Raw genomic sequence first — 72,089 nt, 5'->3', positions numbered from 1 at the left:
TACAATTTCACTATTTCGACATCATACATATTCCAACGATTTCTCTATACCAACATTAAACATATCTAGAACTAGGCTTGTCTACATAAATGTAACGAGACGACAAGTCGCATACCTTTAAAGAGTTTCCTTCAAGCCCATGTCCACTTCGGCTTGTCCTCTTGAAGACCCAGTTTCCTTGCCTAAAGAGTTCAATCCACAAACCGTTTAGAACCCTTTTTATAAGTCTTAACGCATAATTTGCCATATCCATCAAACATGCGTTTTTGTCCGATTTTCAACATTTATCTTTCATTTAGGCATTTTATCGAACACCTAACGGGTATAATTTTACATATTTAAAATCAAATTCATAACTTGTTATTTTTGCCCAATATAAACATACATTTCAATTTCATTATGTCTAGCATGCATACCAATCTCAGAATCATTTCTTAGAAATCAAGTAACACCACTTTTGATAGTCATGATTCTTGTGTTCATCTTATTTTTACAAAACCCATTTAACTTATCAATGGATTATCATGAATTTTATAAATTAAACACTAATTCAACATGTTATTGACTAGGGTTTATGTCGCAACCCGGGTGGCTGCGGCCTACTCAGAGATGGTGATATCGGTGTTTATCATTATTTGGCAGCGGAAATTTCATCAAGAGAAACGGACTCAACGCCGACCCTTGGCGGAGTCCTATCTCCACCGGGAAAAAAATCAGTCTCCCCTATTGGCGCACGAACACTAGTTTCGGTCCCATCATACATATCCTTAATTATGTCTATATATTTCCCAGGTAACCCTCTACTCTCCAAACTATCCCAAATCAGTCCACGGAGGTACACTGTCATATGCTTTTTCTAGGTCAATGAACACCATATGTAGATCTCGTTTCTTCTCCCTATACTTTTCTATCAATCTCCTTAGAATGTGTATCGCTTCTTTAGTTGACCTCCCTGGCATAAAACCAATGTGTATTCTAGAAAGTAACTTCGTGTAATTAACCGAAATTAAAACAATTAAGCTATGGAATTTTACCAACCCATCACATCCCCACACTTGTCTTTTGCTTGCCCTCAAGCAAATATGTTTTTCACTTTCACGTGGGTTGAACGAAAAACACACTCCCCATTCCCGAGACTAAGGTTAAGGTCTATTGTCATGCCCAGTTCAAAATTTTTACAATTTTCGACATATTTAGCAATAAATGATTAATCATGTAAAAATGGTTATCCAAGATTAACCCGCCCTTAAAACTCGCAATTCATACATATCCCTCACAATGTTCACTCCAATTGGTTTACAAGTTGGCTAATTTTAATGATGTATTAGCAATTTTTAAAGTAATCGCTCCAAACCGAATAGAATATGTACCCGCATAGGCTTGCAACTCAATCATTCTCCATCACCGAACATGAATACTAAGCACAAGTCAAAAGGTCTTTGAAAGGGTTGTAATGGGGCTAGACGAAGGGTAGGAAATAGGACATTTTTAAAGTGGCTAAGGTGATGAAAATTCGATTTTTATTACAAATTACTATTCTGAACAAAACTAACTATAAACATCAACTTTGAGGCAACAACTTTTGCCTTTTATTCAATAAACTACTAACACATCTTTTTGTGCTTTTCTCAATGCTTCTTCATTCTTTTCTCGCAACATTTTCTGAGTTTGTTTTATATATACATATATATATATATATATATATATATATATATAAACAAATCACAACTATACAAATATATACTCCTATAGTCGAATTTTCATCACACGGGTTTAAAAAGAAAAGGCTTATGGTTATGGGCTAAGTGGGTTGTCAAACGAAAGGTTTAGGCTCAAAGTTGACGACTAAGGGATAGATTTTGGGTAAGGATAGATAAATGGTGTAAAAGGAAAAGTTTTACCTAATGTCTTAATCATTCTTGTACTTGTATTCAGTCTATGGTCTCAAATGTATCAAAGATGCAAGTTCTACAATACATGACTAATGGTCCACTCAAACAACGAAATATGTGTATATATAATGTATACAAGTGGCTCAAAATCTCACGTATAAGGGTAATGAATATGAAATACATAAATTGCAAGTTTATTAAGCGGATTATTACCAAATAACCACCCGCTAAATACCCATCATGCTATTAATTCGAACTTGACCATGACAACAGACCAAATGGGTTGTGTCATCCCTCGTTAATATAGTTACTTGTGCTTTTAAGATCGCTTCAAACAAAGACATTTTGAAAAATTTTTGAAATTTTCCCCCATTCCCACACTTGAGGTAAACATTGTCCTCAATGTGTAGTGTTTAAATGAACGGGTCAAAAATCGAAAAACTTTTACTCCCTCATCCCCACACTTGAGGCAAACATTTTCCTCAATGTGTAAGAACTAGAGTTTTTAAAACGCACAAGGGATGTGACACGGCTAACTTCCCCAAATTTACCCTGGAAAATAAAATACAAATTACATTCCACTTATTTGCTAACTAAAAGCCAAAGATAAAAAGAAACGCATGCACCTGGTTTTCGCTAGTTCCTCGTGTGCTCTTCATCTTTTCAACAAAGCGTCCGTCTCAAGAACATAATGTACCTACAAATCTCAACCCTTGTGTAGAAGCATGCTTCTCACAACCATTAAAACTTGTTAGTTACCTAGTTCTACCACTTTTATGAAAATATTACCAAGTCATACGTTAATTTACTTTGATTTATGTGGAAAAATAATTTACAACAATAACAAGCCTAACTTACTTTCGTAGGAATCACGGTTGCATTTAGCGTATGCAACAAGCCCTTTTAAACCTCCCGATAGCTCAGGAGGACGAGTAGGTCTCGTGAGGGTTATATAGGGAAGACACCCACAAAGTTCATTTAACTACAAAAATAAAATAAAACGAATAATAATACAAACTCTACAACAATCATACCTAATTTGCCTCTCATGGTGGTTGAAGTGAGCATTTGCCTACCGAATTTCCAACATATGCTCGGTAGTTGGCATGCCGAATCCACTCTCTTTTTGTTTTACACGGCATGCGTATTAAGCAACTTTGGGGTCGTTTCTTAACAAATTAGCCAAGGTCTTGCAACGCCACCCTTCGAATCCTTATACTCGAACCCACATCCCCAACTTTGTTGGTTGGAGTGATAAGTATGGGAGAAGGATGGATATGAACATGGGTTTCTTTTGGATCCGACTCGTCTCGCGGTGTCATGTCTTCCGCTCGGTTCAAACATTCATATTCTTGCTCCGGAAGATCTATAACCTCTTCCACCACATTACCATCCACCATTGTACCATTAGCCAAGATCTCTTGGTCTCATCTAAGTTGAGCCAATTCTTCGGCGAGTTGGCCCACTTTCTTTGCCAAGGCTTCATGAACTTTATCTCTCGCCTCAAGTTCCTTCTTCAGTTCCATCTTAATCTCTTGATTTGAAGTAATGATAGCATTCATGATTGCATCGAGCTTGGAACTTATTGAATCTTGAGGTTCTTCGGATGCCGGTTGAGGGTATTCATTATAATAATCATCATACTCCTCCCGGTAACTTGAGAAATGTGGCAATTCGGGTTCATAGTTGTTATAACCCCGCTCTTGATCATAATGGTAATCCATCTCTGAATAGTAATATTCTTCATAATTTGGTGGTGGTGGTGGTCTATCGTACGGATAATGTGAGGATGAACCATTGAAATCTTCATAATTTGCCCTCCTATATTCATACAATCCGCTGAGGTAGTCTTCTTGATCCTTGTAGGCTTGAACTTTTTCGTAGAAAATAGAGCAATCCTCTAATAAATGCTCTCCGCTTCCGCAACGCTCACACGGATAATCATCTACCCAATTCATATTGAAGGATGGTACCTGCAAAACATGTACCTGCACAAACAAGCTCGACCACCTAAAGTAAAATCACAAAAATACAAGAAAGAAAACTAACACTAAAATCGAACAAGCAATGAAATACTAAGCGCACTAGCTCCTCGACAGTGGCGCCATTTTGACGTGACTGCGTCGTCCTGATCAGTCAAAAACCCAATTAAACCTAGGTAGTTAGGGTAAGTCGGGTACCGTAACCACGAAGAGCATTTGGTCAGTATCGCACGACCTGTTCGATAGTTAGACTATTTACAAAAATGTACAATGTGATTATGAAGTTTACTAATTTTTATAAGTTTGTTTGATTTTTGAAAAGAACTCGGAGTGAACCGACAAATTGATATTATTTAAAACAACTACTTACTAACTAAGATTGCAAACTAAATTATTTAACTGAAAACAAGAATTGGGGGCACGGATCACACCCGGTTTGATAATTGTAAGACCTAGGGTTCCTACATGTTTTAACTTGATTCAATTGCATATAGTGATTAACGGATTTCTATCACGAAGCTTAGGTGCCAATTGCTATCAACGTGATAGACAACGGACTGTAATGCACTTCGTTAACCCGGACATGTAAATCCTAACCTAAGATAAGGCATAAGTGCACAAATTCATTTCGCGAAGTCAAATTTTATAATCATTCGACAATTCACAAATTCAATTCAAATGCATGACAATTATCAAAGGGTTCAAATACTAAACAACTTGTCACGAAATCAAAGCAAATACAAATGTTTAAACCCTAGAAAATCTTACAAAGTCTACACCGGGATGAAACCCTAGAAGATTAGCCTCTCATGGTGTTGGAGGATTGGAATCCGGATCTTGAGGATGAAGAACTAGCAATAGAAATTTTGGTTCTTGGATGATCATCATGATTATCATTAGAGAGTGTTTTCCTTTTTTCTTTCAAATGAATGGGAGTTGAAGGAATAATAAAGTGTAACTCCCCCTTTTCCAAAATTGACTTTTTCTCTTAAAAAATCCCGTTTTTACCAATCAGCCGGTGTGCAGCAGATAATGCGTCAATTTCTGGCCTTTCAAAACCTTATATTTTGATTTGTCTCATTGAGCTACCCCAAATGCATATATTATAAGCCTCGAAACTCATTTTCTAGCTCAGGATAAGCCAAAATGAAGTTTGGATTGTTTCTAACGCAGAGTTCAGCTCAGTTTTGCCTCTTTTGCATTTTCTTCAATTATGTTCTCTCTAGCATCCGCCCAAAACTTTAGTAAATCTTCAAAATGCACCTTAAACCCGTCAATGGCTTCAAAACGCAAACCATATCAAAGTAGTGTATTCTAGAAAGTAACTTCGTGTAATTAACCGAAATTAAAACCATTAAGCTATGGAATTTTACCAACCCATCAGGTATTTACCCGCTAGAAACCCGTCGGATTTTGGGACGGGTTTGGGACAAGCTTATCTAATCGGGGTTGGGGTTGGGATTACCTAAACCCGTCCCAAACCTAACCCATTGCCATCCCCAAACAAACCCTGAAATCGAAGACAAATACTGAAGACACTCAAGTATGCAACAGTCTAGGGGGATATTTTTAGACCAGTTTGAGACCGTTGGTACATGAGATTATTAGTTTAGGGTTTGCTTTGTAATAGTTTGAAAGTTAGAAGGGCTGAAAATGTAATTCATGTAAATTGTAACAGCGGCAGCGTATTTATTATCCCAGCGTATTTGTTAAATACGTTGGGTAGTCGTTTGCTATATATATGAAGGTTGAATCCTTAGTCTCTAAGTTTCTTGGACCAAGGCATTTTGGTGTTCATCTTGTGTTATTCTCTGATTTCTTGTGCTTGAATCTGTTATCCAGCATCTTTGATTGTTTATATCATTATGGGATTCCAAATCAACAATGGTTGATTAATCCTTGGTCAAGATTCTTCATCTTCTACTTGTTTTTCTTACTTTTATCATTCAAACACTTAATCAGTAGGTGTTTATGTGTTTTCAATCACTGTCACTGTGATCCGAAGTTGATTTGGAACTCACAAAATGGCTCCAAGATGTGTATGTAACTTCCCCATTCAAAATTTTGGTCAAACAAGCATTAAAATCAAATTTAAATGAAATTAAAAAAAACAAATTCACGATTTTAGTATCAAACTGGGGGTCGCCGACGGCCAGACCTGCATCGCCGACTGCTTAGGCTAGAAGACGTATGATCTTGTTGTCGACAGCCCTGTAGATTTGCCAAGTCGTCGATGACGACTATGAATCTCATCGCCGACGCCGTTACACCCAATATTCTGAAACATTTAAACTTTATTGTTGTAAGGTGAATATTTTGCTCAATATTCCGCACCAATGCAGGGAATAAACGAACATGACCAAGTCAAACAAGAAACTCGCATTAGTGGTTGAAGAATGACCGTTGGTCATTGTTAGAAGAAGTCTCCAACGTTTACTAAAGAATATTTGTCGTATCCCAAGAATTTCAGGATATTTTGTTAGGATTTTATTTTATATAAAGGGGCTAAGCTGATCGATTAGGACGTTACACACTCATTACACACTTGTGCTTTAATCAGTGCTCTTTTGCTACTCAATCGTAATCACACTTACACTCACACTAGAAATCATTGTATCATCGATCTGTTTAGTTCTCGAGTTGTACCCGTTTCATATTATTAATACTATAAGTAAATTGAGTTTAAATGTTTTTTAGGAATATTTTGGTCACATGAATGATTTATAAGCATTTTGTACACACATAAGCGTGTAAGCCTTATTGTTTTGCAAAATTTTATATTATTTTCACTAAGACCATGTGTAGTGGGGCGTTTTTTTTTAAATTTCAAAAATAACGCCCAAAAACGCCCCCCCCCCCATTACATAGGGCGTTGTTTGGCATTTTTTTTGAAAAAAAAAATTGGATTGGCGTGTTAAAAAAAAAACGCCTAAAAGGGCTTGTGCAAGGGTTGACTGACCAATGGGGAAACTTTTGCATTATTTAATTTAAAAAAATATTGTGTAATTAATGGAAGGAGCGTTATCGGGCATTATTCCCACTACGCCACTTTTGCAATAACCCCCAATAATGCCCCATGCTGACTGGACTGCCACGTGTCGCAAAACGCCCCATGATGGGGGCATTATTGAGCTAAACCACTACACATGGTCTAACAACGGAAAGAAAATGAAAACAGTCAGGATATTTGCGGCTGTTGTAGTCTAACATTTAATTTGATAAATTTATGTACTTATCTATAATTTAACTTAAAATGTACTTAAATAAAAAAACTCAAAAATTTATTTGATTAATCTTGGGACGAAAACATACAAGTATACAATAAACCCTCATAAGAAATTCTCAATGATTAATTTTATCTGTTGTCCTTGATTTCTAAAGTTTTAATTAATTAGTATAGTGTTATGGTTTGTTGGAAAAGAAAATAGGATATAAATTCTTTTAACATGCATTTTCTTCAACGTACAAGTACAATTACAAGTACAATGAGACACATAACATTTCAACATAAATACGTACTTAACGTGTGTTTTACGTCACTGTCATTATTTACATTTCTGTTTGTGAGTTTTGATATTCAAGTTCTAACATCCTGCGAACTCTAACGTGAAAACGGCCACAATTAAAATTACCACTACCAATATGAAGTATGAACCATATCAGATGATAAATTATTATTATTATTATTATTATTATTATTATTATTATTATTATTATTAATTGATTGACCATTTCGCTTTAGTGACTTTGACTAAATAACACTTACAATCCTTCAACTATCTAAAAGCTTTGTAAAATGTTATTTTGATCCCTCGAGTTTGACGTGTTTATTTTAATGTACGCGTCGATATAAATTCAAGTTTTTTACGTATCGACATAATATTTGAAAAAGTGCATCATGTCAAAGATAATACATTTACATTAGACAATATAAATTCGAGTTACTTTACGTTTCATAAGTCATTTCAAATATAATACGTTTTGGTGCTTATTTTTATTGATATTTTCAGTTGGTCTATATTTTGATATTTATGTACATATCGATATGAATTCAAGTTTCTTTACGTTTTGTGTAATGACATCTTGACCATTTCGAGTTTTGCGTGCTTATATTTATGTACGTGTCGGTATAAATTCAAGTTGGTTTATGTTTTGAAGTAATTTGAAGTTTATTGTTCTACATTTGATCGATAAAGAATGGAAAAATATTTAAGTACACTCAAATCATCATGTTAAAAAACCAACCTCGCAACGCAGGAAATCAATTATAGTATTTTAAAATTTTTAAGTCGTGTGTCTGATATTTAGAATGGTTATATTATAAGAAAAAGGGTTATAATTTATAAAGTAGGTAGACAAGACGTACCTAAACCTCTTAGTTTTGTAAAGATACCTGGAACAAAGGGAAGTGAGATATGGAAAGGTTGCGGCCAGAAATTAAGGAGGACTGTTTTGGTTGAGATATAAGTAATAACATAAGTATTAAATTAATACGGTTTAGTTTTTTCTTTGATTCATTTGTGGAATGTACACAGGACTTGGTCTTTCTTTTTGAAACCCTACATATGCCACCACTTTCACCTTCTTTTTGTTATTATTTCTAAGTATTCTTATTAATTACAAATAAAACAAATTACAGATCATGAATTCGATTGAATGATACTGTGGTTGTTTAATAATTTATTAATCATTGATTAACTTTTAAACAATTATGTATAACTTTTTCATCATAAAAATAACTCATCTGTTTTGAGAAAGTACGTTTTGTGAAAATAAATTAATTTCAGTTGCAAAGCATCTAGCATTTTGAACTACATTACTTGACGTTACATATTTAATAAACACAATATTAAGCTTTCAAAGAATGCGACGGTGAGCAGAAAAACCGAATAAAATAAACACTGTGAAGAAATAAAACAATTGAGAAACTAATGATTCGGTTATTTATAATCAAATATTTTGGTTAATTATAGTTATATATGTATTCGAATCTGAACTAATTGAACCGAGCCGTCATTAAAACCCTGCATTTATATTTTTATGTAATGTATATAATTTCTGTTATAAAATAGGAAAATTGGTTTTTAATAAAGCAACATTTGTCCCGTTGGTAAATAATAATCTTACCTACGTAATTGGTATACAATAATCCTACCTATCAACATGTTGGTACTCAATGAACTTTCGTTAATTCTTTTTAACTGAAGTTAGTTTTTAAGTTTTATTTATTATACAAACAGTCCCTGTAGTTGTAATTTACTAGTTTTAGCTATTTTATAAAATTTAATTACATGGCCCTTGACATTTTTTTTGTATTACAAATAGCTAAAACTAGTAAATTACAACTACAGGGACTGTTTGTGTAATGAATAAAACTTAAAAACTAACTTCAGTTAAAAATAATTAACGGAAGTTCATTAAGAACCAACATGTTAATAGGTAGGATTGTTGTATACTAATTACGTAGGTAAGATTATTATTTATCAATGGGACAAAGGTTGGTTTATTAAAAACCAATTTTCCTAAATAATATAGTAGTTGTCTACTTTGACAAATTCACATACTTAGGTTCCATTTGGTTCAAAATATGATTAAGTGAACTAGACTTGAATCAACCTAGCCTTGGAACCAACGGTTAAATGAACTAACTGATCGAATCCCTTAGTAATCTTTTCATGCATGTTTGCATGTGAATTTTTAAAGTGTTTAATTATTATAGTGAGTTTAACAATGAGAACTAAACAATGATCTTTAGAAAACCATAGATGATCTTTCAAATTATAATAATCTTTTAGCATATGTAAACACCACCTTACTTTTCCTTATCAATAAATGGATTATTTATACATGAAAAGTAGTCGTTAATTTGATAAAAAGGTGTGAAACTCGTTTATTTGATAAAAAGGTGTGAAAGGCTAGCTATAAGCCTGCAACTTTCTTTGAACCTCCTAGCTCCTTTGCTTGCTTCTTTAATATTTTTCTCAGTTGCTTTCCTTCCATACTTGCGACGGTTAATGGACCCAAATCTTTTATTAAAAATATTGTGTTTTCGTCAAACAAATCTTCAATTATCAAAGCTAAATCGCTCTTCGTTCATTATAATTAGACGATTCGTTAATCTTCTATGGAACATGTTGGTAATATAATGCATTCTAAATCTAAAATAACAGTTCATACTCTATAAATTTTATGCATTCTAAATCTAAAATACCAGTTCATACTTACTCTATAAATTTTATAAATAAAATTGAACATGGCATGATGCTCATGTTCATCCAATGAGATCAATCATATTTAACTAATGAAACTTTTTATTGCAGATTAATGTTAAAAAACCATAATGATCGAAGAATGATTAGTAGTAGACAAGATTAACAAAAGCTAGTTGTGCCCATACTAGCTTCTACAAAGTACAACCACTACATCCACAATTTGCCACATAAACATCCCACTAAATTAACATTATATACCCTACCCTGAAAATAATCGAATTAGTGGGAGTCAACTGGTCTGTCCGCCAATATATAAGTAAGTTGATAAAGATAATATATAAATATAGTTATAAGCAGAATTAAATTATGGGCAAAAAGAAGCTGATTTTCATGGACCATGTTTTCCCCTCTTACTTCTCCACTTCTTAGCACGATCGGTTTTTCGTTTTTAATGTACTTTGGAGATCTTCCCATCAGCTGACACATGTGGTTATTATTTTATTGATTATCCCAGATTAATATCAAATTTTACATTGCGTTTTAGATTTTTTGAAGATTGTTAATTCATTAGATATGCATTAGTTTTAGAAATAGAAATTAAAGAACACCAACTTTGTTAATCTTCAAGTTAAAAAGAGATTTAACAGAAGGTGAAAATTAAAGAAAACACTTAAGTGAAAATTTAAACTTAAGATAGGAACTCAGAGTTTTTCCTAAGTTTCGCAAAGAAAAACTGCAGTTAAATTCGTTTATGACTTAAAAAATTAAATATCAAATGAACTGATAAACTAGTGATTCGATAAATATCCTATCTACGTGAACTCAAACCCTAACGATGAAACACAGGTTAACACTGAGGTTAATCTGTGGGGGTATTTCTTCTGTGAGTTCAACCTCTTTCTTGACTCGTGACAACGGCTTGAATCCTGCAAAACAGCAACGCCGTTAGTCTCGTTAAGAGGGGGAGATGGGGGTTTTCCCTCTTAACCAGGCTCCGGCGTGAGAATAAGTACTGTTCTGAGAGAATAAAACAGTGTGTGTATAGAGTGAGTGAAGAGAGTAAAGATCCCGAACCTGAATGGTGAAGGGTCATATTTATAGCTGGGGGGTGAAGAAGGGAGGAGCAGCTGTGCCAGCTGTGGACGCGTGCCAGCTGTCCGACCAAGGGGAATATCCTCTTGGTCTGCTCTGTCACGGCAGGTGTAGTGATACACGTGGCGTTCTTACATTTGCCCATGCTGGAAACCTTGTACCGGTGTTGTCAGCTCTGCCCCCTGATTTGCCGCAGGCCTATGTGGCGTTCTGCGAGTGGTGACACGTGTTGTCCTTTTTGTCTGGTAGAGCATCTTTGGTGCCACCTGCATATCTTCCAGAAGCTTCTAGAAGCTTCTGGATTGCTTTGCTGATGTGGTCGCCATGTATGCTTAAAAGTGGTGTGGTCTCTGCTATGTAGGCAGGGAACTGGGACCATATCTCTTCACCTAATATTGATCAATTTTTCCCTTTATTGAGTTTTTTTCTCAACAGAAAAATAGGAGTTTTTTTTTTCTTTTCTTTTTACGTATATATTTGTTTTTAACTAATATGTTATAATTTGTTTTCTTTTTATATTTTTCTATTCGATCAATCTATTATTATTTTTCTTCGATTGACTCACTATAATTTCTATTTTTTTAACTAAGTAGCCTATCATAGTTCTCTTCTTACCATAATTTAATCAAATCATGTTAAATAGAATCAAAAAACTCATAAAAAAATAAAAAAAAAAACTATCAGAATATCAAATACAGATTTGATATGTGAGGGTTTTACCCACAGGTCACAGGTTCAATCCCGTCCTAGTGGTGTTTTCCCGCACGGGGGAGTTCGATCTTCGCGGGAGGAACCGATTAAATGCGGGCCGTGTGGGATTCAAACTTGGGCCATGCGGCTTGCAGCCCTTGGGGATTACCACTGAACTAAACCTTTCAAAAAAAAAAAAAATACAAATACAAATAAACTAGTAAATTACAACTACGGGGACTGTTTGTGTAATAAATAAAACTTAAAAACTAACTTCAGTTAAAAATAATTAACGGAAGTTCATTAAGAACCAACATGTTGATAGGTAGGATTATTGCCAATTACGTAGGTAAGATTATTATTTACCAACGGGACAAAGGTTGGTTTATTAAAAACCAATTTTCCTTAAAAAAAATATATAATATATTAATTAAAAATTAAAAATCAATAAATAAACGAAAAAGAATTTATTAATTGATAAATATTTTTTTTAATCAACTATGAATAAATATTTTTCTCAACAACACTCTTTTAGAAGTAAATATTCAATGTTTTGAGATAAGTATTAATATAATAACTTCATGTTATTAACACTAATAAATATTCAATGAAACAATCTTACGTTTTCGTAAAAAAATAATAAATATTTTTTTAAAGATTAAATGAAGAAAAATCCAATCAAATTGTAGAATAATATAATATTTTTAAATTTGCAACTTTATTAACACTAATAAAAATAAGCATTTTGTTTCATAAAGTTAAGGGTATGGAATACATGCAATCAGTGGCGGATCTAGAAAATCCGTCAAGCGGTAACGTTTTATAAAAAAACGGTAACGAAATCGAAAAAACGTCAAATTTTTCCAAAATTTACGCTAATTTTACACTACCGCCGGAGCGCCAAGCGGTAGCGGGCGCTCCCCCTTACTAAGCTATATGTCCGCCACTGCATGCAATTCAAAGTTTTTTCTTGCTTATTTATAGATATTAAGGATTCATTAGCGGTAAAAATACGAAGGTAAAGGTAGAAAACAATAAATGATCCAAAGACAGGACAAAATAAATTCTACAAGATCTTTCAACGACTACATACAGATACTTGTTTTATATAACCGAGAGTTTTTATTTTAAAAGTAGGATATGTTTATTGTCTTTTCCAAGGGTGATAGAGACACGTATTTTATATGCTTTTGAAATAAATGCTTATTGACCCAATAAAACCAGATGTTTAATATAAAATAGATATACATGTGTCCTTTAGCTTGTGCATATAGTCAAAAACTACGTTTAATGGCGGGCATGCATGTGTATGTTTGGAGAATTCCTTTTCAGTACTTTATAACGTTATATGTTTTTAAAAAGAAAACCCTTAAAACTTACGGTGCGTGTGTATGCGATAGATCGGACGGGGCCAGTCCTTCCTCACTCTAGGCATTAATTATAACTCCAATCAGGGCATTAAAATCATTCCTAACCAACAAAAGTAGTAGTTTAACAACCAACCAAACTCGGAGTTAAACTTGAAACTATACCAGCCAACTTAAGTCGACTTAACAGTATTTACTTTTATTTTCGTTTGTTTGATTAAGTTATTTACTTTTATCATTTTACGATACATTTTTATTAGGTTTTTTAAATATATTAGAGATTTACTAATTACCAGAATTAGATATATTTTTATATATAAAATAAGTTGATAAAATAATTGATAACTTTATAAAAAATATATAAATTAAGGGGCTGTTTGGAACCATTAAGAGGCTACCTCTTAATGGAACCATTAAGAATTTTACCAATAAGAAGGTAGAAGAATGTGACATGTGATGGTTTACCATTCAGATGTTACCTCTTAACCATTCAGACTTGAGGTTACCTCTTCTTCATTCAGAGGTTTTAAACCATTAAGAGGTAGCATCTGAATGTTCATTAAGAGGCTACCAAACAGACCCTAAAACAGATTAAATGAATAAATAAAGAAAAAAAAAGGAAACTTTACCATTAAAGAAAACATATTTTATTATTACTTTTTATTTTTAACATTGAAATCCTTTGTGTTTTTTAATATCGTTCGTTTTAACCGCCTGTTTTTTAAAGCATTCGTTTTTTAAAATCTCCAGTTTAAAGTACTTAAATTCTGACGGTGATTCAGTTTTGAAGTACTTAAATTCCGTTTAGTTTGGTTTGATTTTTTGTTTAACAAAAAAAAAAATTAAACCGAATAAAAGGAACCAAATAATCGAATAAACCGAAAAGAACCGATGGACACCTCTAGTGGTTCCAAGTTGTTTAAATTATTTTTGACATAACTACGTTCAAATTTAACATGTGAAGAGACTTTAATGTTCAAAAAAATGTTGAGGGACTTTTGTGAGATAAAAAGAGAAAATATGTTGGTTTTTAATTACGTGCAAAAAAAATTGTTAAGAAACTTTTATAAGAAAATGAGAAACTATGTTGATTTTTGATCGTATTTCCCATTCTAACAATAGTAAAATGGTGGTGCCCAAGTGAAGGGTGGACATGTGATTGCTTTATGATTTACTTGTAGGATCAACTTAATTATATATCTTAATTGTCGAGTGACATCTCATTAATAATTAAGGATGAATCAAAACCACTGGCCATTACTTAAAGAGAAAGATATAAAAATATGTGAATAAAATCATTAAAGATGGACACAAATATTATAAAAATCTGTTAGTATCTAACTTGTATCAAATCCATATTTAGCACCTCAAAACTTACATAACCTACGAGATGTGTAATTGCTAGTGCAACAATATATCTTTTTCAGTGACCAATTTCTCATCCAATACATTAGACATGACTCTTGAACATCAAGAAAGAAAAAAGAGTTAACATCCACACGTCTCTCTTCTCTATCTCTCAATACATACATAGATATAGAGAAAGAGATAGAGAGAAAAAGGGTGTTAAATAAAATGTAGGGATGTGAGAATAGTAAGAACTAAAAAAAATGTAGAATAGATTTACATGATATTTTTTATTGATTTGGCTTAATGGGTGGGAAGCTTTGCTTCTTTTAGAGGTTTTGGATTCAAAACCAGGCAAGGAGATTTTAATATTAACTTGGTGATACTAACATACCAACTAGTAACCCGGTTATCGACATCTTAAATATTAACCTTAGTTATTACACATTTGTTGATTAATTTAAAGATTAATGATTAATTTAAAGATTAATAAAAGAACACATAGTGTTTAGAAGAGACCAGAAATTCTCGATAACCAAAATATATTACTTGCATACTACATTATTTTTTAATATTTTTCTATTTCCTTGTGATGTCACAAATGACGGTTTAACCTCTTTGTTATTAATGCATTTAATTCCTTCTTATGTGTTTCTGAGATTTTTTTTGTATAATTTAACCAACAATGCACCTAATTTGCCCTGATAATATTAAAGATTTTTTTTTTACTAATAAACAGATAATTTACATCGAGATAGTTGGTAAACGGGCAACAAGCTGCGCCGCTACCCCTTTTTGAATAGCAAAACTAAGCCTTTTAAAAACTACGTCCATAGATCTCGGGGTCATAACATTACTATGCATGACCCTTTGAACTCGACTAAGTAGGTCCACAGCCTCTGGCGCCAGAAAACCAAAAGTATCAAAAGCATCTAATATGATTCTTTTGTATAATATAAAAAATTAAAAAATTCTTTTGTATTTTCTCTTATAGATCGAAATGAGAAATCCAAATGATATTTGCCAAACATCTAATATGATATGACCAGTGTACAAAAAATTATAACAGTGTAAATTTCTCAAGTCTCACTCTGTAATTTTTTCAAAAGAAATGTTGATGGATGTTTTTACTAATAAACATATCTTAAAGATTATATCCGAGCTTTTTATCCCATGTTCAATTATCAACTAATTTTAAGTAGAGAATCATAAACAATTTTGTGCATATGTATATTGCTTTTAAAGAAAGGAAAAATACGAGGTTAGCCCAATATGTATATTGCTTTTAAAGAAATATATGTGTGTGTATATGTTAACACAAATCTTACAGTTACTTACACATAACACACACGGTAATAAGTTTTTTCGGTCACTCTGAAGAAAAAAAAATAACTCGCTAGAAATTAATCAAAAGCCCAATAAAATGAAGCCGGAAACCCGGAAAGAGTGATCAAGCCTTAATGAAATTAAAAAAGCCCAGCCTCTCAGGTTGCATGAAATGAAAAAAAGCCCAGCACTCTATTGTTTGGGTCATTGTTATATTTTAATTCCTTTCTAAAGTTTGTTATATTTTAAGAATTGCTTCTTTATAGAGAGTTATTTCTTGTTTTCATTGTTATATTTTAATTCCTTTCTAAAGTTTGTTATAAATTCAATGGGGCAAATAAAGACCTACGATAGAAATCAGGGTAAACTATGCTGTTTTTTAATCTAACGCTTTTTATCATAAAAAAATATTATACAACCCAAAGTAATTTGATTAATATATTCACACATCATTACAAAACATCTTTGGCAATAGCTTAAGGGCTTTTGAAGTAATTCTCTTGTAAAGTGCCATCCATTTGCCATTGGTTTCCATGTGTGTATTCAGTATTCGTCGAAGTTGGTGTAGTATTGGGTATAAATCCGGCCCATGTACGGAAAACGAGGGGCCCACCACATATTAAAAGAGCGACCATCTACCAAAAATAGTCTTAGTTTTTTGGTATTGTTTTTGTTAAAGAATAACCATCTACCAAAAGTAGTCTCAGTTTTTTGGAGTTTTTTTTGTTTTGTAAACTTGAAAGTTGAAATCCAACACCCCCATTTCCCAATCTATTCTCAATTTATAAAAAAAATAGTTAAATAATACAACAAATAATATCAAATTATATTATATTATATTATATTATATTATATTATATTATATTATAATTATATTATAATATAATACTTATCAATAACAAATAGAGATAATATATACAACTAGTACTGCCGGTACTATTTTTACAAACATTAATACTCCTTTGTGTATGTTTTTAATTTATTTTAACCAGGTTAAAAATAACTAGTAGATTTAATTGTTTTATTTAACCTGACCTGTTTTTTACACGACCTCTATTCTACCCCTCAACAAAATTTTTCTAAATTTACAACTGTTCGTAACGCTTACCTAATCCAGCCATGTGGAGGGCTAACATACTTCTTTCAAACAACTAGCAATAAGACTTGCGCGCGTTATAGTGCGGGTACATCGTAAACATTTAATGTATTAGTCCAAACGTCATGTGATTCATTAACCATATGAAAAAACGCATTTCGACGTATCCGATTGAACTTAGTGTAACTTGTATAAGCATTGCGATTAGAGCAAAACATAAAGTAAATCGAATTCATATTGTACAATCATAACGTATTATATGTGATCCGACTCATACATAGAAAACATAAAGGGTATGAAAGAAAAACTGAAAGAAAAACTGACACATCTAATAAAAAAAGATTAATTAGAGCTTTTAAAAAAGGGAAAAAAGAAACCACAATTTGGCTCCACTCGTTTCGAGACAAAATTTACGAAACATACATAAAATAAGCATGAAAACATATTATATTTGACCTGGCTCATTTCCCAAAAAAGTTTACATCGAAACATGGAACAACTCGAATTTATAACGAAACGTACATAAAAATATGCACGTAAAAATGGTTTCTGTAAACGAAAATGTAATATATTTGACCTGACTTATTTTCAGAAAAAGTTTACGTCGAAACGTAGAGCAAATCATATTTATAAATTATACCTACACGTACATAAAATATGCACGTAAAAAATAGTTTTTAAGTAAAGAAAGTATAGGGGTAAACCGAAACAAAATATTAGTAAAAAGTTTAATAGGCTAAAAACGCTCGTAAAACCGTGCCAAGTAGCACTAATGCCACCCCACTAGCAGCGACCCTCAACATCGGAAAAACTCGTGAAAATAAAATAGATAAGGAATATTGGATTATAATAATCCAAACTATTCGCCGTTTGGCCGCAAACATTCCCAACTTTAAAAATAACGACTGGCAGTCCTAACTTTTAACATATTGGCCTCCAATGGACTCTGACTAACAGAACCCTAACGCCGTTAGTCTCCGATCGCCGGAAAACCTATTTTTGGCCGGAAAACTCATTTTTTGCTAGAAAACTCAACATTTTCGTCCTGAACCTCTTTGTAACCTTATTATGGACCTTTGGGAACTTTTTTCTAGTAAAAGCCCCAATTATTAAAGTCGCCGGAAAACTCAACTTTTTGCCCGGAAAACTTAACATTTTCGTCACAAACCTCTTTGTAACCTTATATCGGACCTTTAGAAACCCTTTTCTGGACAAAAATGGTTTTCCGGCGACTGGAGACTAACGGCGTTAGGGTTCTGTTAGTCAGGGTCTATTGATGGCCAATATGTCAATAGTTAGGACTGTCAGTGGTTATTTTTGAAGTTAGGACTGTTGGCGGCCAACGGCGAATAGTTGTGATTATTAAAATCCAATATTCCAATAGATAAAATGGTAAAAGTTACACCGAATGAAAAACAGACGTAAAATTATTGAACCGCGCACACGCGTTACGGTGTGTTAATGCGGAAAAATTAGACAGAAACGTAAAACGTAGTAAAGAATAACTAAATCAATCTAGGACCCCCCATTGCGGCGAACTTGTCAAAGGGGGAAATAGACAAGTTGCGACATACCTGTCAAATGTGAAAAAATATACAAAAAACGTTGAACTCCACACGCACGTTGTAACGTGTTAACTCGCAAAATTTAGAACGAAACGTAAAACGAAAAGCTTACGAAAAATAAAAAGTATGGAGGACCAAAGTTTTAAATAAAAAAGTGTTAGGTTAAATTAGAAAAGATGAAAAGTTTTGGGCTAAAAGTAAAAAAGTAAAAGGATTAAAAAATATAAAGATGAAAATCTTTCGTGTTAAAAGTGAAAATTCTATTTTTTTTTTAATTCCATGCTTGTAGTACAACATCACAATACAAGAATGTGTTACTAATTTATATTATGAAAATTACATCATAAAAATCTTTTTTTATTATTATAAGTAGTCACTAGTCACCCTACTTGATGATATAAGTTTTTAAGTTGTTTTTGTAATCAAATAATAGGATCTTGACCTGCCGCGCTTTGCGGCAGCGTCGAAAGTTATAATAACTTGCATTTATAGTGTACATTTGACTTGACCCTTTATCCAAAAAAAATTTTGCGTCTTCGTCGAATGAACACGCATTATATTTGACCCGACTCGCTTTCGAACACAGTTTACGAACTTGCACAAAATAAGTATAAAAACGTATTATTTTTTACCAGACTCGTTTACGTTGAAACATGAATTTAAAATGACAGGTACGTTAAAACTGCCATACGTCGCGCGTTACGGTGGCGACATCTTAGTTGTTTATAGTCGGCGGTATGTTATATGATTCGTTAACCATATAAAAACACATGTTTTGACATATACGATCTAACTCTGTATAATATAAGCATTGCGGTTACAGTATACGGTGATGACATTAACGTGTGATGCCTGCACGCGATATTACACGTGTTTGACTTTGTTATATACAGTACGTTCTTGACATTAATGCCATTAGATATGGATAAAAAAAGAGTATGAATCGCTCATTGTGGTGTAAAGTTGTAACAATATTTTAGATACCCGTGTAAAGTCGTAAAAGTAATTTCGACATTAACATGGTTATACATAGATAAAAAAAGTATATTAATGTGTGACGCTATGATCTAAAGTCGTAAAAGCAATTCGTAGTAAAATGAGACGTCAAGTTATTAACTACAAAAAAGTTGGTGGATCAAAGTTATCAATTACCAAAGTTGGAAATGAATAACTTACTTAGTTTAAGAGTGTGAAATGAAAGAATTAAAAGTATAAGGGTTAGAATTGTAACTTTTGATGATTATTTGAAAGTTGAAAAAAGATAAAAGTGTAAGGGCTATATATGTTGTTTTACAAAAGTCAAGCGAATTAAATATAAAGGTCCACCGACCTTTTTCTTTAATATATATTCTACTAGGTTCTTGTTGCCTACCATTGTGCACTCAACTAGGTTTTCATATTTGCTAATTGGTTGAAACTTAACCTAAATCCATATACGAAATATTTCCATTTTAACCAATATTAAATTACATATGAATTTACAATTGATGCACATCTACGAATAACGTTAGCTCATTGTTCTTTACAATTAATTCACATTTACGAACAACGTTAGCTCTTTGTTGACATGTGAACTAAAGATGAGTTGTGAATGTGAGCTAGTAGTAAGCCTCCCCTGGCGTTATTAGGGGGCGTAAAACCGTGCAAAATAGCACCAATGCCACACCACCGTCAACGACCATCAACACCAAAGTTGTGGCGTCGTATTAATGCGAAGAGATTAAATCGAGACGTAAAAAATAGAAAATAATATCTAATTAGATATAGGACCTGCCGTTGCAACGAATCTGTCAAACGAGAAAAAAAAATAGACGATGTAAATACATTGAACCACAAACGCACGTTGTCGCGTGTTAACTCGTAAAATTTAGAACAAAGCATATAACAAAACATAAAGACGTTGAGTCACACACACACACTACGTTGTTTTAACTCGCAAAATTTCAAATGAAACGTAAAATGAAAAATTTGTGAAATATGAAAAGTAAAAGGGACCAAAGTTGAAAGTAAAAAATTAATGAGGTTAACGTGCAAAAGATAAAAACATTTAGATTAAAAGTAAAAAAATCAAATTGTTTTGAGTTAAAAGTAAAAAATCATTTTTTAAACCTCTAAGCATTAACTACAACACCTCTATACATAAAAAAAACTTATAAAATTATACTATGTAAATATTTACATAAATTTAATGTAAATTCACATGAGCCCTACTAGTTATTTTTTTGTGTTAATCTATATTGACTCACATATTAATATTTACAATTATTTTTATACTTTATTTGATATAATTTATATGTTGTATTTGACGTATATCAGTAGTTGCCGGTCTCAGTCATACATTCCTTTGTCTTATTTTCTCAGGGTCGAAATTGTTCCTTGTGAATCTGACATAGTCTCTTTCAGAAAAAGTATCTAACCTCTCTAATGCGGAACAGATACCATCACCAATCACCACCACTACTAACCTTGCCCTCGGTGATAGTCCTCCGTTTAGTGATCCGGTCAAATATTGCCAAATTGTTGGTGCCATCCAGTATGTAACCTTATCCCGACCAGATCTTACTTATGCAGTTAACAAGGTATCACTGCCCACTCTACCCCTCCTACACAAACACAATCTACTGACCAATCGTCCCCATTCCCTTAGCCTACAAATCACTAGCCCACTTCAGCCCAATCCACCACAACTTCACCCAATCAGCTTACAAATGACATTTTAAAAAGTTATGGATTATGGATGAAATTTGACCAAAGCACAATAACTATCCGTGCATTTTCTATTGTATTTGTGAAGATTCCACATTTCCACCTATCATTGAAATCCTCCACCACCAAAAGTCAAATGCATATAGCTAAGACATAAGGACGTGGGGTGTGAGCGCGGGGAGGAGGTTGGGGAGCCGTCGTGGTCTCCTTCCCCGACAGGGAACACTGCCCCCTCCCCCGATGGTTCTTCGGTTCCCACGAGGTCTTCTCCCAGTTCATTTGTGTGCATTTTATTGGTTTTTTTTGCTTTTACTTGGTATTTTATTGATATTTTTAATACTCTGTTTTGTTTTGTTTTTTTTGCATGTTATTAGAGGAATTTACTAAGGCTACACGGTATGGACCGTTCTCCCCACCCGTCCCCATGTCCCGACGCCGTCTACACCATACCGCCCCCCCCCCCCTCCCCGTTCCTTTCGTCTGTATTCGGACGTTGGCGACGCTCGAAAAGTTGGCCCCCTTTATGAAAAGTTACCGTTTAACAAAAAAAAAAGTTTTCCTTTTTTCGAAAAAAAAAAAAACGGTCAAATATTTAAATATATATATATTTCATTTCCATTTTCACCTCCATTCACAAATCTAACCCAAAATTTCATCTCTCTCAATTCTTTTTTATAAATCTTCTTCCCACTTTTATAAAACATCATATTCTATAGAAAATGGAACCCTTCAACAACCCGAACAACCCGAACAATCCAAACAACCCGAACAATCCAAACAACCCGAACAATCCCAACAACCCGACCCAACCTAATGTTTTCTCGGTTCCGGCATATTATCCGACGGTAGAACCGAACCAATTCTCGCAATATTCATCAAATGCGTTTGCATCATTCCAACACTCGCCAAACCAATTCGCTCAATTCTCTCAAAATCAAGCCATTCAACAAATGATGTTGCGGGGTAATAGGAGTCAATATTGTATTTCCATAATTATGTCAATTGTAATTAATTCTAGGGTTTTGTACATACCTATATATATTTGAGGAATGAGAATACAGGAGGCAAGAAAGCCATTTACCCTAAAATCTTACATGGTATCACGAGACCAGGCTTCTTAATTGCCGTCTCCTCTTCTTCGTTCGTTCTCCTTCTTTCCCTTCTGCTCCCTCGTCTCTTCTCCTCTCGGCTCCCATCATGGACGCCAAGCTCCACCCTGCTTCAACTGTTAACAACATAAAGAGTCTTGTTCCCGTAACCCTAGAGATGGACAGCGGTTTATACGCGTCATGGAGCGAACTTTTTCGCCTCCACTGTCGTGCGTTCCAGGTCATCCAACATCTGTCTCCAAAGCCAGAAGCTGAGTCGTCTTCATCAAAAACAACCGAAAAAGATAAAGACAAGATCACCACACCTGCCGATGATTCGTGGGATCGGCTCGACGCTATCGTTCTGCAGTGGATCTACGCAACGATATCGAGCGATCTTTTGCATACTATCTTGAAACCCAATGCTACTGCCCACGAAGCATGGGTGGCTCTCGAGAATATTTTTCACGACAACAAAAGTTCCCGGGCTATTCATCTTCGTCACAAGTTCTCTAACACCCGTCTTAGCGGTTTCCCGAACGTCTCCGCATACTGCCAACAGTTGAAAGTTCTCTCCGATCAACTTGCGAGCGTTGGTTCGCCAGTTGACAACCAAAGTCTTGTCCTCCAACTGATTAGTGGGTTAAACGAACAATATGAGGGGATTGCTACGATTTTGCAAAATCAAGATCCTCTTCCTAGCTTCTATGATGCCCGATCCAAACTCATTCTGGTGGAATCTCGCAAGGCTGAACAGGCACTACAAGCGTCTCAGGCAGCCGGTACCGCGCTCACCGCCAACTCCACTCGGTCCACCGGCAATAATAATAATGGTCCGGCCGACTACCGCACGGATAATAATTATGGTGGTCGCGGTCGTGGTCGTGGTTCGCGTGGCCGGGGTCGCGGCAGGAACACGTGGGGTCGCGGCCGTGGAAATCACAGCAACCATGCTTGGCAACAGCAACAGTGGCATACTCCCTCACCTTGGGCTCCTCAGTCTTGGTCTACCCCTCCCCCATGGGCCGCTCAGCAATGGGCCGCGCAAGCCCAGCAGCCTTGGGCTGCCACTTCGCAACAACAGTGGGCTATGCCACCTTGCCCCTACCCGACCATGAACCCTCCTGCCGGCAACTCGGGATCTGCTCCTGGCATCCTCGGTCCGCGGCCCAATCAAGCTAATCATGCCGCGTACACACCCACGGACATCGAACAGGCGATGTATTCCATGTCCTTGAATCAACATGATCCGGTCCCTGTGATGGACACTGGCGCCACGACCAACATGACTAACACCCAAGGTAATTTTCAATCTTTTTTTAATAACAGCATCCCACAAGATATTATCGTTGGTAATGGCTCGACCATTCCGGTTGTTGGACATGGCACCAAAATCCTCCCACCACCCTTCCCACCCTTTGTCCTAAAGAACACCTTATATGCACCAAAATTGCTTAAAAACCTAATTTCTGTTCGACGCTTTACTACTGATAATTCTGTTTCAGTTGAATTTGACCCGTTTGGTTTTCTTGTGAAGGACTACAAGACCCGGATCCCTATCCTACGATGCAACAGCAGCGGTGATCTATACCCGCTATTGCTTGGTCCGGGAAGCACCACCAACCCCTCCACATTCGCAGCTATTTCCTCTCAACTATGGCATCATCGTCTCGGTCATCCGGGACAACCTACTATGCAAAATTTAAAACGTTCATGTTCTATTGATTTCAGTACTTTGAATAATAACATTTGTCAATCTTGTGTTTTTGGAAAAAGTGTTCGTTTACCATTTGTTTCGTCCCACACACATATATTTCACCCATTTGACATTATACATAGCGACCTTTGGACATCGCCCATTCTAAGCTCGGGTGGTCATCGATACTACATTCTGTTTCTCGATGATCACACGAATTTTTTATGGACTTACCCCATATCCAAGAAATCCCAAGTTTACACTGTCTTTTGTAACTTTTACAAATATATTGAAACCCAATTTGCAAAGAAAATAAAAACTCTCCAATGCGATAACGGTCGTGAATACGTCAACTCGTCCTTCTCACAATTTTTTAATGACCATGGCATGCAATATCGCCTCTCGTGTCCTCACACGTCCTCCCAAAATGGTAAAGCGGAACGTCAAATCCGCACCATTAACAACATGCTTCGTACCCTCTTGGCCCACGCATCCCTACCTTCGTACTTTTGGGATCATGCTCTAGACACCGCTACATATCTTCTTAACATACTCCCCATTAAACACAAACATAACACCACTCCCACCGAAAACCTCTATCACCGCATCCCAACATACGATCACCTCCGTGTCTTTGGTTGCCTTTGCTATCCCCTTATCCCCTCTACCACTATCCACAAACTCGAACACCGTTCTTTTCCGTGCGTCTTTCTTGGATACCCGCTCACTCACCGAGGCTATAAATGCTTCAACCTCGAAACCAAACAAATCATTATATCCCGCCATGTCGTCTTTGACGAAACTATCTTTCCGTTTGCCAACCGTATCTCTCCTCAACCCTCCTATGATTTTCTTCAAACTGGGCTCTCCCCTCTACTTTGGCCCGCTGTCCAATTCCCCTCTCCCCATACCGCACCGGCCCACAACCCCAACACTCCCCCATCGGCCCAAACCCCCCCATCGGCCCTAACCCCTCCAACGACCCAAACCTCCCCAGCCCACACCCCTTCTGCACCCGTCCTGGCCCAGCCCCTTCCTACCCCTCCCTCGGCCCAACCAACTCCCTCGGCCCAACCAACCCCACCCGCTACTCAGCCTACCCCATTGCCCAGCCCAGCCGCGATTCATACACCTTCACCTACCATTATACCGAACCAGCCCACTGCCACCCAACCCACTCGTACCATGCGCACCCGCGCCATGGACGGGATCACCAAACCTAAACGGCAACTCAACCTACACACAACCACCACCACACCCGTTGTCCCCCTCCCTAAAAACCCAACCGATGCTTTGTCCACACCGGTATGGCTTCAGGCCATGTCCAACGAATTCGATGCTCTTATTAAAAATGATACTTGGGATCTCGTACCACGTACACCAAACATGAACATTATTCGAAGCATGTGGCTATTTAAACACAAGTTTAAGTCGGACGGTACGTTAGAACGATACAAGGCACGTCTGGTGTGTGACGGTCGGTTACAACAGGTGGGTATTGATTGCGGAGAAACATTTAGTCCCGTTGTTAAACCAACTACTATACGTACGGTATTGTCGATTGCATTGTCGAAGTCATGGCCCGTTCATCAGTTAGACGTTTCAAATGCTTTTTTGCATGGAAAATTAAATGAAGTTGTGTACATGTATCAGCCTATGGGATTTCGCCACACGGGTTTTCCTAATCACGTATGTCGGTTGAAAAAGTCATTATACGGGTTGAAACAGGCGCCGCGGGCATGGTACCAAAGGTTCACTGATTACGTTTTGACATTGGGGTTTCGCCAAAGTAAGTGTGATGCTTCGCTGTTCACATTGCACGAGGATGCAACCGTAGCCTACCTACTTCTTTATGTTGATGACATTCTCCTTGTTACATCAACCGACCAGCTTCGACATCAGTTGATGGCCCGCCTAGCCAATGAATTCGCTATGAAAGACCTTGGGCCACTCAGTTTCTTTCTTGGAGTCGCGGTCACTCGACAACACAACACTATGTTTCTTTCCCAACAGTCATATGCTTTGGATATTATCGCTCGGGCCGGGATGCAGTCTTGCAACCCCGTCACTACCCCGGTTGACACGCACTCCAAACTGAGTGCTCACTCCGGCGAGGACTTTCATGATCCTACTTTGTATCGTAGTCTCGCTGGAGCGCTTCAGTATCTTACCTTTACACGGGCCGACATCAGTTACGCGGTACAACAGGTTTGCATGCATATGCATGCCCCGAAAACAGGTCATTGGAACGCTTTAAAGCGCATCATTCGGTACATCAAGGGCACTACTTCCTACGGTCTTACCCTATGCTCATCCGCGACTCCTTCTCTCGTGGCATACACGGATGCGGATTGGGCCGGTTGCCCCGACACTCGACGGTCCACGAGTGGTTATTGTGTCTATTACGGTGATAACTTACTCTCATGGTCATCTAAACGCCAGCCTACCATATCTCGCTCCAGTGCCGAAGCCGAATACCGTGGGGTAGCTAACGTCGTTGCTGAAATTTGCTGGTTACGCAATTTGCTTCTTGAGCTTCGACATCCTCTCACTCGTGCCACGTTAGTATACTGTGACAACGTGAGTACTATTTACTTGTCAGGTAATCCGGTGCAACATCAACGTACGAAACACATTGAGCTCGATATTCACTTTGTGCGGGAACAAGTTCAGCGAGGTCAAGTGCGAATCCTTCATGTGCCCTCTCGTCACCAGATTGCTGACATATTCACCAAGGGGCTGCCCCGGATACTTTTTGATGATTTTCGTTCCAGTCTCAACATTCGGCAACCTCCCGCTTCGACTGCGGGGGTGTAATAGGAGTCAATATTGTATTTCCATAATTATGTCAATTGTAATTAATTCTAGGGTTTTGTACATACCTATATATATTTGAGGAATGAGAATACAGGAGGCAAGAAAGCCATTTACCCTAAAATCTTACACGAGGTGCTTATAATTTCCCACCGAACCCGACACCACCCGTTCAACCCTAACCGATCCCGATGCAACCCTTTCAACAACCCGAACCCGACGACGATGTGGAGGTTGTTCCCGAAACCCAACCGGCTAAAGGAAAAGGAAAACGAAACAAATGCAAGCAAGTGGTTGGTGATCAATCGTCCAAACCGAAGTCGACTAAGTGGACGCCAATCGAAGAAGAAACCTTAGCCAAGGCTTTCATAGCCACGTCTAACAACAAGACAAAAGGTTCGTATTTTTTTAAGGTTTATCTTTTTTTTAAGGTTTATACTTTTTTTAAGTATATTTTTCTAAATTTTTTTTAACAGTTTATAAATTTTTAATTTTTTTTTTAAAGTTTATTTAAATTTGATGGTCAACAGTTTGGTTAATTTTTATTTTTTTTATTTAAATCGTATTTTTAAAGTGTGTTTATTTTTTTTAACAGTTTACTTTTTTTTAACAGTTTATTTTTTTGTTTGTTTAAATTTAATATATTTTGTTTGTTTTATTATAGGTAATAACCAAACGGGTGACGGGTTTTGGTCCAAGGTTTTGGCGAAGTTCCTCGAACTTATGGACCAAGGCCCGTATCGTGATATCGACTCGGTGTCGTCAAAGTGGCGGAAATTGAACTCGGCCGTCAATAGGTTTTGCGAGGAATATAATAAAATATATACAAGTGGGCGTCGTAGCGGCATGAGCGACGACGATGTTTTCAAAAAAGCGTTGGACAACTATAAGAACAACAATGGTAATACCAACTTTGCTCACGTTCGCGCGTGGGAAATTATGAAAAAGGAACCGAAATGGTCGCCGATTCCTAACGAGGTGGAGATGGCGAAACGCCAAAAAACATCGGAAACGGGTAGCTTTAGCGCCGGTGGATCGGACCCGAGGTGTCACGTAAACTTAAATGATGACGCCGACTTTGACGAAGAGGAGTACGCCGTACATGAAGCGGAGCGTCCACCGGGCCGAGACAAATCAAAGAAGGAGCGGGCCAAGGGGAAAGAAAAGGAAAAGGTGGACCCGAACATGGTTGAGTTTATGGAACATGTACAACGACATCTCGGCCCAAAAGACGAAGTCGAAGGAGCGGGCCGTCGAAGAAAAAACTCGTGTAGCGGAAGAAAAGTTACGCGAGAAGGTCCGATTGTCGAATGAGAAAATCCGAATTTCCGATGAAAAAATTCGGCTCAAGGAATGGGATATAATATCGATGAATGTCGAGGACAAACCCGAGCCGAAACGTTCGATGTTGAAAAAACTACAACAGGACATCATGGAAAAACATCAAATTATTTAACTCTATGTTTTTTTATTAAGTCTTTGTTTTTTTTTTATTTAGTGTATGTTTTTTTTTAAGTTTATGTAATGTGGTTTATGTAATGAAAATATTTTCTTAGTTTATTTTTTAAATGTTAAAAAAATAGAAGATTAAAAAAAACATAGAAGATTAAAAAATATATATATATAAATGGTGGGGAGGACTATGACTAGGACCATCCTCCCATACCCTCTAGTTCAAGGTGATGGTGCATCTTTGGGAGGACTATGACGTGACGCCTATGTGGCGGATGGTCCTCCAAGGATGGGATGTCACCATACCCTTTAGTCTAAGGAGTGAAAAAGGTTTTTTATGTGTTGCAAGTTTTACCACCAAGTTTGTTTTTTAGCTTGCAAACCCCTCAAATTTGGTTTTGTTTCTAAAAGACCCCTTAGAATTTGGTTTTAATTTTAAAAAGACCACTAAAATTTGTTTTTAGCTATATATGTTAATGTTTTAAAGTTTTAATTTAATTTAAAATTATGTTTAGTTATTTTTAATTTAACAAATTAAACGAATAAAAAATGTTATTTATAAATAAAATACATTGAATAAAAAAATTGAAATGGAAGAAGGCGGAACCACATGTCCACACCCCATGTTTGGGGGAGGATGCTAACATGAAAAGGGAGGCTGATGTGGATTTGAGGGAAGAATGAGTAAGGAGAATCCACACCTCATAGTCTAAAAATGATTTATTTAAGATATTAATAATATTTAGTCCGTTATTTTATATATCTTTTAGCTTAATTGCATGTGTTTTCTGTTTTTTACATTGATATAGAAACGAATAAAACTAATATATTTATAAAGATATATATGTATAACTAATATGCAATAAGCATAAGTAAAATATATTGATCAAGCATGAACAAACTGTGTGATTACAACCACGCGGCGGACTCGAAACCATTATGGCAGCGCCTCTAAACGAATTTATTAAATGAACAAAAATATATATTTGCTTAAGAATATGTCACGTTCTTAAAATTTCATTAGAAAAATCTTAGAACAAGAAGCAGCCAAAGACTATTATTTAAAAAAGTTATCACAAGACTTTGAAAATCAAATATTTTGGTTTACCTTTCATAGTCAACCACAAATTGGGAAATTTGTCAATAATGTAGTTAAACAAACCCCTAACACAGTAATAATTCCATTAAAAAAATAACCAATACCCATGTCACATCTTTTTTAATATTACAGTTATTTCCACAACCAATTCTCTAAAAATAATATTACATTACATTGCAACAACAGATGATCCTATCTGTTGAGCTACCACCGGAGACGCGGTCACCTCCGTTGCCGGAGTCGTCGCCTCCGTTGCCGGCGTCGACACCCCGGACGCACCCGCATTCGTCGTCCTCCGTATATCCTCCACCAACTTCACTACATCCGCCATCTTCGGCCTCTGCTCAGGCGACCGCGCCACACATTGCATCCCAATCTGCAACATCTCCACCATCTCCTCTTCTATGTTTGGGTACTTCAACAGCTCCACGTCAAACACCTCCGCCGTCCATTCCTCGCGCACCACCGAGTTAACCCATCGCACCAAATGCACCACCTCCTCACCTCCAGTTGCATGAGTAGGTGACTTTCCTGTTAGAAGCTCTAGTAACACAACTCCAAAAGAGTAGACATCTGACGCTTGGTACACTTTTCGAGTGTCTGCTACTTCTGGGGCCCGGTAGCCGCCTATACGCATTACTGGTGGCGTTAACGGGGTCATCACCGGGGCCAGGCCAACGTCACTTACGCAACCGTATCGCTGCGGGTTTAGAAGGATGTTGGAGGCTTTGATGTTCCCATGAACAAGTTTCCCTCCAGATTGTGTGTGGATATAAGCAATACCTCTTGCTGCTCCAATGGCTATTCGTAATCGACTATCCCAATCTAATGGAGTCCGGTTTTCATCTCTTTTTGCTGCGAAATTACAAATTGATCATAAGTTATAACTAGATGGGACTGCAAATTATACTTAAGCTACATACATGGCCCGTTTGGCCCGTTTGACCTGTTACTCACCAACACAAACAAAACCACCAAAATCATACAAGAAATTTGATAGAAACATACCATGTAACATTGAAGAAACACTCCCTTGATCAAAATAGTCATACACCATCAACTTTTCGTCTTTCGAGTAGTAATAAGCTCTTAGAGTAACAACGTTCTCGTGCCTAATGTTTCCAACAAGTTCCATTTGGAGCTCGAAATCTCTTTTGGCTGCAGCAACTTCCTTCAGTCTCTTCACAACAACAGTGCTTGCATCCTCCAATGCGGCTTTATAAGTCGTACCAAACGTACCCTTACCGAGCACCTCAGCCGAAGCTCTAAACAGATCCTCTAAATCAAACGCAAGGCTGCTACCTTCAAAGAACACAAGGCTTCCATTCCCGTTGACATTTTGACTTCCGGATCGCAGTTTTGTTACCTTTTCTTCTTTCTGTGGTCTCTCTGAAACCTCTGTTTTATCCTTCGAATACCGGAGGATCATTAGCAACGCAAGTAGTACAAACGCTAACGCACAACTACCGATCGCGATTCCGAGAATCGCAGGTTCCCCGAGTTTTGTATGTTTTTTCGCTACTGGTTGGCTGGTGGGAGAAACAACAGGTGGCATTGAGCTTAAAGAAGAAAGATTATTACCAACAAAAGCCGAGCTAGGAAATCTTTCAAGAGATTGCGGTACGGGTCCGGTGAGATCATTGTTTGACAAATCAAGCTCTTGCAAACTCGGGATATTAAGATTCGGGATTTCACCAGAAAACGAGTTGTTAGCGAGGTTTAAAGCCGTAAGATGACTTAAATTCGATAAGGAAAAAGGAATACTTCCATTGAAACCATTATTCGACAGATCAAGTATCGAAAGATTGTTCCAGTTAGTAAAATTCAAAGGCAACGGGCCATAGAACCCGTTCGACTGAAGGTAAAGAGCTGTTAAGTTTCTAAGATTGGAAAAATCCGAAGGAAACGGGCCCGTTAGCCCGTTGGATCTCAGACTCAAGATTTGAAGATCTGATAACTGGCTAAGAGTGTTATGTGGAATCGGACCATGAAGACTAAAAGCAGGTAACCGGAGAGCTATAATTCTTGAACCATCATGATTACATGTTATCCCGGTCCAGTTAACGCATGCTGACGAACCCATATCCCAATTGATTGCGCGGCTATGCGAAATGCTTTGAATGAAGTTAATTAAAATCTGCTTATCTTCAAAGGGCTCTGCAGTAACTAATGAATGTAAACTTGCTCCGAGCAATAAAACAGCAAAGAATATACACATCTTGTTGCCCATCGTCTTCGATATGTTTCTACAAAGCTTTTCTACTCATCTGAATAAGAAGAATAAGTTGAAAAAGAAGGATTTAGTAGTGTGCAGGTGAAGAGATAATAATAAAATTCATAAATAACTGCCATAATGAGATGAACGTTGAATATTAATCTAATTAAATTGAGTACAGCTAACTTGTATGTATGACAGTGTTAAAAGTAATACTTCTTATTATGTCACTTTTATTTTTGATTCTTATAGCTGGTTTTAATGTTTGTTTTATGAGATAATGTACCTGTGGGTTTGAACTAAAGACTTGGACTACTCGATTGGTTGGAAGCTGTTTTGGGCTAGAAGCTGTCTTGAGCTAGAAGTTGTCTTGGGCCTGTTGCCTATTTATTAAAGCTGGACTTGGGCCTGTTGCTGTTACAACCGAAATGGTTACAAGTGGATCCGGGTTATTCGGATAGTTCAACCGGGTCATCCTATATAAAGATACTTCTGGACAACTTGTCATTGGTGTTCATCTTTTCAGTCCTGTTATCGTTCTCCCAGTTTAAGGAAATTAGGGTTTGGTCCTCAGTGAATCCTTTTGATTCACATAGAGTTGATTTACTTGTTATTGTCTAGTAGACTGTCTTGTTGATAATCTACAAGTGAGAGGTCTGTGAGTGATTTGTGTCAAGTTCTTTGTTTCACATTTGTATCAGTTTTTTGGGTTTATAAATCTTTGGTTTGGGTACAATTGTTCATGATACATGTTTTTTTACAGACAGCATATGTTTCAGTCAAACAAGAAACGTAAATGAATTACGTCTATATTTTTATTCTTTCTTCTTCCGCTATTTACTGACTTCTGTGACAAGGTTTGTATTATATTGAAATGAAAAAAAAATATACTTTCTTTTTATTAAAAAAAGCCAACAAAAGCCCAATCAACCGGTAAATACAATGGCAAAAGGCTACCCATGTTGTGAACGCAGAAAACGTTGATGCATGGCCGTTTCAGAGGGTGTGCAAGGTGTGCCACTGAACAGGGCCTAAAACTTTTAAGGGCCGAAAAAAAATTCTTTCATTATATTTATATATAAAATATTAACAGTCCAATATGAAACATTAACATTGTTATAACTCTAATGAGTATGTGTTTACTTGTCAATACACGGGTCTTTGGTTCGAGACATGACAACATTTTGTTTTCTTTGATTTTTATGTTTACATTTGTTCTAGGAAGAAAAAAGTTCTAAAATTATTGAGTGTGTAACCCAATACATATAGATATTCATATTCATTTGTATTAAAATGTTTATTTAAGTTAATTTTTTGTTTATATTAAATTATTTATAGGCTAGGGGTTCAAAAGGTTGTCCACAGCAGTTGCTCATCAACAGGGGGCAGGGTTTGTCTTTAATAGGCTAGGGTTTGCTATTCAGAAAGGGGTAGCGGCGCAGCTTGTTGCTCGCTTACCTGCGATATTGATGTAACTCGGCCAGTTCATATATATAATTAATTAATATAGTGTATTACGTGTGATATTTTGTTGTAAAAAATTATTTAACCGTTTGTTCATGTAAATTCTTATTATTTGTTGTTAGGTTAACACGTAATTGCTTGAAAATACATGGGCCCATTTATTCTATTCGTCCAGGCCCTGAGCTCTCAGGGACACGGCCCTGGTTGATGACCCGGGCCGTCACGATTCCAAAGGAAACCCAGCGTCCGAAGACGCACTGTGGTAAAACCATGGCTCAACCACTTATTTTTACTCAGGCGAGACTCAAACTCATTTCTCTTTGGACTACCAATGCAAAGTGAAAAAATTTACTAGTAAAAGAAACATGAGCCAATCAGCTAAATCATTCTTTCGACAGACAAAAAAGTGTAACTAACGAAATGACAAAATTGTAAGAGAAGGAAAAGTTGGATAAAAACAAATACAAAATTACAAGATAAAATTGAACAAAGAATAGTAGACGAATAAAGGTAATTGAAATGAGTGAAGATAAGTTAAATTAAATGAGGAAGGATATGTAGTTGTACCTGAATTTGGTGAGAATCTATCTACAAGCAATGAGCTGAAACACTGAGAAACACCAGAATGAAAGAGACAAATGAATGGAGAGAGAGAGAGAGAGAGAGATTTGAAGTTTGAAGGTAGGGGCTAGAATTAATGGAGGTAAGGTGGAGAATAATAAATGTGGAGAGAGAGCAATGAATGAGATTGGAGAGATAATCGGAAGATGCACGTGGTGGTGAAAGGGAAGAGCTCAGTCTAATAATTCAATACCAAAAATGGAGTGATTTGGGATAAGAAGAGGTTCAATATTTAGGAGGAGCATAAACTGTTACAGTGGTTCAGGCAGCGGTGGTGGAGAAGGTAACCACCGACGAACACACGCTGCTCCTGTAACCCTCTCGTGACTTATATTTTATTTCGTCTATACGTACATTATTATATCAATTTTGGCATTTTGTTCTTTTTTTTTACTTTTGTTTCAAATAGGTACCAACTACCAAGACTTTTGATTTTTAGTTATAAGCTAACACATTTTTTGTGCACTTGTGTTTCATGCTTTTTTGATACTTTATTGACAAATGATTAACAGGTTTTTTTTTTAGTTGTAGGTTTTTTCTTCACCCTGATGGCTCGGGTTATCACATTTTGTTTTTTCGGGCGGAAGGGTGATCTACTAATCCCGGGTCTGGGTCTTTGTTGTTAACAAAAATACAAGTGTTACACAAATAATTTTTATATTATTATCTAATTAGTTTCTGTAATTTCCATTAGAATAGAAATATAGCAGGAGATATTTAAGAAAGGTTTTCTTTTTTATAATCAATCAGATAAATTTTTAAGAACATAATCTTCATCTTGAAGTATTGATCAAAACGTGGTAGAGAATATAACAAATAAACGAGCTACAAAGTCTCATTTTATTCACCCCAAAACTTATTCATCTTTTTTAATCATTTTTGGCTGTTTCTACCTTAACATGTACACTACACACATGTTATCATAGATAAACAAATACACAAATGATTTAACTTGAAACTAATCCAAAAACATTAATAAGTTGAGGCCTAAGTAAATCTACATTGCAAGCCCACGATAGTTCAATTTCACCATATAACCTCCTTACGATAGGTGAAAACCTATGGAAACCATTGTAAGACTATGATAATCATAATATATTAATAATCCACATTATTATCATATAGTATTATCTCAACATTTTAATTAATTTAATATCCGTATCCACATGCATCGTTAATGTTAAAATTTATTGGAGTGAGAAAATGCATGCGCCAACCAAATCCTAGTGGCGGTAGACATATACGTATGGACGTATGGTACTAAACTATTAAGAGTTGACCAACTGTAACATGCTACTAAATTATTAAACAAGCGTCGTGATTTTATTTTTATATGTAGCAGTTGATGCCCCCGTCGTCATAATATATAATATATTTGTCTATGAATTATAATACTTCGTTTTTATTTTGTTAGTAGTCGCAACATGCTTGGAATTAGAATAATACGAGATTAACTTTAACTGTTCTCTAAAAAATACTCCTTTTAAGAAAACTTTTACTTAAAACACAATATTTACACTTTGATTAAGATTTCAGTTTCATAGTCATTATTTATTTAGGAAATTGTTAACATTATGAGGATGAAGTGGTCAGAAAATGTGCTGCAGCCTCCTTATCATTATCATGAGCGAATAATGCTTCAGCGACACGATTTGCTTCGAACCCCATTTCTCTCAACACCATGTACCCACTCACAAATTCCCTAACCTGTAAAATTAAAATTAAAATTGCACTTATGTTTCATCTCAAACAGGTCAACCAAATCAATTATATATATATTTCCCATTTAGAGCACCACCTGTAAGTATGAATGCTAATAAACTTTAAAAAAACTAGACAAGTAGATACCTTAATTGGATTATCTCCGTACTTGGCAACTGCAATAGACACTGCGTCTCTATTAAGACCTGTCGCTGTGTATTTTCCCACAACCGGATCTACACTAGCACTAGAGTTCTGCAAGAATTGGGAAAATTTCAGGAATATTTATGTACGGTGCAATAGGGGTGTTCATCGAATCGAATATCGAATTTTCGAATTATTCGAATCGAATTGTTCGAATAATTTTTATTTTTCCTTGAATTCGTATTCGATTCGAATTCGTATTCAAATAAAAAACCCAATTCTTATTCGATTCATAATCGATTAAAATTTCGAATTCGAATCGAATTCGAATAAATTCGATTAAATTCAGATTCTTTAAACATGAAAAACAATCAAAATGAAACATAAATTTTAAAGCAGCCATAAAGCACGATATCACATTAAAAAGTTTCAAATAAAGTACCACAAGTCTAAAATTCAAAACGAGAAGTCGGGAATAATCACTCTACATTCCAAGTTAATATTTTTATGGTTAGAGATCTTTTGAGATTTGTTACTTAGGTTTTACTTATGGGTCATGTAGTGGGTTTGGTAAGGGGAGGAGGGGGGGGGGGGGTGGTTCACTAGTGATAGAATTTATCACTCACAAGCACCAATCAAGTTCCGCCATGTCATCGACCATTTTTCCATCACTCATAACCTTTTTTAGTGGGGGTGGTCATCACTCATCACCACACCCAACAATTTTCCCCCAACCAACAATTCCACTCACAAAACCAACCCATCACGCGTTGAAAATATAACAAAAATGGATTTTCGTTAACATATAACGCGTTATATGTTTTAGTGGCGGTGGAGTATAACGCGTGGTGGAGTGTTCCCGTGATAGTATCACGTACGAGCCCGGGTCACCTAATGGATAATTTTAATACTTGGAAAATTTTTTGAAAATAATTTATAGTATAGCTTAATAAAAATTATATATGTATTCTATATAAAAATGTATAATTTTTATTCGAATTTCGAATCGAATCGAATTTGAAATTATAAAATCGTATTCGATTCGTATTCGATTTACTTGACTCGAATTGAATCGAATTCGAATTCGAATTCTTATAATCGAAACGAATTCTTGATAATCGAATCGAATTTAAACGAATTTCGAATTTTTCGAATTCGAAACGAATCCTGAACACCCCTACGGTGCAAAACGGATGAATCCAAGCTTGTTACTATACTGTGCCAACTTACTTTAAGCCAAAACGGACTAACAAATGGTTCTAATAAAGATGAAATCCAAGCTTGTTACTATAATGTGTAAAGAAAGTACATTACCCAAAACAGGACTTGGCCTAAAGTAAATGGTTCTAACCCTTCCACAAATTACAATGGGAACATGTCGTATACGGTGATAGTGGAGCACAAAATAGTGGGGAAAAAGAGAAAAATGCTCTGTGGTTTGCTCCATTTTCACCTTTAGTCCCTAACTTTTTAAAATTACAGCTATAGTCCCCAACTTTTGCAATTTCGTTCCCGGATAGTCCCTGAAGCGGATGGGGGTTAGTTTTTGGTGTTAAGTGGGTGTGAAATGACCAAAATACTCTTTATTTAAAAAAAAATAAAACGTTAATTAATTAAACATTTATAAAAGATAAGTGGGGCCCACCTTCCCCACCTTCTTCATCTCTTTACACAACCTACCAGCCATCACCAAAACCCTTCCCCAGCTATCAAAACTTGCAACAGCCAACAACCACCTTCACACGTTAACATCAGATTGAACTCCCCCATTTTATTTTTATAAATAATAAACTTTGAATCAAGTTGTGATGAGTTTAGTGGTTGAAAGCAATACAATTTCATAACTGAGAAAACGCCTTTTTCACCTGTTAAATGGAGATGGTTTTGATGATGATGATGATGATTATTTCAGATGCACCATATGGACATATCCGGGGTCTGGTTTGACTCGCCCCTGAGAAATTCCGGTGAACATAACCACCGCCACAACGCACCACCATCATCAGCACCTAGCGTGGTTGTTGACGAAGGTAATGGGTTGTAGTAGTGGTGGTGCGGTGGTATATGGAGAGGTAAAGATGAACTGTGGTGGTGTCGTGGTTATGGGAGGTCGTTTCTGCGGTCGCCGGTGGTAGTGCACGGTGGTCATGATTAAAGGTGGTTGTGGTTGGGTGTTGTTTGCGGTGCTGCGGTTGTTAAAGGTGTTTGTTGGTAGTGCACAGTGGTGTTGAGTGGTGGAGACCGTGAACAGTGATCGGAGTTGTGGGTGGTTGGAGGGTGGCGGATCTGGTGGGAGAAAGGTGGATGACGGTGGTAGTGAAAGGTGAAATGGTGGAGACTGGTGGTGATGGTGGTGGTCAAAGGTGGAGGTGGTGAAGATTGGGGTTTATGGAGGGTGGGGTGGGAGGTGGGTCCCACATAAATATTTAAATATTAATTATATTTCTTTTAACTTTTTAGTTATTTATTTACCAGTAAGGGTATTTTGGTCATTTCACACCCACTTTACACCAAAAACTAACCCCCATCCGCTTCAGGGACTATCCGGGAACGAAATTGCAAAAGTTGGGGACTTTCGCTGTAATTTTAGAAGGTTAGGGACTAAAGGTGGAAATGAAGCAAACCACAGGGACTATCCGGACACTTTTCTCTGGGGAAAAGAATCCTAATATATAAGTATATAACTATGGACCTTAATACAAAGAGGTGATCCAGTACAACTTGAAAGTGTGTCTAGACTCTAGAAAGGAAAAATTTTACAGCAAAGCAGAGATAATTATCCAAAAGATGTCTGCACCTTATTAAAAGCCGTAGATAGTTGGAAAATTCTGTATGTCTGTATTGAATAACAAGACCCCTTAAATAGGGCATAGTACATCCGTAAATATAGAAAAGATATACATGACTAATTACACCAATCAATTAATAATAACTAATACAATCTAATACTAAAATATATCCAATATAATCGGTTGGCTAAGACACCCCCTCAGTTTGAGCGGGCGGAGGACAGACGCTCAAGCTGGAACGGAACGATTGAAATAGCTGTCGAGATAACCCCTTTGTGAATATATCGGCATACTGAAGCGATGAAGGAACATGAAGAACTCGGATATGGCCAACACGAACCTTATCTCGAACAAAATGAATGTCAATTTCGATATGTTTTGTCCTCTGATGTTGTACCGGATTATTGGATAAGTAAACTGCGGAGACATTGTCACAGTAAATGACCGAAGCCTGACGCAAAGGTGTATGAAGTTCAAGTAACAAGTTTCGAACCCAAGTGGCTTCTGCGACGGCATTAGCAACCCCTCTATATTCTGCTTCCGCGCTGGATCTAGACACCGTAGGTTGACGCTTAGAGGACCATGAAACGATATTGTCACCAAGAAAGACACAATATCCTGAAGTAGAACGTCTTGAGTCAGGACAGCCTCCCCAGTCAGCATCCGAATAGGCCACCAATGAATGAGATGCGGACTTAACAATACGAATACCATATTCAATGGTCCCTTGTATATACCGTATGATGCGCTTCATGAACGAAAAATGAGAGTCCCGCGGCTCGTGCATAAATAAGCAGACCTGTTGAACTGCATATGAGATATCCGGTCTGGTAAATGTGAGATACTGCAGAGCGCCAGCAAGACTTCTATATAAAGTCGGGTCAGAAAATAAGGAACCATCAGTAGCACTCAATTTAGCCGATAAGTCAACTGGTGTCGTACACGGTTTGCACGAAGTCATAGACGCGCGAGCAATAATGTCTTTCGCATACTGAGCCTGAGACAGAAAAATACCATGGGCGTGTTGTGTAACTTTAATCCCGAGAAAATGATGTAACCGACCCAGATCTGTCATAGCAAACTCTCGTGAGAGTGTGCCAATAATATCATGTAAAAGACCATCATTAGATGCTGTAAGGACAATATCATCAACGTACAAGAGCAAATATGCAATATTATTAGCATCCCGATGATAAACAAACAAAGAATTATCGCATGCGCTACTCCGAAAGCCGTGCGAGGTAATAAAAGTAGCAAACCTAGTGTACCATGCACGCGGGGCTTGCTTGAGCCCATAGAGAGACTTTTTCAACCGGCACACATAGTTGGGAAAACGCTTATCATAAAATCCCGGAGGCTGATGCATGAAAACAGTCTCGTGAAGCTCCCCATGTAAAAAAGCATTCTTCACATCCAATTGATGAATAGGCCAGGACCTCGAGACCGCAAGAGAGAGAACGGTCCGAATAGTAGCCGGTTTAACAACCGGGCTAAATGTATCATCACAATCAATACCCACCGTCTGTGAATTACCATTAACCACCAATCGTGCCTTGTACCGTTCTAAAGACCCATCAGACTTAAATTTATGGCGAAAAAGCCACATGCATCGGATAACTGGATGATCCTGAGGGCGTGGAACAAGCTCCCATGTATCATTAACCTGTAATGCCGTAAATTCGGTTTGCATAGCATTTAACCAATTCGGATCGGCTAGGGCCTTAGCATAGGTGGTCGGGATAGGAGATAAGGTAGTAGTGGTGAGAGCGGTATGGGAGGTGGCACGGGATTTAGACCGAGTGGTCATAGAGTGTTGGTTGGAAGCCGCTGAAATGGGAATAGAAGGGGTAGGTGCTTGACCAAAGTGTTGACCGGGTGTGAGAGGGAGACTAGTGGGGTGTTGGGATGGGGCGGATGTGTCTGGTGGCGGACCAGTGGGCCGTTGAGATGAGGTGGTTGTGGCTGGAGGCTTTGGGGTAACAGGCACAACCAAATACGCGTAAGTGGGCGTACTCAGGATGACGTAGGTAAAGGGCAAAGGTTGGTGTGTAAAAATTAAGGCGTTTAGTGGGTAGAATATTGTGAAGGTATACTGCCGTGTGAAGGGCTTCCACCCAGAACGTCGGCGGAAGGTTGGCATGAATTAGAAGAGCACGAATGATATCGTTGAGGCGACGAATCATACGTTCAGCACGACCGTTTTGGGACGAGGTTTGAGGACAGGAAAAACGGAATAATAAACCATGGTGGTTAGCAAAGTTTTTAAATGCAAGATTGTCAAATTCACCGCCCAAATCACATTGAAAACTTTTAATTTTACGATTAAATTGTGTGAAGATTAGCTGGTGAAATTTTGTGAAAGTTGGGAAAGTATCAGACTTGTATTTAAGAGGGTATACCCACACGAAGTGCGAGAAGTTATCAATGAGAACCATATAATATTTATACCCAGATTTACTCGTGATCGGGGACGTCCATAAGTCGCAATGTATAATGTCAAACGGAGCAAAAGTAAAAGTATTAGAAGACTGAAAAGGCAAACGTTTACTGTTTGAAAGTTGACAAGAATTGCAAACATGAGATAATTTGTCTTTATTACATGAAAAATTGAAATTACGACTTAAAATATCTAGAACTTGGGTCCCGGGGTGACCAAGACGATCATGCCATGGAGAAGCAGGAGATGCAAGAAAGGTAGCTTGAGGTGGCAAGGATGGTGGAGTAAATGGATAGAGGTCCCCGATGCTGTTGTGACGTGAGAGAATCCGTTTAGTTTTGAGATCCTTCAAAGAAAAACCAAAAGGGTCAAATTCAACAGACACATTATTATCCCGAGTAAATCGTCTGACAGAAATGAGATTTTTAATGATTTGTGGGCTATAAAGGACGTTTGGTAGAATGTAGGTACGATTTGGTAATGGATGAAAGCCCGTGCCAGATCCGTTAATTGGTAAATAATTGCCGTTACCCACCAAAATATTACGACAAACAGGAGATGAATCAGGGATTAAAATTTTACCTGGATTATGAGTAACATGAGACTCAGCTCCGGTGTCCATAACGTCCGAAGTCCAGGAAGAGTTGGGTTGATTAACCTGCATATTAGCAAAAGCAGCACTTAAATCGGATGGACACAAAGCATTATACCCCCCGTGTGGTGACTGACTAGCATAATGGGCCTGGGGAAAAGCAGCGTATTGGGCATGCGGTGGTTGAGGGTTGTTGTTGTTGTTATTGGCAGGCGCTGGCGGTGCTGGTGCGGCTGGAGCAGCGAGAACAGTGGACGGGGATCCTTGGCGTGCTTCGATCCTTAGAACTTCGTCGTTGAGCATGGTGATGGCCTGGTCCCAATCAACACCATTCTGATTGATCAAGGCTGCTGTGGTATTGTATTCTTCGGGAAGACCGCGAACCAGTTGAAGAACTAACCTGGATTCGGTGACCGGTTGGTCAACATCGGCCAGCTGATTTGCCAAATCAGTCAAGCGCTGACAATATTCTTCGACAGATGCGCAGGCGCCGAGGGTTAGGTTGCAGAATTTTGTTTCAAGTGCTGCAGCGCGCGCCTTCTTGTTGCTGAGAAAGATCTTTTCCAATTTTGACCAGGTAGAGTAGGCCGTAGCCTTCGTGTCGAGAATTCGAGTTAATAGATCGTCTGACACGGTACTATAAATCCACTGTAGAACCAACGCGTCGAGTTCCTTCCACGCTTCATAATCTGCGGAAGTTGTGGCGGGTGCTGGCGTATCCGTGATGTGTTCAGAAACCTTGTAGGCTACAGCATGCAGGCGAAAAAGCTTAACCCAGGACGAATAAGTGACTTTTGTTCCATCCAAGGTTCGAATTTTTGTCTGGATGTTTGCTACTGAATACGCCGGGTGAAGGGAAGAGGGTTTAGACGAGGTTTCAGCGGAGTTTTTAGTCATGACTGATTATCGGACGTATCCGATGAAGTCCGAAGACCAGTAGGCTTTTGGGGTAAAGAAGAAAGATCAAGAAAAGAAAAAGAAAAGGAACAGGAGGATGGTATTCAGAACCTACGGCTCTGATACCATAAAAGCCGTAGATAGTTGGAAAATTCTGTATGTCTGTATTGAATAACAAGACCCCTTAAATAGGGCATAGTACATCCGTAAATATAGAAAAGATATACATGACTAATTACACCAATCAATTAATAATAACTAATACAATCTAATACTAAAATATATCCAATATAATCGGTTGGCTAAGACTTATGTGCTTCAAGACATATTACTACATCTGGCAAGATGGGCGGGTCGGGTAGCGGGTCAAAATGGGTTCGGGTTGGGACAGGTCAATCAAAAAAAGGGTTGTTTTGGTTCGGGTCGGAATGGGTTCGGGTCAAAATGGGTTCAGGTCGGAACGGATTTCGGGTTGGGTCAGGTTGGCTTAAAAAAGGGTTCCATAATATTTAAAATCAAATTATACCAACAAATTGAGGGAAAACTAGAGATGTAGAGCACATTTTCTGGGTTGAGATCAGTGTAAAGTTTCTAAGTTAGATCAAAAAGTTCACCTCTAGGGTTAGAGATGAGATCGATGTAGAAGATGATTATGGATGAGATGATTTCAAAGACTTCTGATGCGAGATTGAGCAGAGACGATTTCAGTCATCACCCTTCATTCCTTCAAATGTGATTTGAGAGACCCGTTTGATTTTTTGTTCAACCCTATTTCACCCATTCTAATTTTCTCTTGACCCATTCCAGCCTTTTCATTTTTTTAATTTGACCCATCAAAAATATTATTAAACCAAAAACAACCCAGCAACTTTTTATTATGACCCAAAAGGACCCAAATTTAGCTTAATGGGTTACTTTTGCCAGGCCTACATATTACATATGCCTATAAACGAACAGAAAGAACACAAACAGGGCATGTTTTTGTTCGTTTATGTTCATTCGTTAATACTATAAATGGACGTAAATGGACGAATGTTAACAAAGATAAAAGAACATATATTAACAAACATAATGAACATAAAAAACGTAAATGAACAAAGATAAACCAAGATAATGAATGTGTTCTTGTCCATTCCTTAGTTGATTACCGAAGACTCGGTTCTAACATTTTTTTATTGGACTGGTGGGTTGATGCATGATGGGCCAATTCGTACTACTAATAAATAATTTTAAATGGATATGTAAACAATCATAAACGTGGACGAACATATATGAACAAACATGAACGAAGGTAAATTGTAAACAAGTGAACATAAACGAACGGCCATAAAGAACATTAACGCACGTAAATGGATGAAGGTGACATGTGTTCATGTTCGTTCGTTTAGTTAAATGCATAGTTATTAAAGGCGTTAGGCGCACTCAACGCGCATAGGTCTCGCTTGTGGCCTAGGCGCAAGGCGTAAAAAATGCGCGAGCCTGAGAAAAAAAAAAGCGCACAACAAAAAAAACTTAAAATATTTTTATATAATAGAATGTTAATACTATTCTTCAAATAAAATAAAACTAAAGCTATTATATAACATTTTATATCGTCTTTTAAGTTCCAAAAGTTATAAATCCTTGTTTATAAGTGTAGAAAAATAGTTTTCGTTAGATAAAAGTAGGAAATCTAGCTGGAATCTTGCCAGAATTTAAAGAATTTGGTCGGAAACTCTCCAGAATCTAGTAATCTCACTGGAATATGCGCATGAACCATCACCTGGAGAATTAAAGCGCAATTGCCTTGACTTAAAGCGCAATTGCCTCGCCTTGCTAGGAAATTGGGCCTAGGCGCAAGAGGCGACGGCTCAGTGGCGAATCTTGAGATTTCCGACGGAGGGGTCGAAAACGTATATACCCAAAAATTTATATAGAACCGGGGGGTCGAAAACATATATACCCAAAAATTTCTATACGAAAGCTATATACATAACACTACTGAGCGAAAATTTCGGGGGGTCGGGCGCCCCCTCCGGCCCCTTCTAACCTTCGCCCTTGCGACGGCTTTTAACAACTATGGTTAAATGAACAAAAATTTTTGTTCAAGTCCGTTCATTTATTGAATATATGAACTTCACGCCAAAAAGTTCGCAAACGGTTCACTAACCGTTCAGTTCATTTAAAAGCCTAAGATTACATTCATGTGCATCATTATTGTTTATTTTCAACTACTGATTCTTTTAATTTTTTTTTACTTTTCACTTAGAAGATGGACTAATGAAGAGAAAACAACGGACTTGGGCAAATTCTATCCAAGTAGCAAAGAAGAACCAGATTTTTCTTCCTTGTGTAGGGTCATTCAACAAATACATGGCCATAATTATTTCGAACTAGTTGCAAGTTAAACCGTGTATGAGTCAGAAAAGTGGCATACCGCACGAGATATTGGTTTTGCAGTTTCACGGGGAAGGTTTTCCAGCCCTAGGTTGCTCCAATTTGGGTTTTCCTTCTCTGCTTCAGCAAGTATCTTCCTCTCTAGTTCAAAGTCGAACTGAAATGTGCTTCGAGGAATCTCTCCAATGTGTGGATACATTTGAGGCTACAATACAAGTATTTTAATCAAGACTTAAGATAAGAACCAAGCAATAAGTTACACAAAACGATAAAGAGGCTCTTTTAAGTATACACTTCTATTATATCTAGTTAGTCAAACTAATTACCTTCTCTAACCTCTCTAAATTGATAAGACTGTATGACTGAGTGACTGACTCAACATCAAATCAATAATACAACTTAAAGGATATTAATAATCATTATCAACTGTGAAAAGAACTTGCATACTTATATCATGATTCGTTTCAATGTGCTATAAGCCTACATATTAAGCAACAAACTCCCACCAAAAGAACCTAACAAAAGCCACATTCTCATGACACATCGACCAAAATAGTGATAATGTATGCCTGGCCTGCAAGATGCAACTGCAATCACGAGTTGTGGGACTCCTAATCCTCAAAGAGGTTTGGCCCACTACCCGAAAGGTGGCTATAAGATGTAGGGATGAGCATTTGGTACCGGGTACCGGTACCGAACCGTACCGGGTATATTCGGTACCGGTACCCACTTTCCCTATTTTTCGGTACCGGTACCGGTACGGTACTAGTATTTACGGGTAAAACACCGGTAAAACACCGGTAAACACCGGTAAATACTAGACATGCTAGACAGTATCACTATGTTGGCTGGAATGCTAGATAATCCATTAGTTACTAAAACCATTTTCAAGACCAATATCTGATGTTCTTATACCCTTACAATAAACAACTATAAATCATAAGTTGGACATAAAACTTGCTTTAACATGTATGTGAAACAAAACATAACAAGTAGGCCAAACTATACTTGTATTACAAGTGATCAATGGAATTGAATGCAATACTAAAAAAAATAGATAACACTATATTACGAACCATGCAATTCATGATAACAATTACTACACAAAAAGTAGTAGTAAAGAAATTACCGGTGGGGTAATCCGAAATTCCGGTTTTAAAGTAACCCTAATCCCCATTCCTGCTGAAAAAATACCAACATCAGGGATCACTGAATAGATAGCTAATATAATCCAGAGCTTACTTACAGGAAGGGGAGGCGGTGGCGTTATTCCGGGGCGGCGGAGGATGACCAATCTTAGGGTAGAGCGAAGCCATGGGATGAGGCGATGAAGATGAGGATTGTGAATTCAACCTGTTCCTGAAATCGTAGTAATCCATTGCTTATGGAACAAAGAGCCGTAGACACGCCGTTTATATTGCGATGGTAAATTTGTAATCAGGGATTATCGTAAATCTGTGTTCCAGAGATCCACTTAACAGGAGGGGAGGGGAGGGAAAATGGAGTTTTTTCTGCCTGATAATAGTCTTTCCAATTTGGAAAGACATGGAGGGGAGGGGAGGGATGAGGAGGGATTTTTAACTCGGGAACACACCCTAAATCAAAACCGAATTAGAAGAAACTGATAAAATCAAAATTAACCGAATCACTCATATTTTCATAAATTTCTAGTTTTTTTTTTAATCTTCATTTCATGTATTTTAAGCAAGACCAAGTTTTGTTTTGCTTATTAACCGAACTGAACCACGGAAGAAACTAACCGAATAAACTGAACCGATTAACCCGAAATCGATTGGTTAATATATTAGATTAATTGAAGACTTTGGTTTCGGTTGAAGATAATAACCGAAGCGTGCACATCCCAATAATGTATTCCTCCCCTCTATTAAATAGGGTGTACCTATCTACACACCATTTTGCCTATTTACACACAAAAAAATGTGTTTTTTGTCCTTATATGCACACCCTGCAATGGAACTGTGATCAAAATGCGGCGTTTTGGTCCGGTTAACCAGACAAAATTGACGGGTGTCTGACGGGTCTGTTGACCGGACCAAAACGCCGAGCTTCAGACAAAAGACTGACACCCGGTCTGGTTGACAGGACCAAAACGCGGCCAAAGCTCGGCGTTTTGGTCCGGTCAACAGACCCGTCAGACACCTGTCAGTCTTTGTCTGGTTAACCGGACCAAAACGCCGCGTTTTGGCCACGTTCGACACTGCAATGTGTGCATATAAGGACAAAAAACACCTTTTAAGGGTGACTATCTTCACACTTGGTGTGTAGATAGTTTGGCCCATTAAATAACATTTCTCTACTTTATCTCATAGAGGGCGCATTAAACATACATGGGATACGTTTAGCCTCATTGTATTATCTCATAGAGGGTAATGCATTCATTAAGTGAAAAGTTACAATGTGTTGGTGGTTTTTCTATACAGGATTAAAACAATAAATGAAATTACTTTTCACTTGAGTAAACTCTTTCAGGTAAACAAACATCAAAAGCAATGTTTGATCCTAAAGCGACAGGCTTTGATGTGAATGTTGTCGAATAAATTGATATCTCCGTAATAAAACAATCAGATTGTATTGTAAGTAACACACGCATGCATGAATACAATTCAATAAAAATAAACAGATGACATTTTCCAATAATGACAATATCAATACTTCTATAAACTTGTGTAAATGACACAGAAGTTGATGTTCTATCAATCCGATACATAATGTAGTGTCTACAAATGGCAGGCATATGACAAAAAAACAGAGATGAAGAAAAACATCTCGGGGGAAACTAAAAACGACCAAAAAATCAACATAACAAGGAAGCATGGATCTTTTACGGCGGCTACACCTTTCGGACCTGAATATTATGGGTAGACTGGAACCGCCAGATGGGTTGTTTGCCGCTCTGAAGAAGAGCTACATGCTCACCTTCCTTCACCATCCCTTCATTCTGTTGTATACACAAACTCCCTTTCAGTATCAAGAATATTACCCATGTAAAAAGACGAAACAAAAGTCTTACCTTCAACACAACAAGAGCATTTGCAAAGGTTTCTTCAGCATCATCCGCGAACTCCATATAAATGGGGCAAACTCCTTGATACAAAGCCAATTTTTGTTGTACCCTTTTACTGTTTGAAAATCAGTAAGAAAATCAACATATGCAGACGTAGCAATCTTCGAAAAAAACCGACAGTTATTAAGGGGATTAGGAGACAGAAGACTTACTTATCTGTGAAGGCAAATATAGTGCCGTTAGGCCGATAATGGCTCAGTAGGACCGCCATGTTACTAGTTCTCGTGAATACCACAATTGAAGTTCCAAGAGTGTTGGACATTGATGTCGCATGGTATGCAAACATTTCGCTCACATGGTTCTGTTCATGAGGTCAAATAAGCGTTGTAATACAAAGCTAAAAAAATTAATGAGTAAAATGCCATTTTCCTCCTTGAGGTTTGGCCACTTTTGCGACTTTAATTCAAAGTTTTTTTTCCGCATCTGGATCTAAAAGGCTTGAAATCTTGCCATTTTCATCTGGCTCGTTGCATCGATCCATTTTTCTCTGTTAAGTCAAAGGTATTTCCGTCTTTTTTGCTAACTTAAAAGGGCAATTCAACCTTTTTCACTTTATGTAAAAAGACCAAATACCCCTGAAAAAAAAAAAAAAAACGTTTTGCCAAGTTAACAAAAAAAGAGGGAAATACCCCTGACTTAATGGTGAAAAATGGATGGAGTTAACGAGCCGGATGAGAATGGCAAGATTTTAAACCTTTTGGATGATCTAGGTGCGGAAAAACAAACCTTTGGACGAAAGTCGCAAAACTGGCCAAACCTCGGGGACGAAAATGGCATTCTATTCAAAACTAATAAACAAAAATCAGAATCATAATGCACCTTAAAGGCTTGATTAAGACTAGACACTGTGCCGCTACTCATTATACTCGATTCAGTTCTTAACGACACTGTGTGCATTACGTTAACAGCTTTTAGCGGAAACCTACATAGCATGAGACAATATGAGACAGAATCACAGAATAAATATTTTAAAACCGCACTCTTGATACATGAAGGATGTCTTACTTTCCGTGAGCGGTTTCTCCAGAAAGCATGACTGCATCAGCACCCTCTCTAACCGCAATAGCAATGTCGGATACCTCTGCACGGGTAGGTGTAGGATGAACGATCATGCTTTCAAGCATATTTGTTGCAACGATAACTGCTTTTCCCATGCTACGGCATGTGTTGATTATCTCTTCCTAATGAAAGTAATTCAATTCGAGTTGATCACTGTAAGTTTATGCTATAGTGGTGCCAATTTCAACCCATTTAATTATAAAATAATGCCATTTTCGTCCCCGAAGTTTGGCCACTTTTGCGACTTTCGTCCAAAGGTTTGTTTTTCACATCTTGATCAAAAATGTTTAAAATCTTGCCATTTTCATCCGACTCGTTAACTCCATCCAATTTTCTCCGTTAAATGAGGGTCATTTCCGTCTTTTTAGACATTGTTTATCAAAATAAAAAATATTATAAAAGATAAAGATCCACCTCTGTTGCCTTTCTCCCCACCCAAAATCTTTAATCATCGCAATAAGCCAATAATGTCTAAAAAGACAAAAATACCCCTGACTTAACGTTAAAAAATGGACGGAGTTAACGAGTTGGATGAAAATGGCAATATTTCAAACCTTTTGGATCCAGATGCGGAAAACAAACCTTTGGACGAAAGTCGCAAAAGTAGCCAAACCTTAGGGGCGAAAATGGCATTTTACTCAACTATAAATGTATGAATGAGCTAATGATAGAAAGTTACTATTACCTGCAGCAACGGAACCTCCTCAATAGGCAGCTCTGCACCAAGGTCCCCTCTTGCAACCATCGCCTGTGAAAAGCAAAACATCATTCGCATACAAACGGTTTCCCGTGTCACATTTTTCTAACAACCAAAATATTTTGCATTCAGCACTAACTAACAAAGTTCCAAATATCCCATTAAGGGAAAATTAACATGAACGAAGAAAAAAACAACAAATTTACCCCGTCAGATGCTGTGATAATCGAATGTAAATTTGGTATGGAGTCCGCACTTTCAATTTTCGGGATAACTTGAATATCCGCACCACAGCCTACAAGCCAGTAGTAACACGATAGAATGAGAAACTGAAAAGTAATAAACAATATAGCTTGAAGTATAACGATCTTTTCAAACACCTAGGGCTGTAAGCGAACCGAACGTTCAGCGAACAGTTCGTGAACCGTTTGGCGGGAAGTTCGTTTATGTTCGTTCGTTTAATAAACGAACGAACAAGAACAAGGAATTTCGTTCGATTAGTTAAATGAACGAACATGAACAAATGTCTCGTTCGTTCAATTGTGTTCGTGAACGTTTGGTAAGGTGTTCGTGAACATTCGTTCATTTGCGTTCGTTTATGTTCGCATGTTTGTGTTTTAATGAAATATTTTTGTACTTTCATATATTTTATCTATACTTTTTATATTATTAAACTTATATTTATTTTATTACCCTGAGAATTAAACTTGGAAAACCCTGTTTCACCTTGTTTATGCACCATTTCCCTTTCATTTCTTATTATTTACATCGACGAATACAGAATTCAAGTTCTAGTGCTACTTTCTGGGCCATCCACCTTTATCCTTCGTCGCATTCGTCAAATTTATTTGTGTTCGTGAACCGTTCGTGAACACGCTCATTTCCTTAATGAACGAACACGAACATAAAATCTCATTCGGTAACTGTTCATGAACCGTTCGTGAACACATTTATTTCCTTAACGAACGAACACGAACAAGGCCTTGTTCGTGTTCGTTCGGTTCGTTTACAGCCCTACAAACACCTATCATAAAAAGTTTTATTTTTCAACCAAAATCACATCCTTACTTTTTAAATAATTCTTCAACTCATAGATAACTTCTGCGTCTTTAACAAAAGAAACTGCATAGAAATCGACTTGATTATCCACACCAAATTTGATATCATCCCAGTCCTTTTCTGAAATAAAATAATATAAAAAATTAGATTCTTGAAATACAACAAATGTTTATTGCTATCGACCTATCGTAACAGTTGACAATGAGTCTAACCAGTGATGGACGGCAAAGTTGCACTTTTTCCTCTAACATTTAGATGCCGTCTAGACTTAAGCTCGCCACCATCCACGACTTCACATTTTACTGAATCTTCCGTCTTAGATTTCACCAACAGTGACATCATACCACCTAAAAGTGACATCACCAAGAGTACCTTATTTTTTGCAAGTTTAGTCATTTTAAATTTTGGGAACGGAGTAAAAGTTCATTCTAACGTACCATCAACCAGAAGCATGTCACCTGCTTCTACATCATTTACGAAATCATCATAGTTAACACTAACACAATCTTCAGTGCCAACGCCTCTTTTAATTGTGAACGTGAATTCTTGGCCACTTACTAACGTAACTGGTTGCGGCAAGTCCCCACTTCTGACCTCGGGCCCCTGCCGTAAAAGTAAAACCATTGTGATATTAGTTAATTCGGATGACCAGAGGACGATTTTAAATTGACGTTAGTAAAAAGTAGAGGAAATCTGCCTTTGTGTCAAGCATGATTGCAATGACGTTATCCTTAGATTGAGCGTTATATTCTTTAACAAGATCGATAACTTTTTGATGAGAAGCATGATCTCCATGGGACATGTTTAATCTTGCAACGTTCATTCCAGCCTCGGCTAGCTTCCATATCATTTCCTTAGTGTCAGTGGACGGACCGATTGTACAAACGATTTTTGTCTTGCGCCTAACAATGGGCTTCGACCACCTGCCTTTTCTTACGACTTCCGGTGATTGATACTTCTTCTCTCCTGTCTGGTTACACAAGTATGAGTTTGTTGATTTTAAATGTCTACCTCCATGTAACCATAGCAAGTTTAAAGGGTGTTTGGATGTGTGTTTCGAAAATGATCATTTGTGGAAAGTAACTAATTCTCGTTCAAGTTGAAATAAAAATAATAATAAAAGTGTATATAAACTATATATACACACTCGCATGTATTTAGTAGAATTGGTTTTTCTATTCAAAAGGGGGTGGCGGCGCACCTTGTTGCCCGACTACCTGCCATTGCTTTGTAATTGCCCTTTTTCGTGTGGAATGATATTGGCATTATGATTGGTTTAAAAAAAAAAAAAAAAAAAAAAAAAAAAAAAAAAAAAAAAACTTGTATTAACATTGAATAATCAAAATCAAATAATCAGTGTACATAATATTATGTCCTAAACTGCTCATGCTTCTTAGAAGTTGTAATAATCAATATGTAGGCTGTAAGAGATAATTTTTTTTTTAAACATGAAACAAACGATTGATATAACCAGAAAACTTGTTAAGTTACATCAAAACAGAAGGTAGACGGGCAACAAGCTGCGCCCGCCAACCCTTTCTGAATATACAAAAGTAGTTTGAATACATCTTGTGACAATTGGTGTAGTCAACTAGTATCAAAGCAACTATTATAAGGCAGGTTATATGATCCTAAATAATAACATAATCCTCCTGTATATACTGAAATATTAGCAACTGATTTTCAGACAGACCTTATGTGTGTCTTCCGGTGTGACGGGAACAACTTGGGTGGCGGCTCCCCTAGCGGTGACGCTAAGAACACGACGACGGCGGCGGTGGCTAATCGGGCAATTGGAAGCAACACCAGAAAGGTTGAAGATCTTCTCATCAATCTGATTGCCAACAAAAGAAGTGTGAAGCAACTTTGTAGTCACTACTTGAGCCATCGTTGCTGCTTGAAAATATAAAAAATGACAAGATATGAAATGGAGAGGCGAATGGTGGTGGTTATAAATGTGAGGCGATGTTTCTTGTGGGAGGAGAGACCGATGGAGGCTGTCTGTCTAGAGTGTATCGAAGGTGGTTGTGTTTGGCTGTTAGGTAAACGGAAACGGTACGGTCCAACACGTAACTAGTTGATCCAACTGTCTTGTCTGTAATGGCCCATGTTGGTTTTTCATATTTGGCCTTCTTCTTTTTTTTCTTTTTTTTATTAGATTAGATTACCTGATGGCTTTTTTATTTTGTAGAAAGTTACAAGGTCAAAAAGAAATTGTATTGTCTAAAGGTAGAGATCAAACAATTTCAAAGTCGCAAGAGTTCGTATTTTAATGATTCCAAATGTCCACCGTTAATCGTAAACCGTACTTAGATGTTTAGAGAAAACTATTTGTTATTGATGTCTGTCTTTAACTTATTTTGTAATCTGTAACACATTAAGCTATGTGTTATGGTTTCATTCTCACTCATTCTTTTTCACATTCGATCTGTAATAGTTTCACAAATTTTAACTACTCACTACCCTATTATTAAAATAACATATAAAAATCTAATAAAATCTTTAAAAAACATGTGATTGGTCAAAGGGGCATGGGGCCCACATTTTCTTCACCCATATGAGAGGGATGACACCTAGAGGGGGCAATCTTGACCCAAAGCCTTCCAAGTGGGTCAATTTGGGTTGATTTTAAAATTATATGGGTTGGTTTGGGTTAGATATTTTAACTAAATGGGTCACAATGGGTCACTTGAAATTTCATCTTTTTATTTTCGGGTCAAAGCGGGTCGACAACATTAAAGAATTGGGTCGATGTGGGTTAGTGTCTTAAAGAAACGGGGAAGGTTTCGGATCGGAATGGGTTTCGACTTTCGAGCCGGTATAACTATCTGCACGACACGGGTTACGGCACGAAACGGGTTCAGTTCAAATTGAGTTTCGTGCCGAGACAGGTTTCGACACGACGCAGGTTTTGGATCGGAACGGGGTCGGTTCGGGTCAGGTTTCGGGCCGACACGGGTTTTTGCACGGGACGGGTTTCGGATCGCAACGGGTTTTGGGACGACACAAGTTTCTGCACGGGACAGGTTTCGGGGCGGGTTTCGTACCGTTTCGACCCGTACCGTTTAGAATCGAACCGTTTCGACGCGAACCGTTTTGACGCATACCGTTTCGACGCGAACCGTTTCGACCCGTTCCGTTTCAAACCGAACTGTTTCGACGCGGACCGTTTCGACACGAACCGTTTCGACCCGTACCGTTTCGACGCGGACCGTTTTAACTCGAACGTTTTGACCCGTACCGTTTCGAAGCGAACCGTTTCGACGTGGACCGTTTCAACGCGTACCGTTTCGACCCGTACCATTTCTAACCGACGCGAAGCGTTTCGACGCGTACTGTTTCGACCATTACCGTTTCGGACCGAACCGTTTCGACAAATACCGTTTCGAACCGAACCGTTCCGACCGATACCGTACAGGATTTGAAAGTTCGAAGACGTCGTTTTGTGGTTCGTACAGGAGTTTCGGTGCCTTCTGAAGATTTATTTTGTCTACTGTTAGGTTGTTTTTTGTTTGATTTTGATTATTATTTGTTTAAGTTTTGATTAATTGGATGTGTTTGTTATTGTCTTCCAGTATCTAAAGGTCCTGATTTTGAGTTTGTCTATACGAATCCAGAAAACAGTTATGGTAGCATGTAAGATGATAGCATTGATCCCAATTTTCTTTGTAATTGGTGTCATGTGTTGTTTTCATTGCTGGAAGTCGTTAAAGGTCATGTCCATTGCCTCATATAATGTGTCAGTTGAAACTCCTCAACTAGAATGCTATAAAAATCTTAGCATAAAAATCTTAGCCAGTACGTTCTGCAGCTTCAAGATGACATGGAGCTTGCTGAGAGAACACTGAAAAGCATTTTAAAATCTGTGACCAATTTGATCCAAAGTGCTGAAAAGCATTTTTTATCTGACCCGACCCGACCCGAAACCCGTTCTGACCCGGACCCGTTTGACCTGAACCCGTTCTGACCCAAACCCGTTCCGACCCGAACCCGTTTCGACCCGAACCAAAACAACCCATTTTTTAACTGACCCGTTTTGACCCGAACCCGTTTTGACCCGGACCCGTTTTGACCCATGACCCAACCCGACCCGACCCGACCCGTTTGCCAGGTCTAATGACACCCATGGCCTTTAAAACAAACGTTTTAGAAAATATTAATTTGTTTAAGGTTAAAATGGTTTCCAAGCATAATGAGCTCGAATTAAAATAAATCGTTTTAAAAAGCGGTATGTATATAAATGACGGAGTTAGGGTTGGTGATGATGAAGGTGGTAGGAAATAGGCAACTACTGATATTGTCCATGCGTGATTTTACTGTTCATCCTTATTGGTCAAGATAAGCAAGCAATTTGCTGAAAATAATGATAATACTTTTTTTTTCTTTATGAATTATTTGTATCAAAGAAATTTGATGATATTTGACCATAACAATGATTTCACTAGCTTTTTATGTCACATGTCGTCCGTAGGGTGAAGTAACAACTCACACTATGCCATTTGTAGAATTCTTATACGATGCTAAATAATGAAATTTTCAAATTTCAAATAATTAGACCGAAGGGAGTGGGGCGTCCTTTAGAGGGGGCGTCTTGTGACACGTGGCGCCACGTCAGATCAGAGGATTTTGAGCAAAAAAGGGGGCGTGGTGTTTGGGGCGGCTTGGGGCGGCTTGGAGGGGGGGAGTTCTTGGAATTTTGTGCCAAAAGTTGATTTGTGTGAGAGGAGTGGCGACGAGAAGAGGACGAGCAAAGGGGGAACGCCCTTGGGGACGCTTATGGGGGGCGGTGTTTGGGGCGGCTTGGGGCGGCGTCGGAGGGGGAGACGCCCCACTCCGTTTAGTCTTAGTTAATATGAAATGTAACTATTCACGGTCATGTGAATATTAAAATGTGTTAAGTTTATATGTCTAATCTTTCCCATTTGTAGAATTCTTATATGTTTTACCTTTGTAGATTTTCAAAGAAATCTAATTAAAATCAAATGCAGCTATTCGTGGTCGTATGCATATTAAAATACGTTGAGTTTATAATTCTAATCTTTCAAATCTATGTAAGATTAAATATATTACGTATTAATATTTAATCTATAGCCATCTTAATCATTTACATTATAGAGATCAAAATATATTAGAACCTATTATTTAATTAGTTGGTAATTGTTGATGGACCATATTACCCTTAGTAACTAATTAGGTTTCCTCCTGGGTGCTTATATAAGGAGAGTTATGTGGAGGTTAAGGGGTTACTCAGTTACACAATTCACACACCCCATTAGCCATAACATCATCACGAAACCTCCTCTCCATAACCGATACCCTTTTCGGTTTCTTAGCCCCATCATCAGTCAGCACCCTAAGGAGGAACCAGATCAAGATGACAAGCATGTCGAACTCCATTACTGGATTCTCCTCTGCACCATCTGCTGTGACAGGTATGATTTATATTGTTTTCCTTCATGCACAAACAGAACTGAACCAACATGTGGTATCAGAGCATATGTTGATTAGTCGGTTCTGTTTTTTGTATCCGAAATCTGGAATAAATCTGGAAAACAGAATTATAAAACCATAATATTTTTCGTCATCATCATCCGAAATATCATCTCGGATCTGAATTATGTCATCTCGGATCTGAATCATGAATCATGGATCTCGGATGAATATGTTCATGAAGTTTTACTGTTCCGAAATCAATATGTTTAAATGTGTAATAATATTCCAGAGATTTCGGATGTATGTTTGAGTAATTTTTATTTAGGGTTCATAATGTTCTTAGTCAAAATTCGAATTTTCCTTTATGATTTGGAATATGATTTGGATTATTAAGTGTTTTTCCTGGTTTTAATCTATTTTGTCCTCTAAAGTTTTTAGAAAACTGTTTAAAAGATAAACAGATTATGATTTACGAAATACTTGATAAAATTAGATCATTTTAAAACAGGAAATAATATCACAAAATCCCTTAATTTCGAATTTTCGGTTATGATATCACAATTAACAGCTGTTAGCGAGGTTGCTACTCGCAACCATGAGGTTGCTACTCGCAACCATAACGTCATCACTCGCAACCATGAGGTTGCTACTCGCAACCATTACGTCATCACTCGAGACCATGAGGTTGCGACTCGCAACCATTACGTCATCACTCGAGACCATGAGGTTGCGACTCGCAACCATAACGTGATTAGTCGAGACCGTAGTTGCGACTCGCAACCATAACGTGATTAGTCGAGACCGTAGTTGCGACTCGCAACCATAACGTGATTAGTCGAGACCGTAGTTGCGACTCGCAACCATAACGTCATTAGTCGAGATCGTGGTTGCGACTCGCAATCTCATTATTTTAAGCTATTTAAATGTGAACTAAAGAAAAATTTTTAGTTAGTTAATTAATGAGGATCAAATAATGTTTTACAAAACCAAAATGGTTTTACTTGAATGAACTTCTGATGCATCATTTCTGGCCAAAGCTGACTTGATGCATCTACTTATCATCCAAGTATTACGAAAGCTATGTTGTGTGTGCATCATAAGCATGAATGTCTTAATTTCTGGCCAAAGCTGATTTAATTCATTCATAGATGGCATACTCAACAAGTGCATAACTAAAGTGTTTATCTCAATTTCTGGCCAAAGCTGATTTGTTACAACCACTTTGCACATATGCTTAAATGATTACACTTCTGGCCAAAGCTGTTTTGTCTTCGTTTAAGTAGAACTTTAAGTAGTCTGTTATTTTGATGTTAGTAATAGACATATCACAACCTCTTCACATAATGATCCTTATATTAATGATCCTCAATTAATTTTTGTGATCATTTTGTCTGCCTTATTCTTAGTACCCATAATTTTTACTCACTATAATTTTCTTCTATAAATCTATATCTCATCCACTCTAATTCCTAAGCCTAAAATGTTTTGCTTTATTTAAAGTTTCTATAAGAATTAGCTCTTAAATTAAATCCTTGATTATCTCTTAAGACACGATGATCCTTATTGCTCTCTTCTGATAAGGCACTACAGAAGAAAAGTAGAGCATGATGATTAGGATAAATCGAACATGATGTCTCTTATGATAATCAAGAACTCTCTAATATAATTGCTATCACTAAAGTTATTCCAGATTAATTTTTTCCTAAACCTAATCTATAATTGTGGAATAATTACAAGAACTCCTAAGGTGCATGTCTTCATTTAACTAATTATAAATTATATGGTTAAGTGGTATATGTGAATATATTATAATGTACAATACCATGACCCATAAAGTTAAGGGCTTACGCATGGAAATAAGTACATTTTCCAGTACATTACATACTAAGTTTTCATTTGTACAATTTGATGCATTATAAATCAGCTATAACACTCAAAAGTACCAAAGTATAACGAGTGTGTTGATAAGCAACATATGTACATAGAAATAAATGTTTGAAACTGGAAAATAAGATGTTATTCACCTTACAACCACTAAAACCTTAAGAGAGGATTGTTCTAAAGTCCATAGACAAATTACAAGTGCTAATCCCAACGTTAAGGTTCTTCAAGGGAAAATCTCACTGCATAATTATGTCATTAGACTAGGCATAAGCAACGAGACTATCCATTATTCTAAAGAACAGTTGGATAAATTAATTAGGTAGTAACTTACTAATGATATTTAAGTCTGATAATTTTAATATTCCAATTAACACATGATTAGTTGACTCTAGTTCCATACGTTTCCTTACCAGAACTCGATAAATAACTAACATGAGAGTTAGTGACAAAATTAAATGTTAAGACTATAAGAACCATAATGAACAGTCTTCCAACAACGCTTTTCGATACCTTATATATTCTGATTAATCAGAATATAGTATCATAATTAAGCAATGTTATGAAGGTTGTGAGGTTTGCATAGTCAACATAAAGTCACACTTATCTCAAACTCTTATCTTATTTGTTCTAAATATCTGGATAGAAACATTACTATGATGAAACTAGATGATACCTTACTTTTTCACAACTTTTGTCATCATGCAAATGAGAATTTGACAAAAGGAAAATGAGACTTATAAATTTCATCCATTAGAACCAAAATTCATGAGAAATCATAACATGGTTAATGAGGATGATTTTTTCATCTAATCTCATTTTCAGTGATTCTAAATCATGACGTTACAGCCCTAAATATTACTTGGCTTAAGGAATAAGTATGGGTCCATCATAAGTCATTCATTGACATTCGTGGAACTTATTCCAAATGGAATATTCAGACATAATTCATTTATCATTTGAAAGACTATCAACTTGTATCTAAATTTTGTCGCATATGGCCTACGGTCTTAGAAGAACTCTATTCATATATGTAGTTAATCAGATTTCTATTAAATATGTCCTTAAAGTTTCTTATGATATCTGGACATTAAAGAAATCAAATAAAGTCTAACGTATATGTGATAGGTTCCCACGTCACGTAGCTCATTGAAACTTCTCTTGTAGCATTCTAGAGATATTAAAGATCAGTGGGAGCATTAAGTGTCTTAATAATAACTTGCAATAGTTGCAAGAGATGGGGGATTGAAAATTTTAAATTTCCACCTCTTGTACAAGACATCGCTCCATCACGACACTGTTCAATCAAACCTTATCTCCTTAAATCTAATGCTACTCTTACAAAAGTTTCATTGTTGCTTAATTGTGGGCGCACTTAGATTTCTTACCTAAACTAACATAATCCTCAACAAGAGAAACTACAACGACTAATGTCATTAATTTGTTTTCTCTATTAGAATTTGTTGGTCGTTAAGTATTGACCCTAAGCATGCTGAGTTCCTAAAGATTTCTAAGGTTAGTGGGAGCAGTCAAAGTCCTTATTATGACTTGCAAGGAATACAAGAGGCGGGGGGAAGAGTGTCATTAAATTCACTCCGAATTTAACTCCGATTACACCTCTTGTACACTATACTGCACCAACTCTTACAAACTTAGAATGAAAATGATAGCAACCTAACCAAGAGCTAATCCATAAAATTGAAACTTCTAATGAACCCAATAATCAACTCAGGAGGTCATCTAGGTTTAAAAGCCTACTAACTTTGATGATTACATAACCTCCCTAATTGAAGTTGAAATGGATTTTGGAAATGCTTACTGATCCTATCTCTTCAAATTAAGCCATTAGTGTAAATCAATCATTTGAATGGAATAAAACAGTTTTCTAGTAAAACTGACTTTGTGTGTTCTTATAACGTTTGGGATTTGATTAAGTTACCTAAGAGTGTTCATGACTAAACCAAATCCTAATATAAGCGTTAAGACACTCAAAAGCATGATTGATTGTCAAAGGTTGTACTCAGGAAGAGATAAGTTATTAAAGACTCTTTTTTGCATATCTAACAAAAGATTTCTTTGAGGATCATCACTGTTCTAGTAGCTTATAATAGTTTTAAGCTACATTAGATGAACATTAAAACGATTTTCCCTAATAAATGGCTGACACATTTACATGTTCATTAGATAACAACCTAAAGTTTCAAACTGAAGGTTAAAGAACACTTTATTTGTAAGCCAATAATATCCATGTATGGGTTAATGCAAACATCATAATGTGATGAAAAGCTAACGTAATTATTTTCATCAAAGAATCAAGTGGATTAATGTACCTACCTCAAGATGAGTGGGAGCAACTAAAATAAACTTGTCTATATAGATGACATTCTTTGACAAGCATATGTTACATAAGTCAAAGCATTGTTAACACAAACTTTGATATAATAAAACTCAGAGATATCTCTTACGTGATTGATATCATAACATACTGAGATAGACCCAATGGCATATTAGTTTCGTTCCATAAGTTTAACGTTAAATGGGTCCTTACATATGTAACAATCAATATTGCTCTCCTTTAGAGGACAATAGGATAAATGAGATTATTTATTTACGCTTCATTAATTAGAAGCCTTATGTAAGTTTAAGTCTATACTCGTTTAGATATTACTCATATTGCAACACACTAGATATGTCTAAATTAATGTGTAGCATCTAATGGAGTATTACAATATCTTTAAAAGAAACGAGAGACTACAATTTAAAGAAGAAGTGAGAATTAAAACCGGTTTATTACTCTAACTTTGAGATATTCAAAGATTATAAAATGCAATTTCGGGTATATTTTTATGTCAGCAGACAAAACCTATTTCATGGAGGAGTCATAATGCACTGATATTAACAACCTAAGTTATAACGACATAACATGGTCACTAAATGTTGTTGGAAATTTATCAGTGGACTCATAAGGTTATTGACTCCATATAATTAATGTTTTGAAGAATTAGTGTGATAAAGTCAGCTACCATAACTCCTTGAACAGTAACAGTTCAAGAGGTACTGCATTAAGTTTCGATACGCAATTAATTATTCGTTTATGAACGAATTGAGGAAACTAAGTTTTGTATCGAATACATTCATGATATGCTTAAGGATCCTATAACTGAAGGGCTATTACCCATAAGTCTTACTAAGAGAGCTCATAGACGGGTATTAATTAATGGCCATGCGCAACCGCATATCGTACTATGAATGACTAAGTATTAGTTAATTTTCCTCAAGTTTGATTTTGTATGTCTGTTAGAATGTGTTCAACCGGTATAATGGCATATAGACAAATAAAAGTTACAAATCAAACAAAGGGCTTACGCGTATTTTGATCATGATGATTAGGTTTTAAATTAAGGCTATAGTATGATTAATGGGGGTCCTGAGTCGCATAATGATTCAACGGCTGTATTTTTCTGCTATAGTACTTGTTTTGTCACACCCGTTCATTAGCGGAAGCGCGCGGTGTGAACTTGATTAGTTTTCATTGCGTACGATATAAGTAAACAACTACATGATTAAAACATACGATGTTCATCCATTGACATAATAAAAATATTACACATCATAAGTTATTTTAAATTCAAAAATGACATAAGTTATAAGTTTTTACAAAAGACGAGTTCAACATAAGTTTAAAACATAAGGCTTTGCATCATATATCTCATTGAAGATGAGATATATGGACCAAACCCTCCAAAAGGGATGACATCGATGACTTGTAATCCAAAAGCTTCATAATAAACACCAGCACCCAAGTTCCATTAGTTTCCTGAAATACATGTGAGTTTGAAAATATCAACAAAAGTTGAGCGAGTTCATGTGTTTTGAGTGAGCTCCAATGAAAACTTTAAACATATGAGAGATCTTTTATAACAAACAGGTATGTATAGCGTCTATGAACAGATCATTAATGTTTTGCAAGGACATTAATATGTGTGGCGACATAGGAAGCACTCAAACCTAGCGGATTTCCCCCGGTACACCCGATTAGAACAACAAAAGCACTACATGTGTCACACCCCAACCGATGGCGGAATCATCGGGGCGCGGCACTGAGCGAAACAGATTGTTCAGAAGTTTCCACAACAACTATCACACAATTCAGTTATATAACACGTCCCATACCGTGTCCCAAATAATATCAAGTTATCATAGAAATCAACTAAACAATATGGGAACTGTTCCGACAACTCAAATTCTTAATTATTACAGACCGAAAGTAAATATTGTTTTAAGACTTCTAGACGGCTATCCGTAAATCTTACTGACTACAGGTGCCAGTACAAGATCTACAGATAATTATGGCCCTGGAACAGATACGTGGACACTGTCCTAAGGTCACAGGCTCCTAGAAGCTTATTATTGCCTCGCTTCCCTAGCACGCTAGTAGCTTAAACACCTGTCACATACGTTAAAGTAAAAGTCAATACATATAATGTAAAGGTGAGTACACAAGTTTGATATAGCATATAGAGTTCGAATAGTTTACGCATAACCAAGCACGTACACAAGGGCAAACGATGCATGTAAATTATCAACATGGGACCATCGATACCAACGACTTCGAGTTGACTGTCCGAGACAGTTCGCAATACATGATTACCACCGTAATCCATGCAAGTAATTGTCCTTAGCAACCCCCGTGTGAACGGGTGCTGAGTCCAAACTATAGTACTATGTTGCTAAAGCAGGTAGATAGCACTCCACGTGTAAACATAATAAACAGCAATCATTTAGACAAGAAATACATGCAAGTAGGTTAGCGTTCAAATAGTTTGAGTTGTTTGTGAATTTGATAGAGAACGTATGTAACACCCAAAAGTGCTGAAAGCAAAAAGGGATCGAGTATACTCACAGTGGTTGATCGTGGATTGAAGGGAGCACTGAGAATAGATTAGCCTGAATAGTTTGATAACACAACGATGAGTAACGCGGAAAAAGTAAACAATGTACTTGGATCGAGTAGGCCATTCGATCGGACAGCAGATCGATCGAGTGGGCTGTTCGATTGGTTTGAAAGTCCGTTCGAACATCCATTCGATCGGCTGGTTGGCTCGATCGGCTGGTTCCTTCAAGTGGATTGTTTCTTCCTTTGATGTGAAGGATGTGTTTGTGTATGATGGTTTGTACTACCTTTCAAGTTGGCCGATCGAACAGCTGTTCGATCGGTTAGCCCAACCGATCGGTTAGCATTGCATTGTTTTCAAATATGTCACTCGATCGGTTGGTATGCTCGATCGGGTGACATTCCAATGTTTCGAAAAGTCTAAGTGTTGAAGTATAGTATCTCATGATTCGAGCAGTAATGATTACAATCGAGTGGCGTAGTCGATCGAACAGTACCTCGTCAATACTACACCTTGTGAGTTTGGGGAACTAAGTGCTAGTCGATCGGTTAGCCTAGCCGATCGGCTGGCATAGTCGTTCGGTTGGGCTGTTCGATCGAACAGCCTAGCCGTTCGGCCAGCTTCTCGGTTCGGTTAACCTTTCACTTAACACTTGGTTATTCCCGTTAATTGTTGATGTTTTAGAGATATTTTGACTACGAGTTGAACCACAAAGCTGAAGTCCCTACTTAGTCTACTGACTCGAGCAGGAATCACCCAAACTCGGTCAGAGACGGTTTGGAACCCAAGTTTAACGTTTAACCCGGAATCGGTATATCTCTCGGTAGAACCCGAATCTTGAACCATGTGTTCGTTTAAATTGATTTGTAAATCGGTTCAAGTCTCGTTTTCACCTTTTTGAGTGTAAAAGAGTTGAAAGATAGATGAAAACCCATCTTCCAATCCTTTTCCACCGTGAAATGTTAAGATCTTTGGTAGATTTTAAGTTATTGATGTGGAAATCGGTTAGATCTAGCTTATTCATGGTTGAGTGGAGTCAGGAACATGAAGTTCTTGATGAACACCAAGAACACCATGATGACATCACTCAAGAACACCTAGATCTTGGTGATTTCATGGTTGAAATCCAAGTTTTGAAAGATAGAAAGATGGAGAATCGATTAATGAACAAAAACGTACAAGGATTAGAGTGAAATACTTACTGGTTTGAGAGAAATCTGAGATTTAGTGAGAAGAAGAGGCTGGTCGGTCAGAGCTTTTCCAAAAGTGGAAAGGTTGACAAAGACAGCCCTATTTATAGGCTTCCAAAAGAGGAAAGGGTCAGCTGATCGAACAGCATCCCTGATCGAGCAGCTGCACGATCGAACAGCCTGTTCGATCGGCTAGCCTGTTCGATCAGGTTGCCCTGTTCGATCGGCTTGCCTGTTCGATCAGGTTGCCCTGTTCGATCGGCTTGCCTGTTCGATCAGGTTGCCCTGTTCGATCGGCTTGCCTGGTTTTGAGTGTTTTGTGACGATTTTTGATATTTCGAGTTTGATGAACGATGATTTGAGAATGATAGAATTCCTAGTCAAATTACTTTTAGTCTCAACTGCTATATCTAACATACAAGCATCCTTACACCACGATTTGGATTCGAGTTCGATAGAGTTTGATTCACCTTTGAGTCTTGATTGGTTTGATTGATTCACCACACACTTTAACATAAAAGTAAGCATGCACAAGTAACACATAAGGCACACACACACACGTATAAAAAGTACTAAAATTCCCACACTTGAGTTCGATGATTGATTTGATTAGCTTGATTATTGATTGACTAGCTTTATTGCATTGTTACTTCCTATCATTCACAGTCGGTCGTTGATTCACAGTTCGATTATCGGTCGATTAGTTTGATTATACAACACTTACTCCAAATAATATGAAAATCAAAATGAAACTAAAATGAAATTAATCTTTATTAATCTTTAATTCCAATAACAGTCAACACTTGACTTTGACTTTGACTTTGGAAAACACGGGGTGTTACAACATGGGCCACACAAGGACCCAAGAGTGGGGCTCGCTACACCCGATAGATCTACCACTTTTGCCCTCGGTCTTATACAAGATTAATGGCACTTAAGAGAGATTACTATTCGCTCACATGATCTAACAGTTCATTCCCTAGCTAAACCATACCATTGAGACATGTATTCCACCCCCTAGAGTTATAAATCCGAAAACAGTTAAGAGAAAAGGGGGACATGAACTCACAGCTTTGCGTTCCTGAGAGAGATATATTCAATCAACGTGTTCCGTAAACGCGAGTCAACCTACAAGGGTTCTAACTCATTAGACACACCGGTCCTTCCTAGACCTTGTACTCGTTGCTCATCTTGAACGTTTATTGTTTTCATTTTGTTTTTGGAACGCTTGCGTATTTTTAGTAATATCTTGGCATTTGTTTCAGGTGTATGCTTTGGTTCAAGACTTTATATTTGTTACACAAATATAAGTGTATGTCTTTATTCGACAAAAGTGTTGAAAATATTTATTTTTAATGTCGAAATACGTTGTCGTATGTATACAACCTTAGTGAGAGAGTACACTTCAACAAGTGTATGTGAGTATATCATCGTATACTAGAGTCTTTTATACATATACATATACCGTATGTATACTTGTATTTGTGGGCTTTATACGTGTACGGGTACGGTATTTATACGTGTAGGTATACCGTATTATGCGCGTAGGGATATCGTATAATACGTGTAGGTATACTGTATTATACGCGTGGGTATACCGTATTTATACGTGTAGGTATACCGTATTCTACATGTAGGTATACCGTATTTATAATGTACTTTTTTTATATATATATTTATAGAACTTATACATGTATTTTACTTTGGGCTTAGCCCACGATTTAGTGTTTTGGGCTTATTTCGTGTTTATGGAATGGGCCTTTGCCCATGTATTCAAGATGTTGGGCCTAGCCCAATACGTATGTTATTTTAAGCCCATATTAGTTGTTTAGCCCAATATTTATGTTTATGCATTTTTGGTAACCTTTTACTAATTATACTAGGACTTTTATAACTATACTTAGTGTTATTTGCATTAAACTCTCCGGCTTTTCGTTGTTGGTATTGTATGTTAAGTGCCTAAAATATTTTATTTTACACTTGTCATAACGTTTGGTTTATATAATCTTTTGTGTTGAAATTGATCGTTTCGTCGATAAAGCAAAAGGTGTCATCGGATGTCCGTTGTTTGAGATTCGTCGTCCGATGTTCGCGCCTTGAGTTCTGGTATCACACCAGTGTATATTTTTAGTAAGCGTGAAGGTTCGCGACCGTTATTATATTCGCAAGTATTCGTGAGGTTTTCGTCGTGGTGTAAGTGTATATTTTGCAAGGATTCTATGTATTATTTTTGGTATGTATTTCTCCTACTACTAATACATACATACATTACACAAGTAATATACACCAATAGAGTATTTAGCATATGTATATATAATTTTCCAAAAATTATATTTATTGTTTTATTTAAAAAACTTTACCCACTTTTATGTAAAAAAAAAAATATCTTTCTGTGTTTATATAAACTCTTGGATGGTTAAGACTTAACCATCGTCATTAGGGTTCGTCTAATCACGATTAAGGTCGTTAATAGAAATTAAAGTTACTAATCACGATTAACCATGCTAATCACCCCGTTAATCTCATTTTAATCGCGATTAGATATTTATAAAATTTCGTCATAGTTTCCCTAAACTATGGCATTTTTCCCATGTATTTAATACATGTTTAAAAACCATTTTTTTTTAAATTTCCAAATCATCATCAATGTATTAATCTCCTCAAGATACAACTTTAAGTAAACAAATTTCTACTACTATTTTCTTAAATCATGAGCACTTATATATATATAAAGTTTATAAAAAAAAATCCAACACTTTTATGTCTTGAAATCCAAGACTTTTAAGTGTAGTTTTCATAACCATTTATTAAATCACTTGTTTTTAGTAAAAATTCACACTTATTAGTCCTTAATCATCAAGTTTAGTCCTTTAAATCTTTAATCTTTCAAGTTTAAGCATATATATATATAAAGCTCATGAGTTTAAGGGTGATGATCTTTCTTGATTTAAACATCTAGTTGTTTAAATCATATTTTTAAGCCTAATATAACAAGATCATCACTTATTTAAGTTACTACACTAAATAAACAACATGCTCAACTTAAATTATAAGTTTAAACAACTTATTTTAACCAAGATAAGCAAGATCATACAACTCATACAACTCTATAACACATAATAATCACATAATACTTCACATTTAGTAAGTTGTTAAGTTTTGGTTTAGGGTTTATGTGGAATTTTTTTCTTTGATTTCAAGATGATCAACTTGTACATCCTTGATCTAGACATAATAATAAGCTTAAAAAGATAGTTAGTGAGAGCTTACAATTTTGCAAAAGATTATAGGATGATTAAGCTCCAAACATGGTCCTAAGTGTGCTCCATGCTTACACCCTCCATGGATGATCTTGAAATGAGATTTTTGTGGTTAAATTGGTGGGTTTAGTGGGTCAAAAAGATGGGTTTAGGGGGGTTTATGGCTGCCGAGATCAAGGGAAGAGGAAGGAAGGTTGTAGGTGATTTTTTTTGAAAGATGAAAATGATGGTATGAAGTGATGGTAAGGAATGGTGCTTATAAAAAAAATAATTGTCAACACCATACCTTGCAAAGATTTCATCCATCCTTGCCATGTCGTAGGTTGAGGTTTGGGATCCACTAGGTTGACCGAAATGTGGGGTGTTAGGATTGTTTATTATTATTTTTTTTTAAAGTTACACACATATATATTTAGATATATAAATATGTTATGTTAGATATTTAGGTAATCAATTTAGGTAGGGTAATTAGGGTGTTAAAAATAGTTTAGAGTTTTAAATGAACTCTAATTAGTTTACTAGTTTAGTGGGTAAAAGTTTTGAATGGTAAAAATACAACTAGTTCGCCCACCGGTTCGATATCGGGTGTTATACGAAAGTTGTAGTGTAGTACCGGGAGCTAGGGTTCTAATTTACCATTAACACTATAGCGTTTATTCAAGGCGTTTGCGACGCCAAAATATCGCTAACTAGTTCGCTACCCTTTTAGTTTAGGAGATTGGGAGATAGAAATATAATTTATTCGCCTATTGGCTAGAACTTGGACAATGTGTGAAAGTTGCGGCGTACCACCGGGAGTTTATGTTTTGAGTATCCCGTTGACATCCCTAAGCTTATTTATGATGTAAAATTTTATTTACAAGTTCTACGGACATTAAAATGCTGAATTTTAGTGCCGCAGACATTTTATTTCTTTGTTATAATTTGGCGCGGCTCGAACGAATTTCAACGACACGTGTTTTGTGGAAGTTTAAAGTGTTTTAATGATTCAGTGCCCCTAATTCGGGATTTTTATTTGTATTCCATCTACCAAGTGCGTCTGTGCCCTTCGTTGCTCGTTTTGACAGTTTTCAGAACTAGCTGGCATGAATAGTGTGCTCAGGTGAATAGTGTTTTCAGCATTTTGCCAGCATATTAGGACATAGTTTGCGGTTTTCTCACGACCTGGCGATTGTGTTAATATTGTTTGCATTTTTAACCATGTCCTATGATTGCTAGAACTTATACGATCTAATCATGCAATAATTAAATCGTAACGAGAGAAATTAAATGTTAAACCAAGTGTTTAAGTTGTACGGAATTACCATTATTTTTGCCAGTTGTCACATTCTCCCCCCGTTAGAAGAATTTCGTCCCGAAATTCGAGTCGTGCTACCGGTTGCAGGGGGGTCTGGAAACAGGTGAGGGTACTTGGATTTCATTTGATCTTCACGTTCCCACGTATACTCGGGACCGTGACGCGAGTTCCAACGAACTTTAACTAGCCTCCTACGATTCCTGCGTGTCTTGTGGACCTTCCAGTCCGTAACCTCAACAGGTTCTTCAGTAAATTGAAGTTTTTCGTTGACGTGTATCTCATCTGCTGGAATGACAACCGTCTCTTGTGTAGGACTTTTCTTGAGATTTGACACGTGAAACGTGTTGTGTACATTGCTCAGTTCTTCTGGTAGTTCTAACTTGTATGCAACAGTTCCGATCTTTTCCAGGATTTTGAAGGGTCCAATGTAACGTGGGTTCAACTTTCCACGTTTACCAAATCTTACTACGCCCTTCCAAGGCGAGACTTTTAACAATACCATGTCTCCGACCTCGAAAGCTAATGGTTTGCGTCGTTTGTCGGCGTAGCTCTTTTGTCTATCGCGAGCCATCTTGATACGGTCTCGTATCTGCATGATCTTGTCTGAGGTTTCCTGTACCCAATCCGGTCCAATGAGTTGTTTATCCCCGGTCTCCGCCCAACATAGCGGGGACCGACACTTTCGCCCATATAATGCTTCAAACGGGGCGGCCTTGATGCTAGTGTGATAACTATTATTGTACGAGAACTCCACTAAGGGCAAGTGAGTATCCCAGTTTCCACCCAAATCCATCACACAAGCACGTAACATGTCCTCCAAAGTTTGTATCGTTCGTTCACTTTGGCCGTCCGTTTGAGGGTGAAAGGCCGTACTAAGATTCAGTTGGGATCCAAATGCCTTTTGGAATGATTGCCATATCCTAGACACAAATCGACCATCTCGGTCTGATATAATAGAAATAGGCACTCCATGTCGTGCCACAATCTCCTTGAGATATATTTCGGCCAGTTTCCTAGTGCTATCCTTCTCACTGATCGGTAGAAAATGTGCGGACTTTGTAAGTCGATCTACAATTACCCAAATCATATCATGGCCTTTTGAGGTTCGGGGTAACTTAGTAATGAAGTCCATTGAGATTTGTTCCCATTTCCATACGGGAATTTCAGGTTGTTGGAGCAACCCTGAAGGCTTTTGATATTCCGCCTTAACCTTAGCGCAGGTTAGGCATTTCCTAACATAAGCAGCAATGTCGCTTTTAAGCTTAGGCCACCAATAAAATTCTTTTAAATCTTGGTACATCTTATCCGAACCCGGATGTATAGAGTACCTTGACTTGTGTGTCTCGTCCAAGATAATTGTTCGTAGTTCGCCAAAGAACGGGACCCAAATTCGTCTTATAAAGTACAGTGTTCCATCCTCCTTTGGCACCAATTGTGCCTCCATTCCTTGTAAGGATTCGGCTGGTATATTTTCTGGTTTAAGCGCCTCTTGTTGAGCATCATGAATCCGAGAGGTGAGATCATTATGTATGGTCATCTCCAAGGCTCGCACCCTTAGAGGTTTAATACGTTCCTTGCGGCTCAGGGCATCCGCCACAACGTTCGCTTTGCCCGGATGATACTTTATCTCACAATCATAATCGTTCAATAACTCGACCCATCGTCGTTGACGCATATTTAAATCTTTCTGATCGAATATGTGCTGCAAACTCTTGTGGTCTGTGAAGATTGTACAACGAGTACCATATAAGTAGTGACGCCAGATCTTTAACGCGAATACCACCGCACCTAGATCCAGATCGTGCGTGGTAAAATTTTTCTCATGCACCTTTAATTGACGAGACGCGTACGCAATGACTTTGTCCCGTTGCATCAACACGCAACCAAGACCTTGACGCGATGCATCACAATAAACCATGAAGTCATCGGTACCGTCGGGTAAGGCCAAAATAGGCGCGTCACAAAGTTTATCCTTCAGCAGTTGAAACGCCGCCTGTTGTTTCTCGCCCCAATCAAATTTCTTGTCTTTTTGCGTTAGGGATGTTAGCGGTTGAGCAACTTTTGAAAAGTTCTCTATGAATCGTCTATAATAGCCCGCTAATCCCAGAAACTGTCGTATCTCAGTAGGGGTTCTAGGCGCTTCCCAATTCTTAATTGCCTCAATCTTTGCTGGGTCGACGTGAATTCCCTTCTCATTTACCACATGACCTAGGAATTGAACCTCGCGAATCCAAAATTCGCACTTCGAAAACTTTGCATACAGTTGTTCCTTTCTCAAGAGTTCCAAAATAGCTCGCAAATGTTGCTCGTGTTCCTCCTTGGTTCGCGAGTATATTAGGATATCATCGATAAACACAATCACAAACTTGTCCAAATACGGCTTACACACACGGTTCATGAGGTCCATGAACACCGCTGGTGCATTGGTTAAGCCGAACGGCATAACAAGAAACTCGTAATGTCCGTAACGAGTCCTAAAAGCCGTTTTAGGGATACTTTCTTCCTGTATTCTCAACTGATGGTAACCCGATCTCAGATCGATCTTGGAGTAGTAGCTAGAACCTTGTAGTTGATCGAATAAGTCGTCGATTCTCGGTAAGGGATATCGGTTCTTGATGGTCAGCTTGTTTAACTCCCTATAATCAATGCACATGCGAAAGCTGCCGTCTTTCTTTTTAACAAATAATACCGGAGCTCCCCAAGGTGAGAAACTCGGTCTAATAAATCCTTTATCTAGCAGCTCTTGCAGCTGAGTAGATAACTCCTGCATTTCAGACGGAGCTAACCGATATGGTGATTTCGCCACTGGTGCCGCTCCTGGCACCAAATCAATTCGAAACTCCACTTGACGTTGTGGAGGTAGTCCAGGAAAGTCCTCTGGAAAGACTTCTGGAAATTCTTTCACGATAGGGATGTCTTCTAGCTTCGGCTCTTTGGTTTCCTTATCGACTACGTGGGCGAGGAAGGCTATACAGCCTTTTCGAAGACACTTTTGCGCCTTCATGCAATTTATGATCCGTAGAGGTGTCTCGCGTTTCTCCCCATGGATTATAAGCGTTTCTTCATTCGGCAGTGGGATGTGGATGGTCTTCTCGTGACAAACCACTTCTGCCCGATTGTCGGACAACCAATCCATTCCAACAACCGCGTCAAAGCTACCCAGATCAACGGGTAAAAGATCGATAGAAAATTTTCGCTCCCCAAGCTCGAGTGTACAACCCTTAATAACCTCATCCGCTTCGACCAATTTTCCATTCGCCAATTCTATAGAATATGGGACGTCTAGTTTACTCGACTCTAGACCAAGTAGGTTCTTAAATTCTATAGATATAAAACTAAAGTCGGTGCCAGTATCAAATAGAATGGATGCAAAGTGTTGGTTTATAGGGAACGTACCCGTAACTACGTTCGGGTCCTGGCGTGCCTCGCGTGCTCCTATTGTAAAAACTCTCCCACGAGCTTGATTTTCCTTCGGGCAGTCCTTCCGATAGTGCCCCTTGTCGCCACATCCATAACAACCTTGGCCCCTGCCATTTCCATTTCCACCTCGACTATTATTATTGTTACCACCTT

General features: G+C 37.3%; 2 protein-coding genes across 4 annotated transcripts; both read right to left on the bottom strand.

Moving 5' to 3' along the window:
• Nucleotides 1–29,474: 29,474 nt before the first annotated feature.
• LOC110869293 (probable inactive receptor kinase At4g23740) lies at nt 29,475–34,073 on the bottom strand. 3 transcript variants are annotated; one of them, XM_035975451.1, is made up of 4 exons: nt 33,671–34,071; nt 31,926–32,280; nt 30,433–31,691; nt 29,475–30,279 (listed from the first exon to the last, which is right to left on the bottom strand). In XM_035975451.1, exons 3-4 carry the CDS (start codon nt 31,652–31,654, stop codon nt 29,594–29,596), a joined length of 1,908 nt encoding a protein of 635 aa, XP_035831344.1. In that variant the 5' UTR covers nt 31,655–31,691; nt 31,926–32,280; nt 33,671–34,071; the 3' UTR covers nt 29,475–29,593. The 3 variants fall into 3 exon arrangements, with proteins under 3 accessions (XP_035831344.1, XP_021974286.1, XP_021974285.1); XM_022118594.2 differs by having other exon boundaries at nt 31,926–32,053; XM_022118593.2 differs by lacking the exon at nt 31,926–32,280 and having other exon boundaries at nt 33,671–34,073.
• Nucleotides 34,074–47,307: 13,234 nt separating this feature from the next.
• On the bottom strand, nt 47,308–52,662 carry LOC110869292 (plastidial pyruvate kinase 2). Its single transcript, XM_022118592.2, has 12 exons — nt 52,254–52,662; nt 51,258–51,530; nt 50,998–51,163; nt 50,773–50,907; nt 50,570–50,680; nt 49,708–49,796; nt 49,490–49,552; nt 48,751–48,926; nt 48,565–48,667; nt 47,898–48,046; nt 47,692–47,800; nt 47,308–47,619 (listed from the first exon to the last, which is right to left on the bottom strand). The coding sequence occupies exons 1-12, from the start codon at nt 52,446–52,448 to the stop codon at nt 47,512–47,514; spliced, it is 1,677 nt and encodes a 558-aa protein (XP_021974284.1). The 5' UTR covers nt 52,449–52,662; the 3' UTR covers nt 47,308–47,511.
• Between the last annotated feature and the right edge of the window lie 19,427 nt (nt 52,663–72,089).

This window comes from Helianthus annuus, chromosome 7, assembly GCF_002127325.2.
Source record: "Helianthus annuus cultivar XRQ/B chromosome 7, HanXRQr2.0-SUNRISE, whole genome shotgun sequence".
In the NCBI taxonomy this organism is placed as follows: Eukaryota; Viridiplantae; Streptophyta; class Magnoliopsida; order Asterales; family Asteraceae; genus Helianthus; species Helianthus annuus.
Note: the sequence above shows the minus strand (reverse complement) of the source record. Positions and strands in the feature narration are given on the sequence as shown.

Excerpts from the sequence above, each read along its gene's own strand:
- LOC110869293 (XM_022118593.2), bottom strand. The coding sequence starts at position 31,654 with ATGGGCAACAAGATGTGTATATTCTTTGCTGTTTTATTGCTCGGAGCA. Across the intron at positions 30,280-30,432 it reads TGTTTCTTCAATGTTACATG|CAAAAAGAGATGAAAACCGG; the intron begins GTATGTTTCTAT and ends GTAATTTCGCAG.
- LOC110869292 (XM_022118592.2), bottom strand. The coding sequence starts at position 52,448 with ATGGCTCAAGTAGTGACTACAAAGTTGCTTCACACTTCTTTTGTTGGC. Across the intron at positions 51,531-52,253 it reads CACCGGAAGACACACATAAG|ACAGGAGAGAAGAAGTATCA; the intron begins GTCTGTCTGAAA and ends TTGTGTAACCAG. Across the intron at positions 47,801-47,897 it reads ATATTTGCCTTCACAGATAA|TAAAAGGGTACAACAAAAAT; the intron begins GTAAGTCTTCTG and ends ATTTTCAAACAG.